This window comes from Tamandua tetradactyla, chromosome 20 (genome assembly GCF_023851605.1).
Source record: "Tamandua tetradactyla isolate mTamTet1 chromosome 20, mTamTet1.pri, whole genome shotgun sequence".
Taxonomy (NCBI): domain Eukaryota; kingdom Metazoa; phylum Chordata; class Mammalia; order Pilosa; family Myrmecophagidae; genus Tamandua; species Tamandua tetradactyla.
Window position 1 is genome coordinate 2,931,918 of NC_135346.1, and position 72,089 is coordinate 3,004,006.

The 72,089-nt window shown below is 43.9% G+C and overlaps 1 protein-coding gene across 2 annotated transcripts; it reads left to right on the top strand.

Annotated features, from left to right (window-relative positions):
- The first annotated feature begins 31,786 nt into the window (after positions 1-31,786).
- BTNL9 (butyrophilin like 9) lies at positions 31,787-58,365 on the top strand. Of its 2 annotated transcripts, XM_077138269.1 has the most exons (12): positions 31,787-31,919; positions 37,913-37,970; positions 38,905-39,039; positions 41,134-41,481; positions 42,734-43,015; positions 51,773-51,901; positions 52,048-52,080; positions 52,398-52,418; positions 53,528-53,548; positions 53,799-53,825; positions 55,940-55,966; positions 57,693-58,365. In XM_077138269.1, the coding sequence occupies exons 3-12, from the start codon at positions 38,931-38,933 to the stop codon at positions 58,316-58,318; spliced, it is 1,623 nt and encodes a 540-aa protein (XP_076994384.1). In that variant the 5' UTR covers positions 31,787-31,919; positions 37,913-37,970; positions 38,905-38,930; the 3' UTR covers positions 58,319-58,365. The 2 variants fall into 2 exon arrangements, with proteins under 2 accessions (XP_076994384.1, XP_076994385.1); XM_077138270.1 differs by lacking the exon at positions 52,048-52,080.
- Positions 58,366-72,089: the final 13,724 nt, after the last annotated feature.

Here is a 72,089-nt window from a genome sequence, read left to right on the forward strand (position 1 = left end):
CACTCTGGACCCTAAAAAAGACATGTTTTTCCCACATACAAAATACATTAATTTCATAACAATGCCAGAAATCCTTAAACCATTTCAGTAGCAACACAAATGAAATACAAAGCTAGAAACAGTACAAACTCCTATCAAAGTTAGTTACAGGCATGGTCTGTTCTAGGCAAAGTTCTCTGACTCTGGACCTTTGAAAACATATGCAAGTTATTTGCTGCCAACATACAAAGGAGGACCAGCCATGGGATACATATATGCATTTCTATAGGGAGGAAAGAACACAGGGGTCACAGGACCCATACAGTTTTGAAAACCCACAGGGCAAAGTCCACTAGATTTCAAAGTCTGAGAATCATTTATCCTCGGGGCTTCTGAAAGCGGCATTCCCACCCTTTCCAAGGGCCTAAACAGAGGCCTGCCTCTCTTTGAATGCAACCTTGGAGGACACTGGGGAGATGACCTTTTTCTCAGCTCCACCCTCTCCAAACATTGGGGCTGCACCCGGGCTTTCTGCCATCTCTGGGGTACACATTCAACCCCTCCATGTGGTGGCAGCCAGGCTTTCCCCAAACCCCAAGGAATGTGCTTCACCCTCTCCAAGGCCTGAGGTGGCATGACTATTCCACTGCAATGAAGTGGAGACCCATCCTTTGCCTTCGGGGCAAATTTACCATCTCCACGGGCTTGGGTGGGTCCACTCTCCTGGTCCAAGGCTTCTTGACTTCAGACCTCATCTCCATAGTTTTGCCTCTGAAGTTACTTTTCCTCTAATGTGTCCCTTCTCTGAACCCCCAGTCCAGCCTGGCAGCAGCTCTGTTTATACAGGTCCCACAGCACTCTCGTTGGCTTTCTATGCAGTAGCCTCAGATTATGCCCATCAGACATAAGGAGTTTCCACAGATCCTTCCTGGATAACTGCATGTCCAATCATGGCTTTCTTTGAGATGGCTGACTGGTTCCACATCTGGTCAAATCCTCACATGGAGCACTATTCTCTGGGGTCTCCATTTCTGGAGGCCCAGAATTTTCCAGGACATCAATTTCTGGTTTCTTTGTACTCAAGATTTCAGTTTTCAGCTTATCTCTCTCCTGTTGCTTTTCACTATAAGCTGTGAGGAGAAACCAGGCTGCACTTTCGACATTTAATTTGGAGATCTCTTCTGCTAAATATCCAACTTCATGGCTTTTAAAATCTGCCTTCCAGCCAAAGCCACTAGTCAATTTTGCCAGATTATCTGCCATTTTAAAACAAGGATCACCTTCCTTCCAGTCTGTAATGATACATGTCTTATTTCTGTCTAAGGGCTCATCAGAGGTATCTTTAGAATCCACACTTCTAACAACAGTCTCTTCAAAGCATTTTAGACCTTCTCTATCAAGCTCCTCACAACTCCTCCAAAACTTTCCCCTTATCCATTTAAAAAGCTGTTCCAACAATTGAAAACCACAGCAGCAGCACCCCACTCTCTGGTACCAAAATCTGTTCTAGTTTGCTAGCTGCCGGAATGCAATATACCAGAAACAGAATGGATTTTAAAAAGGGAATTTAATAAGTTGCTAGTTTACAGTTCTAAGGCCGAGAAAATGTCCCAATTAAAACAAGTCTATAGATATGTCCAATTTAAGGCATCTGGGAAAAGATACCTTGGTTCAAGAAGGCCAATGACATTCAACGTTTTTCTCTCAGCTGGAAGTGGCACATGGTGAACATGGCAGCATCTGCTGGCTTTCACGTGGCTCTACCAAAAAGTGACCCTCTCCAAAATGTTTCTTCTTTTAAAGGATTCCAGCAAGCAACCTCACCTGCAGTGGGTGGAGACACACCTCAACAGAAATCATCTAATCAAAAGTTACCACCCATAATTGGGTGGGTCACATCTTCATGGAAACAATTGAAATGCTCCCACCCAGCAATATGGAATGAGGATCAAAGGGCATGGCTTTTCTGGGGTCCAGCACAGATTCAGACCAGCACACCGGCTGACAAAGAAACCCTGAACATCACTGGCCCTTTCTTGACTCAAAGAATCTTTATCTGGATGCCTAATTTTGGACATTTTTATAGCCTTAGAACTGTAAATTTATAACAATAAATTCCATTCATAAAAGCCAACCTATTTCTGGCATATGGCATTCTGGTGGCTTTAGCAAACCAAAACAGAAGAGGACCTCAGATTACCCCTGATCTTCAGGCAGAGCCAGACCCATCAAGACTGATGATGAGTCCCAGGACCTCCATCTCCCATTGTGAGAAGTTTCAATTTGGCAATTCAGGGGGCCACAGTAAGGCACCCTCCCCTAATCCCACAAGATACACAAACAGGAGGCAAAAGGCTGTCCCCCAGGAATTAACGTTTTAAACTTCAGGCACAGTAAAGAAATCAGTTTTTCATACAAATCCAAGAAACTGTCTATATGAATGTGATTGAGTTTACAAACATCCCAAACTCCAAATATGCCAAGAGTTCTGCCTCTGAGAGACAGGGCTGGGATAGGACTCATTTTATGAACTGTGGCTGACACTGTTGATTGCCTCTCCAGTAGCCATTCCCACCCCACCCCCTTCTTCCTGGCCAGCAGAACCCCAATACTATAAGCTGCCACAATATTTCCCAGACCAATCAGGACTGATATAAGACAGTCAATGAGGAGACTTTCATTCTCCTTTTCCAGATCAATTCCCCAGCCTCTCTTGCAACCAAGGAGCCCTAGGTGACCAGTTTGGGGACATCTGCTGCAGGCTTAGGGAAAGATTCTGTTTTACACTTACCAGAAACGCCAAGACCAGAAGAGACCTGGCTGCTACTGCCTCTTTCCTCTTCTTGCTTCAAGGCCCTCGTGATGCCTGGAGTTCCTCCAGTCTTCTTGTAACCGTGAAGCAAAACACGGGAGACTCCAAAGGCAGTGAATGATGAGGGAGGGCAGGTAAATGGCATAAGCCGGTGTGTTACTCACGTCATTCCTCTCCCGCACCGGCCCTAGCCTGCCATCTCTATGCTCTTGGCATATGGCACCTTGAAATACTGTTACTGTTTAAGCTGCTTGATCAGTCTCTCCGTTACTTGCAGCCAGAAACATCCTATCTGACCCTGGTCCACGGGCATGAACTCTATCTCTTCTTAACTGTATTGTACAAAACAATCAGTCTGGAGAGATCCATCCTCCAGAAATTTTAAATAGCTCACAGTAGAGCCTATGACCACAACTTTTCACAAACTTCCAAGGAATTCCGTTAGCCTCTGAGAAACAGTGAACTGCGGAACAGAGCATGATACAGTAAAGTGGAAAAATAATAACATTGAAAGAAAGAGTAGAATAAAAAGCTGAATATACTGTAAATGAACTATTTTAAAAGACCCAGATAACATAATTCTGTACATTGAACAAAAAGGTTAGAAGGAAATTCATCAAAGTGTTGGCTATTTGCTTCTGGGTGATGGGGTTTTGAAAATTTTGTGTGTTTTTATTAAAAAAAAAAACTTTTATAAACAAAACCCACCTTACTCCTACATGTGGTTGCAGGGGAGGTTCTATGTGTACTTAAAAGAGCAAACACCTTTTAATTCTCATTCTCCCATCCCCTAGAGCAGACCACTAATTCAGCTTTCCAGTTGCCAAGGAAAGCAGACAAGAGGTGCCAGCTGTGTGAATGCTTCAATTACTGATGCATAAGATTTCCCACTGTAAATAATTAAGCTAACATTTGTGCTGAGAATCTGGATAACATGACAGGCAAGACAGATAAGACCGAGTTTCAGCCTTCTAGACCCTGGTGTGTGGCAGCCCCTTGGCAGTACCTAGGAACAGGAGTTACACACCAACATTCCACGGACTGCAACCAACCTCTGCTAAGTACCTACTGTGTGCCAAGTACCATCTCTTTTAATCCCTGCAACTTTCGAGGTGCAAGCTGTTAAAAGCCGGGAGTGCAGAGAGGGCAGCTCACTGGTCCCAGGCCACACAGCAATTGAACAGGAAATCCTGGTGTGACTATCACTCCTGGACAACCCCCCCACCCCATCTCAAAGTTGCAGACCTGCGTGAAAGATGAAATGTCCCTGGGAATGTTAAAACCACAGAAATAAAAAGTGTTAAGAGAAGGGATGGAGGCTCAGGGAAGAGAAGCCACCAGAGATGCTGTTACTGGGAGTCCCTTCACATTTGTTTGCGCTTGCAAGCATAACAAGGATTTACCGACCACTTTGGGTTGATATCTTTATTCTTTAGAGGATCAAAGGGCCAAACAAACAAGGTGAAGTTCAAGAAACTCCTCTACATTTTACCATCAACCCCCTGGTAAACAATTCATGTTTTTTTTTCAGGGAAAAGAAAAGCAAAGGTTCATCCCCTGGCACTGTGGGATGGACAATGTCTTCATGACCAAAAGGGAGGAAAGAAAGGAAACACAATAAGGCATCTGTGGCTAAGACAGTTCAAGCAGAGTCCAGAGGCTACCCGAGAGGCTACTCTGACGCAAGCTTCGTCTAGATATCGCTAATCACCACGGTTTACCAAACCCCAACCAACACCATCCCTGTCAACCCTAAAGAAGACCCAGGGCTCTGTCTGAGATCCTACAAAGGTCCCATGCACTCGGGGAACTTTCCAGAAACCTACACCCTCCAGATGGGTCCCTGGACCAGATAAGTCCTGAAACCCAGAGGGCCCAGCCTCTCCAGACATCAGCTGGTTCCATCCCCCTCCCCATATTGTCAACAGCCCCTTCCAACATGAAAACGGTAGAATGGACAGAACCCAATACCCCTAAAGAGTGGGAGAAAGATCAAAGGAGAAGGAGGCATTATACGGAGAAGGTCGGGTTTCACAGCAAGCGTGAACCCGAGTCACTGCAGGGGTATTTCTGAGTCGCTGCAGGGGTATTTCTGAGTCCCTGCAGGGGTATTTCTGAGTCCCTGCAGGGGTACTTCTGAGTCGCTGCAGGGGTATTTCTGAGTCCCTGCAGGGGTATTTCTGAGTCCCTGCAGGGGTATTTCTGAGTCGCTGCAGGGGTATTTCTGAGTCCCTGCAGGGGTATTTCTGAGTCCCTGCAGGGGTATTTGAGTCCCTGCAGGGGTATTTGAGTCCCTGCAGGGGTATTTCTGAGTCCCTGCAGGGGTATTTCTGAGTCACCCTGCAGGGGTATTTCTGAGTCCCTGCAGGGGTATTTGAGTCCCTGCAGGGGTATTTCTGAGTCCCTGCAGGGGTATTTCTGAGTCGCTGCAGGGGTATTTCTGAGTCCCTGCAGGGGTATTTCTGAGTCACCCTGCAGGGGTATTTCTGAGTCCCTGCAGGGGTATTTGAGTCCCTGCAGGGGTATTTCTGAGTCCCTGCAGGGGTATTTCTGAGTCCCTGCAGGGGTATTTCTGAGTCCCTGCAGGGGTATTTCTGAGTCGCTGCAGGGGTATTTCTGAGTCCCTGCAGGGGTATTTCTGAGTCGCTGCAGGGGTATTTCTGAGTCCCTGCAGGGGTATTTCTGAGTCGCTGCAGGGGTATTTCTGAGTCCCTGCAGGGGTATTTCTCGGAGTGAAATGGGGTCTGGTGTCCTGGAGCAGAGGAAGGAACAGCCTGGAATGGGGGAAGTGTGACCCACACCAAACTCTGACATCCGTTCTATAGCTACTTGTTACAATGTACTTCGAAAGTTACTGATTTTTTGTGTGTGTCATATTTCACAGTAAAAAAAGTTAAAAAAAATAAAAATAAAAACCAACGGTCCATCCACCACGTGGACGCCCCGCTCTTCTGGGAAGGACACGGCCCATTCCCGGGGGGCACGAGGAGGCAGAGGAAGCGCCGCCTCTGGGGGAGCCCCGCCACCTCCCTGCCCCGGGACTTCGGGCTAAGCCGGTTCTCGCCAGGCCGGGAGAACCCAGAACGCGGAGTCCGAACGCTGACCAACAACCATGACCTCTGGCCCCGGGCCCTACAGCCGCGGAACCAAGGCAGAGAGGCCAAAAACTGAGTAACGCCTCTTGAGGTCCCTCGGGGCACTTCCGGTTCTCTCTAGGAAGCTGGCGGACCACATCTCATTGGTCAGGCTGCCCACGGCCCCCGAGCCCAGGCCATCGGTCCTTCTCTCGCTTCAAATGCACGGAGCAGCGTGGAAAATCACGTGGGCTGCGAGGAGCGGGTGGGGATTCTTGTAGTCTGAGGACAAGGACCACCTGTGGCCCTGCAGCCTTGGCGCAGAAACATAAAAGGCTTACAGGTGTGAGCGACTCTATAAAAATTTTTACTTCTGTAGGATGAAAGTTATGCCAAAGTTAAAACACAAAACAAGTAGACGGAGGCAAATATCTGCAACTCGTTTACTGTAGTAGAACAACAATAACAAAAAAGCCTAGAACTCAATAAGTTAAAAGTTAGCAACCTAAATAGAAAACAGGTTAAAAAGCTTTACTATATAAAACAATTAAAGCTTGGTTATAACAAAAGTCACCATAATTAGAAAAATCAGGCTACAGAGTATTAGACATTTGCTATGCATATAATTGAATAAGGACTCAATTTCACAACATATAAAGAATAAGAAAAAAGAGGAAGGAAAGTGGAAAAGGAATATGCAAAGGCAACTGGCAGAAAAAGAAACAAAAGGTCTGTAAAAGATGCTCAACCTCACTAATAATGGGGAAAGGATGTACAAATGGTCAATAAACATATAAACATGTGTGTACACCCCAAATAATCAAAGACATGAAAGTTAATACAGGATGACTTTTTGCATGGCAGATTAGCAATAGGTAGAGCTCAACAGTGTAGTGGCAGTGAAGGTGGGAGGGTTAATGATTGGAGGGAGGGAAGGTCGGTGCTGACATTTGGAGGGCAATTTGGTAGTATTATCAAAAAATAAATATTACTCCTTGGTCCAGAAATTCCCTTTCTTGGACTCAATTCTACAGAAATAAAAATATACCCAAAGATATGTATGAGACTCTTCTCTCCAGTTTTGTACCCCTTTGGATATTTGGAAACAACCAAAAGGGGAATGGCTACATAATTTCAGGTATATCTGTTCAATGAAACCCTCTGTCGTCAATTTAAAAATTGGGGGATCTTCACTGGCATGGAAAGATGTCTACAAGAGAGTGAACAAGAAAAGTGAGTCACAGAACTGTGCTTATGATATGCTCATATTTTGTTTTTTTAAGCCTCAACCATATAAAAATACATACATTCATGTATTAGACACATTTGTACATGCATAGAAAAAGGACTGGAAGGCTGAACAGTGCTGACCTTCTACTACTGACCGTCGAGAGAGTGTGGCTGTGAAACTTTCCTCTCTCATCCGGAAGGGCACATAGTGAACACATCGTCACCTGCTAGCTTCTTCTCCTGGCTTCTTATTTCATGAAGCTCCCCGGGAGGCATTTTCCTTCTTCATCTCCAAAGGTCACTGGCTGGTGGACTCTGCTTCTCATGGCTGTGTCATTCTGCTCTCTCAGAAATCTCTTACACCAAAATGGGTGGAGACATGTCGTCACCTAATCCAGTTTAACAACGACTCTTGATTAAATCACATCTCCAGGGAGATGATCTGATTACAGTTTCAAACATACAGTATTGAATAGGGATTATTCTGCCTTTACGAAATGGGATTTTGACCAAAACATGGCTTTTCTAGGGTCCATAAATCCTTTCAAACCAGCACATGTATGTATCCTAGAAAAGCCATGTTTTGGTTCTAGTCCCATGTTGTAAAGGCAGCCGTTTCTTCTAATCCCTATTCGGTACTGTATGTTTGAAACTGAGATCATCTCCCTGGAGATGTGATTTAGGGAATCACATCTTGATGTGATCTTGATGGATTAGGTGGAGGCATGTCTCCATCCATTTAGGTGGGTCTTGATTAGTTTCTGGATTCCTATAAAAGAGGAAACATTTTGGAGAATAAGAAAGATTCGGAGAGAGCAGAGAATGCCTTAGCACCATGAAGCAGAGTCCACCAGCCAGCGATCTTTGGAGATAAAAGAGGAAAACACCTCCCGGGGAGCTTCATGAAACAGGAAGCCAGAAGAGAAAGCTAGCAGATGATGCCGTGTTTGCCATGTACCCTTCCAGCCGAGAGAGAAACCCTGCCTGTGTTTGCCATATGCGTTCTCACTGGAGAGAGAGAGACCCTGAACTTCATCGGCCTTCTTGAACCAAGGTATCTTTCCATGGATGCCTTTGATTGGACGTTTCTATAGACTTGCTTTAATTGGGACATTATCTTGGTCTTAGAACTGTAAACTAGCAACTTATTAAATTCTCCTTTTTAAAAGCCATTCCATTTCTGGTATATTGCATTCTGGCAGCTAGCAAACTAGAACAATCAGTTAGAACTTAATGTGTATCCAGGCACAGGGATCTAAGCCCTGAGAGACCCAAGGCAGAACACAAGCCGCTGAGGAGTGCTGCTTACAAAAGAGCTCTCAGGGAAAAGAGTGAGGAGGGGCAACTTAAAAAGACTGGAAAAACTGTTGTGCCCTCATTCAGTTCAGTTTCAGTTAGCTGGTTTCCTAAAGGCAAAATAGACATTTGTAAAGTGACCCACCTTTCTGGATTGACCACATCCAGCTCCCCTGGGTGGGATACCCTAATGGGGAAGAAACCAGAGGACGAAAAGCCACACACACTAAGAAGGGAAAACTAAAGTGCTGTAGGATAGGATGGATCCCAGAACTGAAAATTGTAAGGCCAAAAGGTCGCTGAGGGAGGGAGAGTATTTAAACAAATCATAGGAGCTGGAGAGAAAGTTCTGCACAGATAGGTACAGAATAGATCATGATTCATAGAGAAAGAACAAAGGAAAGGAAGCCCTCTCCTAAGGTGAAACAAAAACTGAAATCTTAAAAATTTGCACCACATATCCAGGGCAAGAATCAGATGAAGAAGAGCTGAGAAAATATCAACAATTAAACACAGGCTATTCTGAAGAGCTAGAAAAAGTTGCACCAAGCATCAAAAGAGAGTCTTAACACACAGCCAATCAACAATAAAACCCTACACAAGAGGGAGAAACGGATCTTCAGAGTTAACTAACCAAGATAATGAAGCCTAGACATCAGCAAAAAGTAACAAGTCATAGTAGGAAACATAAAGACATGGTTCAGCCAAGGGAAAAAAAACTAAAACTTCTAGGAGCTCAGAAGTTGGAACAACTACTCAAAGATATTCAAACAAACCTCCTAAATCAATTCGAGGAGATGAAGGAAAATATGCATAAAGAGATAAAGGATATTAGGAAGACAATATGTGAGTATAAAGAAGAAAGTATTTTAAAAGTATAACAAGAAACATAACACAAATTAGGGGGATGAAAGGCACAATAATAGAGATTAAAAATACACTAGAGGCATACAACAGCAGATTTGAACAGGCAGAAGAAAGAATCTGCAAACTAGAAGATTGGACAATTAAAATCATACAGTCAGAAAACCAGACAGAGGAAAAAACAGAAAAAATTAAACAGTAGCTCAGAGATTTGAGAGATGGCATGAAGTACTCAAACATATGCCTCATGGGTGTCCCAGAAGAAGAGAAAGGAAAATGGGCAGAAAGAATATTTGAGAAAATACTGAACCAAAACTTCCCTACCCTTAGGAGAGACATGGACCTGTATGTCCAAGAAGCTCAACCTACTGCAAACAGAATAAGTCCTAGCAAACCTTCTCTGAGACACGTACTCATCAGACAGTCAAATGCAAGAGATAAAGGCAGAATTCTAAAAGCAGCAAGAGCAAAGCAACTCATCACATAGGAGGGATCCTCAATGAGGATAAATGCTGAGTTTACATTAGAAGCATGGAGGTGAGAAGGCAGTGGTATGATATCTTTAAGGCACTTAAAGAGAAAAACTTCCAGCTAAGAATTATTTACTGGCAAACTGTTCTTCAAAAATGAGGGAGACTTACGGAGAAGATGGTGGCTTAGTAAGACGCGCGGGTCTTAGTTCCTCCTCCAGAACAGCAACTAAAGAAACAGAAACAATACGAAACAGCTCCCGGAGCCACGACAGAGACCAAAAAGACAGCATACCCCATTCTGGAACGGCTGAACGGGCAGGGAGAATCCGCTGCAGTGAGATACCCGAGGGGCGCGCGCTTTCCCGGGCCGGGGTGGCTGGCGACTGGGGTCCCCTCCACACACGTGGCTTCCCGGTCCGACTGGGAATGTTGGATAGCGGGGCCCTCCCACCACGCTTGGCGTCTCGGGCCAGCTGGGCAATTTGGACCGGTACTCCCCCAAGCCGTGGTGGCTGGCGACCCCCCCTCCATGCGTGGTTTCCCGGTCCGACTGCGAGGTTCGGATTGGCAAGTTAAAGGAGCCACAGCATCTTTTACTGGTGGGACCCACAGACAGACGAGCGCCACGAGCGCCACCTACTGGGCAGGAAAAGAAAAACAGAGCCCAGAGATTTCACAGAAAAACCTTTCAACCAGCCGGGTCCCACACCCAGGGAAATCTGATCAAATGCTCAGACACCAGCAGAAAATAATGGATCACGTTCGGAAAATTGAAGATATGGCTCAGTCAAAGGAACAAACCAACAGTTCAAATGAGATACAGGAGCTGAGACAACTAATGCTGAATATACGAACAGAAATGGAAAAACTCTTCAAAAACCAAATCAATAAATTGAGGGAGGACATGAAGAAGACATGGGCTGAACAAAAAGAAGAAATAGAAAATCTGAAAAAACAAATCACAGAACTTATGGGAGTGAAGGACAAAGTAGAAAAGATGGAAAAAACAATGGATACCTACAATGGTAGATTTAAAGAGACAGAAGCTACAATTAGTGAACTGGAGGATGGAACATCTGAATTCCAAAAAGAAACAGAAACTATAGGGAAAAGAATGGAAAAACTTGAGCAGGGGATCAGGGAACTGAATGACAATATGAAGCGCACAAATATACGTGTTGTGGGTGTCCCAGAAGGAGAAGAGAAGGGAAAAGGAGGAGAAAAACTAATGGAAGAAATTATCACTGAAAATTTCCCAACTCTTATGAAAGACCTAAATTTACAGATCCAAGAAGTGCAGCGTACCCCAAAGAGAATAGACCCAAATAGGTGCTCTCCAAGACACTTACTAGTTAGAATGTCAGAGGTCAAAGAGAAAGAGAGGATCTTGAAAGCAGCAAGAGAAAAACAATCTGTCACATACAAGGGAAACCCAATAAGACTATGTGTAGATTTCTCAGCAGAAACCATGGAAGCTAGAAGACAGTGGGATGATATATTTAAAATACTAAAAGAGAAAAACTACCAACCAAGACTCCTATATCCAGCAAAATTGTCCTTCAAAAATGAAGGAGAAATTAAAACATTTATAGACAAAAAGTCACTGAGAGAATTTGTGACCAAGAGACCAGCTCTGCAAGAAATACTAAAGGGAGCACTAGAGTCAGATACGAAAAGACAGAAGAGAGAGGTATGGAGTAAAGTGTAGAAAGAAGGAAAATCAGATATGATATATATAATACAAAAGCCAAAATGGTAGAGGAAAATATTATCCAAACAGTAATAACACTAAAAGTTAATGGACTGAATTTCCCAATCAAAAGACATAGACTGGCAGAATGGATTACGACCCAGCAATACCACTGCTAGGTATCTACTCAAAGGACTTAAGGGCAAAGACACAGACGGACATTTGCACACTAGTGTTTACAGCAGCATTGTTTACAGTTGCAAAGAGATGGAGACGGCCAAAGTGTCCGTCGACAGACGAGTGGCTAAGCGAACTGTGGTGTGAACCTACGATGGAATATTATGCAGCTTTAAGACAGACTAAACTTATGAAGCATGTAATAACATGGATGGACCTAGAGAACATTATGCTGAGTGAGTCTAGCCCCAAACTAAAGGACAAATACTGTATGGTCCCACTGATGTGAACCGACATTCGAGAATCAACTTGGAATATATCATTGGTAATAGAGACCAGCAGGAGTTAGAAACAGGGTAAGATAATGGGTAATTGAAGCTGAAGGGATACAGACTGGGCAACAGGACTAGATACAAAAACTCAAAAATGGACAGCACAATAATACCTAATTGTAATGTAACTATGTTAAAACACTGAATGAAGCTGCACCTGAACTATAGTTTTTTTTGTTTGTTTGTTTGTATCTTTTGTTTTTGTTTTTTCTTTTTCTTTATATATATATATTTATTATTATTATTATTATTATTATTTTAATTTTCTTCTTTATATTGACATTCTATATCTTTTTCTGCTGTTTTGCTAGTTCTTTTCCTAAATTGATGCAAATGTACTAGGAAATGATGATCATGCATCTATGTGATGATACTAAGAATTACTGAGTGCATATGTAGAATGGAATGATTTCTAAATATTGTGTTAATTTCTTTTCTTTTTTTAATTAATAAAAAAATACACACAAAAAATGAGGGAGAGTTTAAAATAGTCATAGATAAACAGACTGTGGTGGTATCCTTTTAAATTAGCGGGCTGTAGATGTAGGTTGTGTAACATAAACTCCAGGGCAAACACAAAGGACATCTTTTAACAGTGAAAATACTGAATATTAGTGGATTAAACTTTATGATAAAAGATACATATTGACAGAATGGATAACTATATATTATATACAAGAGGCTCACCTTAGACTGAAAGACACAAATACGTTGAAAGTGAAAGGATGGGAGAAGATATTGTATGTAAATATAACATAACAAGAGCTGGAGTAGCTGTATTAATATCAGACGAAATAGGTTTTAAGTCAAAGCTGTTATAGGAGACAAATAAGAACACTGTATATTAGTAAAAGGGGCAATTTAACAAGAAGAAACAGCAGTCATATATTTAGGCAGCCAACCAAAAGGTGCACCAAAAAGCATGAGACAAACATTGGCAAAAGTGAAGGGAGAAATAGATGCTTCTACAATAATAGTTGGAGATTTCAAATGACTGTCTTCAACAGATAGAACATCTAGATGGAAGATCAATAAGGAAACAGAGAACTTGAATAAAATGATAAATGAACTAGCTCTAACACAACATGTTACCCAAACAGCAGAATATACATTTTTTTCAAGTGCACATGGGTAGTTTTCCAGGACAGATCATATGTTGGGACACAAAACTGCCAATAAGTTTAGAAAGATAGAAATCATACACAACATCTTCTCTGGCCATAGTGGAATGATGCAGGAAATCAATAACTGGTGGAAAACTGGAAAATCCACAAATATATGGAAGATAAATAATACTTTCTTAAATAATCAGTGGGTCAATGAAGATAATCGTGAGGGAAATCAGTATCTTGAAATGAATGAAAACAAAAATGCAATATATCAAAACTTACAGGATGCAATGAAAGCAGTTCTAAGAGGTAGATTTATAGCTCTAAAGGCTTACATTAAAAAAGAAGAAAAAGCTAAAATGAAATACCTAACTGCACGCCTGGAGGAACTAGGAAAAGAACAGCAAACTAGCCCCAAAGGAAGCAGAAGGAAATAAATAACAAAAACTAGAGCAGATATAAGTGAAATTGAGAATGAAAACATAATAGAATTAACAAATCCAAAAGTTGGGGTCAGCAACCATGAAGTAAGTAGGAGCCCCAAATCCCAATCTGTCTGTGTCCTCGGGCAGTGTTGCCACTCTGCTGTCCCAGCATGGCCTTTCTTCACTATAGACACCTACCCTAATGGGCCTTCACTTTTCCTCACAGGGGTAGAGCAAAATGTGAGTCGGCACTCCTTTCCAAAAGGAACCCTAAGCAGATAAACTGGACTGTCCTCTACAGAAGAAAGTATGAAAAGGGACAGTTGGAAGCAGTTCAGAAGAAAAGAACTCACCATGCAGTTGGATTCCAAAGGGCTATCACTGGTGCGTGTCTTGCTGATATGGCCGAGAGGAATCAGAAACCCTAAGTGAGAAAAGTGCAACGAGAGCAAGCCATCAAAGCTGCTAAAGAAGCAAAAAAGGCTAAGCAAGCATCTAAAAAGACAGTGATGGCTGCTGCTAAGGCCCCCACAAAGGCAGAACCTAAATGAAAGACTGTAAAGCACAGAAGGTTTCTGCTCCCCAAGTCGGTGGAAAATTCTATTGGCAGATCAGATTTTAAATAAAGATCTAACTCACACATGTGCAGGCTTTTTAATACTCTCAAAGCCAGAGCTTCTGGGCATGCATAGTTGAATTATGTGGCTAGAAACTCTTTTTGAAGCTTGTTTCAAACCTTTTAAATAAATTATATCCCTGTTAAATATATTGGACTTTTCCATGAAGAGGAAATATTTGATAAATCCAATTACTAGGTGAGAAATAGTATTAAGTAATCATTACTTTGATGTAAATGTTTATTCTGTAAAAACAAAGTTTGTTCTTTGTGAAGATAATAAAATTGACAAACCCTAGCTAGACTGACAAAGAAAAAAGAAAGAAGATGCAAATAAAATTAGAAATGAGAGGCAGGACATTACCACGGGGCCCAACTGTATGCCAACAAATGAGACAACATAGATGGAATGAACAAATTCCTACAATCACATGAACAACCTACACTGACTCTAGATAAAATAGAAGACCTCAAGTGATGGCAATGAGATTGAATCAGCCATCAAAAATCTCTCAACAGAAGTTTGGAGTCATGTTTGTCATCTGAAGGAAAGCTGGGAGTTAAAATATGGGAACATATAACTCATTGAATCTTGTGGTGGACAATGACTGTGATTAACTGCACAAATATAAAAAAAGTTCTTTCATGAACTAAAACAAATGTTCAACACTATTACAAGGGGTTAATAATAGAGGAGTGGATGGGAAAATTTTACCCAGTGCAAACTGTGGACTATAGTGAAAAGTAATATCTTAAGATTCTTCCATCAACGGTAACAAATGTACCCACCAATACTATGGGTTAAGAATAGAGGGGAATAAGAGGTATGGGATGCTTTTGGTTTCCTTTTCAATTTTTATTTCTTTTTCTGAAGTAATGAAAGTGTTCCAAAATTGATCATGGTGATGAATTCACAACTATGTGATGATCCTATGAGCCATTGATTGTATACTTTGGAGGGTGTGTATAGTGTATGAACATATCTCAATAAAATTGCATTAAAAAAACTCCCAACGAAGAAAAGCTCAGGACCAGACAGCTTCAAAGGTGAATTCTACCAATCATTCCAGGAAGAATTAATACCAATTCTGTGCAAGCTTTTCCAGAAAATGGAAGAGGAGGCAACACTACTAATTCATTCTATGAGGCCAATATAGCTCTAACAGCAAAGCCAGATAAAGAAACTGAAAGTGAAGAAAATTACAGACCAATTGTTCTTACAAATATAGATGCAAAATTCATCAATAAAATATTTGCAAATTGAATCCAGCCTATATATACAATGGACTACTGAGCAGCTGCAAGGAGGAATGCAATTGTGAGGCATGCAACTAGGGGAGTAAATCTTGAGAACAGGATGTTGAACAAAATATCAGAAACAAAAAGACAAATATTTTCATGCTTCACTCATATAGAATAACTATAATATGCAAACTCAGAGAACTAAAGTCGAGAGCATGGGTTATCAGGTTGGCCCTGTTGTAAAGGATCCTAGATTGTAAACTCTTATAGCAGTCACATATATTCAGGAGTTGTAACTGTTATTTCTAAATTCTGAGATGCTGAGCTATTTGGGTATAACCTGGTCATTTCCTGGAAGTTTGGGTATTTGTATGACTACCTGAGACTCAAAGTTGGAGCTATGAAACTATGAAAGTCAGTATTACCCCATACAACAACTGTTAAAAAAGTTGAGAAGTGGTGGCTTCCAGGCCACGATGGTGGCTTAACAATGCGCGAATTTTAGTTCGTCCTCCAGAACAAGTACTAAATAACCAGAAACAGTACAGAACAGCTCCTGGGACCACGTCAGTCACCGGACACACAGCATACCCCAATCTGGACCAGCTAGACTGGCTGCGAGCCCCCCAGAACTGTGAGTTTCCCAAGCTGTGGCAGCTGGCACCCCTCCCCCAAAGGCTGCTTCCCAGAGGGGAAAGGAAAGAGACTTTACCAGCAGCAGGGGCAGAGTCCAACCAAACACCAATTGTGGCATTAATTAACAAATTCTGACCACTAAAAATAGGCCCCCAGCTCAGGTGAGGCTGGTCAAAGCAGAGGTCGCTCATTTTTGTCCCACGCCAAGGGGGCAGGGCTGACGGAAAAAGGGAAAAAAAAAAAAAAGAAGGAAACAGAGGTTTTTGTGGCTGTGTTTCTACAAAGGCTTGGCTGCCTTTGGTACAGTGGAAGGGCTCTTCAGGCTGCAACTGCCCCAGGCATAGGCAGAAACAAACTTGTTTGAGGGCTTGTCTGGAGCCTGTGCCTTCCCCAGGGGAGGGGTGAAGCCCAACTCAGATGGAATCCCTCTCTCAAGGAATTCAGACATCAGGGCTTGGTAATTTGAAGCCATTAAAACCAGCCTACAACCTCTCCTTGGTCTCCACCATGCCCCCAGTCAAAGTTAAAGGTGCCGCATCATCTTATGCTGGTGGGACCAGCAGGCAGACAAGCACCACATACTGGGCAGGATAAGAAAAACACAGTCCAGAGACTTCACAGGAAAGTCTTTCAACCTGCTGGGTCTCACCCTCGGGGAAAACCAGCGCAGGTGACTCTTTCCTTCTGATAGGAGGCAATTTGGTCTGGGAAAATAGGGTTGTGGTCTATAATACCTAAGTAGATCCTCCTAAGGGTGGGGGGAAAAGGCACCATACAAGCAGGGCAAGAAACAAGAAAACAAGAGCTGAAAAATTCTCCTCTGTTAAACAAAACCTAAGCTAGAGGTCCAGATAAAGTTGAATTGAATGTCAAAGAACAGATAGATAACAAATTCATCCAGCAAGAAAACCCTAGGTAAAAGAAGTGAAAGCAATCTCCAGAATAAACTAATTAAGGCAATTAAATGCCTAGACACCAGCAAAAAATAACAAATCACACCAGGAAAATCGAAGATATGGCCCAGTCAAAGGAACAAACCAACAATTCAAATAACATACAGGAGCTGAAACAATTAATTCAGAATATATGAACAGACATGGAAAACCTCATCAAAAACCAAATCAATGAATTGAGGGAGGATATAAAGAAGGCAAGGAATGAACAAAAAGAAGAAATGGAAAGTCTGAAAAAACAAATCACAGAACTTATGGGAATGAAAGGCACGGTAGAAGAGATGAAAAAAAAAACAATGGAAACCTACAATGATAGATTTTGAGAGACAGAAAATAGGATTTATGAACTGGAGGATGGAACATCTGAAATCTGGCAAGAAAAAGAAAATATAGGGGAAAAAATGGAAAAATATGAGCAGGGACTCAGGGAACTGAAAGAGAATATGAAGAACACAAATATACGTGTTGTGGGTGTCCCAGAAGGAGAAGAGAAGGGAAAAGGAGGAGAAAAACTAATGGAAGAAATTATCACTGAAAATTTCCCAACTCTTATGAAAGACTTAAAATTACAGATCCAAGATGTCCCAAAGAGAATAGATCCAAATAGACATACTCCAAGACACTTACTAATCAGGATGTCAGAGGTCAAAGAGAAAGAGAGAATCTTGAAAGCAGCAAGAGAAAAGCAATCCATCGCATACAAGGGGACCCTGATAAGACTACGTGTAGATTTCTCAGCAGAAACCATGGAGGCAAGAAGACAGTGGGATGATTTATTTAAATTATTAAAAGAGAAAAACTGCCAACCAAGAATTCTATATCCAGCAAAATTGTCCTTCAAAAATGAGGGAGAAATTAAAACATTTTCAGACAAAAAATAACTGAGAGAATTTGTGACCAAGAGACCAGCTCTGCAAGAAATACTAAAGGGAGCACTAGAGACAGATACAAAAAGACAGAAGAGAGAGGTGTGGAGAAGAGTATAGAAAGGAAGACTATGAGTAAAGGTAAAAAGAAGGAAAATTAGATATGACATATAAAATCCAAAAGGAAAAATGGTAGAAGAAAGTACTACTCGTGCAGTAATAACACTAAAAGTTAATGAATTAAACTCCCCAATCAAAAGACAGACTGGCAGAATGGATTAAAAAACAGGACCCATCTGTATGCTGTCTCTACTCAAAGGACATGAGAGCAAGGACACAAATGGACATTTGCACACCAATGTTTATAGCAGCATTATTTACAATTACCAAGAGATGGAAACGGCCAAAATGTCCATCAATGGATGGGTGGCTAAACAAACAATGGCATATACATACGATGGAATATTGTGCAGCTGTAGGACAGAATAAAGTTATGAAGTATGTAACAATATGGATGGACCTTAAGAACATTATGCTGAGTGTGATTAGCCAAACGCAAAAGGACAAATACTGTATGGTCTCGCTGATATGAACTGACATTGGTGAATAAACTTGGAATATTTCATTGGTAACAGAGACCATCAGGAGATAGAAGTAGGGTAAGATATTGGATTACTGGAGCTGAAGGGATACAGATTGTGCAACAGGACTGAATATAAAAGCTCAGAAATGGACAGCATAACACTACCAAACTGTAATACAATTATGTTAAAACACTGAATGAAGCTGAATGTGAGAATGATGGAGGAGGGCTGGGGGCATAAATGAAATCAGAAAGAAAGATAGATGTTAAAGATTGAGATGGTATAATCTAGGAAAGCCTAGAGTGTATAATGATAATGACTAAATGTACAAATTTTAAAATGTTTTTGCATGAGGAAGAATAAAGGAATGTCATTACTGCAGTGTGCTGAAAATAGATGGTAATTAATATTTTAAAATTTCAACTTATGTGTGAAACTCAAAAAATGTCTATTTGGTACAAAATTTATATTTTGACTAGTGCATCTCCTAATATAACTTATGTAGATAGTTGGTTGAACAACGTAAGTACATGGAACCTTGGGTAGGACATTAGATTTTATTGGTTTGTCCAGAGTGATGCCCTGATGAATCCCAGAGTGATTTGATCAGTGAGTGGAAAAGTATTTGCAAAATCCCCTTCAGGGAATGGTGAGAACGGGGGAAAATTCAACCTCCCCAAGTTGAATTATGGATATTCTCACAAGCAGTGCGGACAACCAAAGCTATAGGCTGAGCCCCCAGTCTTGGGGTTTGTTCAGTGAAACTTAACCCCACAAAGTATAGGTCAAGCCTACTTAAAATTAGGCCCAAGAGTCACCCCCAAGATAACCTCTTTTGTTGCTCAGATGTGGCCTTTGTTTCCAGCCAACACAACAAGCAAACTCACCACCCTCCCCCTGTGTACATGGGACATGACCCCCAGGGGTGTGGACCTTCTTGGCAACGTGGGACAGAAATCCTAGAATGAACTGAGACTCAGCATCAAGGGATTGAGAAAAACTCCTGAATGAGCTGAGACCCAGCATCAAGGGATTGAGAAAACCTTCTCGACCAAAAGGGTGAAGAGTGAAATGAGACAAAGTATCTCCAAACAGAGTCGAGAAGTTATCCTGGAGGTTATTCTTACGCATTAAGTAGCTATCACTTTGTTATCCAAGATGTAATGGAGAGGCTGGAGGGAACTGCCTGAAAATGTGAAGTTGTGTTTCAGTAGCCATATTTCTTGATGATGATTGTACAATGATATAGCTTTCACAGTGTGACTGTGTGATGTGAAAACCTTGTGTCTGATGCTCCTTTTATCTACCTTATCAACAGATGAGTAGAACATACGGAATAAAAATAAATAATAGGGGGAACAAATGTTAAAATAAATTTAGTTTGAAATACTAGTAATCAATGAAAGGGAGGGGTAAGGGGTATGGTATGTAAAATTCGTTTTTTCTTTTTCTGTTTTTGTTTTATTTTTCTGTTGTCTTTTTATTTCTTTTTCTGAATTGATTCAAATGTTCTAAGAAATGATTATGATGATGAATATGCAACTATGTGATGATATTGTTAATTACTGATTATATATGTAGAACGAATGAGCATATATTAAGGATGTTTGCATTTCTTTCTTATAATTTTTTTAATTAATAAAAAAATTTTTTTAAAAGTTGAGAAGTGATCAGACTTTGACTAGAGATATGAATGAAGCTGATCTGGATAGGACTAAAGTAAATCAGAATACAGGATAAAGGATGATATAGTCCCTATTTTAAAGCTTCAAACTTGTGTGTGAGACCAAAGGAAGGGATGATAAGCTGGTGCAAACTTTATATTTTGGGTGGCGTCTTATCTAATTTAATTTGTATGATCAGTTTATTTGAACACCATAATTACGTGGAATCTTGAATAGGGAGTGAGATCTTGTTGGCTTGTACAAGTTAGTGTGATGTCCCAATATATCCCAGAGTAATTTGGGTAGAAAATTAAAAAAAAATTTGCAAAATCCTCCTAGGGGCCTGGGGATAAAGGAAGAAATATTCAGTTTTCCAATCTGGGGAATTTCTGATATTCTCACAAGTAGTGGGGACAACCAATTCAATAGGTTGAGCCCTGAAGCATGGGGCTTCCCCTTATGAAACTTATTCCTGCAAAGGAGAAGCTAAGCCTACTGATAAATATGCCTAAGAGTCACCCCCAGAGAACCTCTTTTGTTGCTCAGGTATGGCCTCTCTCTCTAAGCCAATTCACAGGTGAACTCACTGCCCTCCCCCCTATGTGGGGCATGACTCCCAGGGGTGTAAATCTCCCTGACAGTGTGAGACAGGACTCCTGGGATGAGCCACCTGGCATCATGGGATTGAGAAAGCCTTCTCGACTGAAAGGGGGAAGAGAGAAATAAGACAAAGTTTCAGTGGCTAAGAGATTTTAAGAGTTGAGAGGTTATCCTGGAGGTTATTCTTATGCATTATATAGATATCCCTTTTTAGTTTATGGTGTATTGGAGTGGCTGGAGGGAAGTACCTGAAATTGTTGAGCTGTGTTTCAGTAGCCTTGATTCTTGAAGACTGTTGTATAACTATAGAGCTTTTACAATGTGACTGTGTGAGTGTGAAAAGCTTGTGTCTGATGTTGCTTTTATCCCGGGTGTGGACAGATGAGATAAAAATAAGGATAACAAATATATAAGTATACAGGGGATAAAGTGTAAAAAAAAATTGGGTAGATTGAATTACTAGTGGCCAATGAGAGGGAAGGGTACTGGGTATGGGATGCATGAGTTTTTTCTTTTTGTTTCTTTCCTTGTGTGATTCAAATGTTCTAAAAATGATCATGTGATGAACACAACTATTGATGATATTGTGAGCTAATGATTGTATACTATGGATGAACTGTATGTGTGTGAAGATATCTCAATAAAAAATAATTTTTTATAAAAAGAGAAAAACAATGGAAAACAACAAATGTTTGGATATGGAGAAATTGGAACACTCATTCATTGCTGTTGGTACTGTAATAAGGTGGGAATGTAAAATGATGTACCTGCTGTGGAAGAGAGTCTGGCAGTTCCTCTGAAAGTTAAGTATAGAATTACCATATGACCTGGCAATCCCACTTCTAAGTATATACCCCAAATAACTGAAAGCAGGGATTCAAACAGATAGTTGCATACGGATGTCCATAGTGGCATTATTCAAATTTTCCAGTAAATGGAAGCAACCAATGTGTTCACCAACAAAAATGGATAAACAAAATGTGTTATATGCATATGATGGAATATTATTCAGCTATAAATGGAATGAAGTCCTGATATGTGCCACTTACATGGATGAAACTTGAAGACATCATGTTGAGCGAAATAAATCAGACACAAAAAGACAAATATTGTATAATCTTCCTAATATGAAACTGACTAAAGATACAGTCTATATAGAAAGTGAAATAGGCTCATAACATAATGCATCAATGAACAAAGAATCAAAGTGGAAGTACTTTAAATTCTGGGAGAATTTAATAAAGGCACAAGTACTGGGTGAAATTAACATAATTCTATTTGAAACAGACAGATTGGGGAGAAAAAATAACAAATAGAGAATATGAATAACACAATGAAGACAGGTAATTTAGTGGATGTATAAAACTTTGTACCCAGAAAAGAACCTATTTTTTGAAGGACCTATTGAACACTTTAAATGCTGGATTTTAATCTAGACCACAAAGAAAATTGCAATGAATTTCAAGATGGAAAAATTATACAGGCCATATTTTCTAACAATAATAAATTAAATTAGAAATTAGCAGCCAAATGATAGCCCTTCCAACCCCAAATCTGACCTTTTGGAACAAAACAAAATGTACTATTCCAAATATATGTTACAGTAAAAAGGAAAACAAAACCAGTTGCAGCCTAGTTGAAAATAAACAATAATGAAAAAATTATATATGGCTGTATATGAGACACAGTCTAGGAGATAAAAGAGAAAAATAATTAACAATAAATGCACTTTTTAGTAAATAAGAGAGATACAAAATAAATGAAATCATAGATGTATAAATCAAAATGTCAAAGGATTCAGTTCCTGGTGCCTGCCCATGAAAAAAAAAAAGAAAAAGTCAAAAGGAGGATAATAAAATAAACCTAGAAAAGTAGAAGAAAGAAGTCAAATAGGTAAATGCAAAAATAAAAGAAATAGGTATATAGGTAGACTTATTAAATAAAACAGATTTTTCTTGCAAAAGACTAATAAAACCAACAATTTTAACAAGTCTTCAGAATAACAGAAGAAATCAGGAAGAGAGGGAAGGAGGGAGGAAATACACATAAAACATTAAAAGGAAAGTAACTGCAGATAGGTTTAAAATTATGCTATCACCATGTATAGTTTAAGAAATCTGAAAATATAGATGAAATGAATACATTTCTAGGAAAATATAAATAACCAAAATTGACTTGTGATCAGGTCCCGATAAAAACAAGGCAATGATTTTTTCCCCCATAAGCTAGCAATAAGGAATTAGAATATTAAAAAAATCCCATTCATAATAGCTACAGTATCTAGGAAATAAAATTTAAAGGAAAAAATCTTAAAAATTAATGTGTAGGGTGCACAGTGGCTCAGTGGTAGAATACTCGCCTTCCATGGGGGAGACCCAGGTTCGATTCCCAGACCATTCCCCTTAAAAAAAAAGAATTAATGTGTTTTTAAGTTTTAGAAAACTAAAAGATATATAAGAACAAGAAAGTGGATTTTACTCTTCATGGGAGACTAACATTTCATAAGAATATAAATTACTCCAATCCAAATCACTAGAGATTTATTTTGAAAAGAGGATTTGATTCTGAATTTCAAATGGAGGCGTTAATGTGTAAATATAGCTGAGCAGTTTTAGGAAAGGAAGCATAATCAGTACTAAGATGCCCTTCAGATACCAAAACGTTACTGAGTCAGTGTGTTCGTGATGTGGGAACAGATAAGCGGATCAATGGATGAGAACAGAGACTTTAGAAACAGACCTGGGAATGCATACAAATGTAATATTGCTAAAGATGCTACCTCAATCACGGGGAAAATTCAGATTTTTCTCTATTGGATAAGAGGACATTTGCTTCCCATTGGAGCGAAACAAACATCTCTGCTTTATATTCCCCCCCACATTCTTGAGAAATATAAATAAAACAAAAATTGAAGCAAAGCCTATTAAATTACTAGAGGAAGATACTAGAAATATTTTTCATGTGTTTGCCATTTGAAATTATATTCCAAACATGAAACAGACCCCAGAAGCTAGCAAATAAATTATTGGTATATTTAGCTATGTTAAAATTTTATACTTCTCTAAAATGAAAGATGCCATAAATAAGGCTAAAACACAAATAATGGGGAAGATATCTGCAGCAATTATTACAAACAGAGAGTCAATATCCAGAATATTTAAAGAAAATTTACAAACTGATAAGAAAAGGCAAACAAAACAACATAAATATAAGCCTGAGATAGAACAGGTAGCTCACAGCACAGGAAATACAAATAGACCATAAACATGAAAAGTTGTTCAACTTCACTAGTGATCAGGAAAAGTTTAACTAAAATAGCATTGTTAACCTAGGAATTTATCAAAATTCAAAAGTTATATAACATTCAATATTTATTGAGAATGTACAGATATGGGCATTCTTATGTCCTGCTCCTAGAAGTATTAGAAGAAACAACATTTGGAGAAGGTATTTATCAAAATCTTCAATGCATATTCCTGATTATCCAGGGATCTTTTCCTATTCCAGGAGATAAGTACACAAATGCAGAGAATAGCATCACTGCAGTACTTTTGGTAACTACAAATTTCTGCATATGAGAAGCCAAGATGAATACAGTGTGTTCCAGTTGCTAAAGCTGCCAGAATGCAATATACCAAAAATGGATTTGCTTTTACAAAGGGGATTTATTAAGTTACAATTCTAAAGGCCATGAAAATGTCAAATTAGAGTACCAAGAGGAAACCTTCACTCAAGAAAGGCCGATTCCCTTCCAGGGTTTCTGTGACACATGGGAAGGCACATGGTGACGTCTGCTGGCCCTTTGCTCCTGGGTTTCATTGCTTTCAGCTCATGGTTCCAGTGGCCTCCACTCTAAGCTTTTCTGTCTCCAAGCATCTCTAAACATCTCCATCTGAGCTTTCTTCAAAACGTTTCCCTTTTAAAGCACTATAGTAGACTAATTAAGACCCGTCTTGAATGGGCAGGACCACAGCTCCTTGGAAATAATAATCAAAAGGTCATACCCACAATTAGGTGTGTCACATCTCCATGGGAACAACCTAATCAAAAGATTGCATCCCAAAGAATTGGTCTAGCCATTAATTCTTCTAATTTTAGAATTAAAAGAACATGGCTGCTCCCCACAAGATTGGATTAGGGTTAAAAGCGCATGGCTTTTCTGGGGTACAGAACAGTTTCCCACTAGCACACAGTGCACAGGGAAATGGGAATGAGATGTGGACCGTCCTTTGCAGACTTCAGGTCCAGCTCTGAACATGGATGCTATGTCAGTGACGTGTCCTGCGGATGCCTCCTAGGTCTGATTCTCAGAACTGCAGAGGAGGTGAGGATATGGCCTCCCCAGGCAAGGTCGTGGGTCTGCTTGTAGCTCTGCCTGTGAGGTCGGCTGAAGCACCTGCGCCATGTGGCTTTGGGTTCTGGATTGGGCAGTGAGGGCTATGGGCAGGGTGGTCTCCAACTGCTCCTGCCCCCTGCACTCTGTAAAGATGCTCACCTCACTTTCTAGTCTCCTCCTCCCTCCCTCAGGTTTTCTCCTGGAGTCAGCTCCAGGAAGTGGGTTTGTTGCTGAGGCCATCTGGCCACGTGCATAGAAAAGGGCCTTGGCAGGACTCCTAAGTCCACTGTCTGCTTCCTGGCCCCCAGCCTGCCCCTCCCCAGCATTGGGCAAACATTTCAGTAGTTACCGGAGGAGCTCAACTCTGAACAGCATTCCCTTTCTGGGTTTTTCTCGGGCAGTTACTCAAGACAACTTGATTCTGAGTTTCAGACTTGGAAAGGGGGGACTGATTACTCTTGGTCCCTGTGAAGGGAAGAGACCTGCCTGATTTCAGCTGGGATTTTGGTCCTTACCTGGATCCAGCACTAATGATTTAATGGCAGAGTTGGGTGACCAGCTCAGGCCGTGGATATTATTTTAAAGAAGTTTTTACACCACCACCAATAATTACTAGACTTTTAAAAACTTAATCCTAAATGGAAAAAAAAGGGAAGATAGAATGGTCTCCTAGAGGACCTCTAGTTTTAGGAGAAGGAAAACGCTGTTTGAAGCGAGTTTTTCTGGCAGTGTTTTCCAGATGATCCCATTTTATCCTGGCCCCATCAAGAATGTATCGGGCCTCGAGGCTCATCACATCGTGATTAGCACATGATGCTTATGTAATCAAGAAGTTAGGAGTTAACAGATGAATGTGACTACTAAATCATTATATAGCTATTCCTTTTTACTTTCTAATTGTATTGAAATAGCCAGAAGGAAATACCTGAAATTGTCAAATTGTAATCTAGGTGCCTTGATCTTTAACAATTGTCTTAACCTTTATCTTGTGCCCTTGTGATAGTAAAGCCCTGTGACTGACCCTCATTTGTGACCCTTCATCCAGTGTTTCGACTTGAGAGTCTTGCAATCACTAAAGATAGCCACTAATGTTTAGTAGTGAAGGGTCTTGAGTCAGCCAAAAACAAATCCACCCCGGGTTCAAAGTTATCTTTACAATCAAAGCTGCATCTAACCAAAATGAACCCGCCTAATATGCAATAGCTTAGACTTTAACCTGTCAGTCACCAATACCTCGTTATAAGACTAAAAATCACATCTATTAGCATATGAAGGCTGCCGTTTTCTTACATAGGTTCTGTGACTAAGCGTGTAATCTATCTGCGTACGTTCAATAATATAGATCACCTCTAATTACAGCATCTGGGGCCACTGTGCCCCTTATCCTCACACCTGCCCATCTGTTAACGCTATAAGATCGTCAGAATCACTGCAGTTCAGGGAGAGAGTTTGGGCCGATAGGCCATCTGCTCTCCTCCTTCGCACCTAAAAATAAACTCTTTCTCCCCTTTCGACCCTGGGGTCGCAGGAACTGGTTGTTGGTGCGCTGGGCACAGAACTCACTGCCTTTGTCTGGTGGCACTGACAAGTTCGGGTTGATGGGTCCTGCCAGGTATTTCCCATTTAGGGCCAAGGTCAAGCCCCATTCCAGAAAAGTTGTCTCTAGGCTAACGACGTGCCAAAGTATAATTCTCCAAAAATGTAAAACAAGACTCTCATTCAAATATAAAGCAAGCATATGTCAATTATCTTATTACTACACATTAATGTATGACAGAGCAATGATATGTAAAGACTGTGTTACAGAGCATTTGAGGAGCCGGGTATTTAGAGGCAGATTAAAAAGGAATGTTGGGGTTAAATTGCCAGGTTAGATAAAAAACTGGTTAATATCCCACAGGGCAATGAACTAACTTTCAGGGCAATTTTTCCTCCTAGACAGAAATTATTTGTAGCTCTACGGGAAAATATCTACAAGCTATTGTGCAAGGTAACTAAATCTGGGATTTTTAAGTAATAAAAATGACTTGAAGTAGCCAAAATACAGTCCAATAAATAATTACGTAATCCCCTGGAGGGGGCCAATGCCCCCTTATGACATTTGAAAGTGTGTGTTGCCCACCTTTTTGCCTTATTTAGAAATTGTAAATAACTTTTTCTTAAAACACTTTCTTCCTAACATGGAAGAGAGGTGCACCTCTTCCCCAAGGGAGCCAGGAAAAGGTGTGGCTGGTACAGTGGAGCCCACCCCACGCTGGGGAATAAGCAGAGGTTTGAATGAGCATCGTCTTTAGAAACTATTAGGGTGCGCCTTGACTTTACTCCACGGTTCCTAAATCTGAGCATTGACACTCAGTGGAGCCCATCCACACCCCTCCCCCAGAAGGACAGGGCTCCTCTACATTCCGTTCTCGGTACATGGCAGAAGGGGTGTAGCCTGAGGTCCCATCCCCTGCGTGTCTGTATGTGGGAGAGAATGCTGGCTAATTCCTTAATGCAAAGAAATGCCTGAGGTGGGAACGCCCTGTGCTGATTATGATGACATGAACGAAATTATATTTGGGGCCCCATCATCCTGCCTGGCTTAGATGTAAGCTTCCCTTTAAGCAAGTACCCAGTTAGTCCTCCCCTACTATCTGGGTCACATAAAGCTGGAACTGGACCTGTATGTCATCTCCTCCCTCCTCCATAGACCCTCACTGGGACCTCACTCAGGAAAGCCCAGAGGGCTCAGTCTCCTCATTCTCTCCTGTACCCCTCAGGCCTTTGATCAACAAAGCTGCCCTTCCTTGCATTTTGGGCTGGCTGTGTGTGTTTGCCCCTCATCACCAAAGAACCTCCATTTGACCGACGCACTGCTTCTGTTGGGCAGCACGCTTCAGCTCACTCCGTGGAAATGGCCGTTGTGAGGTTTGGTGGGCAGTGGGAGCGTGTGTGCTACACTGGAGACCCCGGTGTCTCCCAGGACCGTACAGAGGGCGAGAGCCTGCAGCTCAGAATAGTCAGTGTGCTTCCTCCCTGCCATAGTGCATGTGCTTCACCATCTGTTTGATGAGAGCCCAATGGTGGGGCCAGGAATCTTCAGTCTGATTTCCCTGGAGAACAACAAAGGAATGTGTTTCAGTTTACTAAAGCTGCCAGAACACAAAATGCCAGAAGTGGGTTGGATTTTACAGTGGGGATTTATGAGTTTACAAATGGGTTGGATTTTACAGTGGGGATTTATGAGTTTAGAAATTCACAGTTCTGAGACCATGAAAATGTCCCATTGACGGCAGCAACAGAGGATACCTTCTCTGAAGGAAGGCTGCTGGCACCCGGGGTTCCTCTGTCAATGGAAGGCCCATGGCCAAATGTCTGCCAGCCCTTCTCTCCTGAGTTTCTTTGCTTCCAGGTTCTGCCTTCAGCAGCTTTTCCTCTCAGCTCCTGTGTGTCCGTCTTGCTCCTTTGGGCATTTCTTTCTCTCAAGCTTTCTCAGATTTTCTGCCTTTTGTTGTCTCGTGAAGGACTCCAGCAAAGGCTTAGGACCCGTCTTGAATGGAGTGGGTCCCATCTCAATTGAAACAATCTAACCAAAAGGTCCACCCACACTGGCTCTGTACTCACAGGAACGGGTTAAAAGAGCGTGGCCTTTTCTGGGGTGCATCACAGTCCATCCACTACAGAGAGCATGCAATGAGGCAGGATCGGGGCCATGCTTTGGTCTGGAAGGAGAAGGTTGATGAGAAATCATCAAGTCCATTTTTCTGCCTTCTGAAAAGTGCATCACAAAACCCACTTCCCTTGGTGACTGCGTCTTGCATGTCAGCCCCAGGGGACTGGCTAACATCCTACGTGAGAAGAAAACGTGGGGCCCTGTGAGTACCCAACACGGGCAAGAGGCTTGTCCCAATCTCCAGAAGTCAGAATCATAGTGGAAAAGGAAAATACAGCTACGTAAAACCACGTGCAGATATGCCCACGTGGGACATCTACACAGGCTCAAACCTCACAGAGCGGTTGAAGAGGAAGAGGAGAGAGAGAGTCTCCAGGAGAGATCAGGTGCTTCTGGAAAGACTTTTTGGAAGCAGGAGAGTTTTTTTTTTTTAACATTCTTTATTGTGAAATATAATATAGATACAAGAAAGCAATAAATTTCAAAGAATTTTAACAAGTAGTTATAGAACAGATTTCAAAGTTTTGTTTTTTAATAACCCAAATGTTTGTTGACATGAAGATTACTAAATACATAAATCAAAATGAATTTGCAGAATGAAAAACAACACATCACAGAAAACTAACAAACCAATGTTTTGTACAATAACATGTATGAAACTTAAAAATACAACTTTGAATGGAAAAAGCCCAAGTCCTAGGATATGATATTCAGTGATTTTTTTTTACGGCTTTAGGAGGTTAAGATGGGAGAGGAAAATGTAGATAGATGAAACAGTGTTAGTATTATTTTGGTTTTTAAGTGGAATGTTGAGTTCTTTGGGATTCATTTTATTAGGCTTAAATATATACATGTGGTGTATATATTCTTTGTTTTAATTTTATTTGTAATTTAAAGTTTTATTCCCACACCATATAATCCATCCTAAGTGTACAATCAACGGCTCCCGGTATAATCACATAGTTGTGCTGCATTCATCACTACAGTCAATATGAGTATATTCTCATTTCTTTTGAAAAACAAACAAAGGAAAATCCCATACCTTATATCCCCCTTTATTGACATTTAGCTCTGGTTCAGTGCCTTTGTTACAATTAATTAAAGAATGTTACAATATCACTGTTCACCATAGTCTTTAGTTTACATTAATTGTATTCTCCCCCATATATCACACTATTTTCAGGACCTTGTAATAGTAACATACATTTGTTCTAGCTCATGTAAAAAAGTTCCAATATTTGTCTATTTACTCACCATCATTGCCCACTCTGGATTTCGCGAAGTTATGTGGTCCAGTGCTGATCCTCTAGCTTTCCTTTTGGTGACATACATGAGCCTAACCATCCTCTTCCAACCTTATTCCCACTCAGCTTTGTACTTCCTCTTACAGGAGTTCTGAGCAGAAAGTTTTTGAGAGAGGATAGAGCTTGGCAGAGAGAAGAGGGATGGGATTCCACACACGCAAAGCATGGAAGGTACCCCAACGGCCATGTGTCCTTGGCTGCTAAAGAGATTAGGGGCTAAGACTCCTTTATCCTTTGGATACAGGTCTCGGAAAGGGCGGTGCCTGTTTATCGCAGGTGGGACTGGGCACAGGGGCCCGAGTTCCTGGTGGAAAATCCACCCCCGGGTGCAGGCAGTGGCAGGTGGGGACGATGTCCCAACAGGGGTTCTCTCTGTGTTCCTGCTGAAACAACCTCTCCTCTCGCGAGGCAGCGCTGAAGCTTCTGATGGAGCGCCCAGGGAAGTGCAGCGACAAAACGCTCAGGATTCGCGTCTCCAAACAGCCTCTCCCTACAGCTGCAATTTTCCCTGCAATCTACATGCGTTGAATTTCCATGTACAATTCCCCTCCAGAGGTCTTAGCAAGAGGGGAGAGGTATCTGGAGGCTTTGCATGGTCTGCAAGTTGCCAAGGTGCAGAAGAGAGAGAAAACACTTCAGTGCGCTGCGCAGGGGCCCCCTGGGCTGGGCGGGCCAGGACTCTCAACTTCCAAATGGCTCTTGACTGCCCGTAAAATAACATGTTCCTCTCTACATTTTGGTCTCCTGTTTTTTCTCAGCCTTCTCCTCCACTGGTTGAATTTTCCAAAAGCTCACTGCAAGCGCATACCCTTTTCCTATCATCATATGTGCTAATTATCATCCTCCACCCAGAATGCCTACCCCACCTTGCTCCTCTGCTTCCCCGGACCTGCTGGTGATTCCTTGTCCGTCTTACATTTAATCTGTGGGCGAGTCCTCGCCTGCCCCCCCCAGCCATGGGGACGTGCACCTGCCTGGGCCCCTTTGGCTGTCCTGCCTACATCTTTATGCTCACTTAACTCTGGACCCCCAGCCTCTCCAGGCTGCCTGAACACGAACAGGCACCGCGAAATTGGTGACCTGAAGCTCAGCAGTCTGTGCCTGCACCTGCTCACACACAGCCTCAGCACCAGGGCAGGCAGTTCACCTGGCATCTTCCGGCAACCCCATGCTGGGATTGTCCAGCATGTGCCTGAGCTGCTGGGTGCCGCTGCTCTGACACATGCCCTCGGCAGGTTGGCAGAACGGCTGCAGCCGGGCACTGGCACCTCAGCCCTCTGTGTTTCGTGTCCACCAATTCCAAAGTGGCACTGTGGCCTGTGGTAGGCTGGGTGAGGTGGTGCTTGAGGCTGCTTATTTTTTCTTCTCTTTCTCTTTTTTGAGCTCCAATCTGCTAGACAAATACGAAAGAAGTACAGTTGGATATACAACAGCTCTTATAGCAATGCTCTCAGGGTATCTTCCTCACTGGCTTTGCCCTTCAGAAAAGGACTTGGCAGGTTAGAAGGTGGACACTTGACTCTCCTAACCCTTCCTTAATGGAGAGTCCAGTCTGGTCTACCACCTGTGTCTTTTGCTGTGACCATGAGGAGAGAGGGCTCGCCAGTACAGTCATCCTGCTGTGTTCTAGAGTGTCAGCTCTTCCAGAGCGCCCAGGCTGGGGGATATTCTCTCTGCTCTTATCATCTGCAGTTTGCAGTCTCTGCAAAGCTACCATAGACCTTTCCCCTCCTAAGGCCCTGGAAGGGAAATTTTACATGGAAATTCAATTCATGGTTTTTCTCACAGAGACAGGATATGACGAGGGGACTTCCTTGCTTTGTTCTATCCATCTTGGCTCCTATAGCAAGGGGCAGTGCAAAGAGCATGTGTGTTTAAGTGGAAGGTGGGCCAGTAATTCTTCATAGAGGAGTGAAGACACCACACAGCAGTCATCTCCCTCCTCAGGGGAGTTGAGATCACTAGGACTCAACTGCCGTTTGGAGGCCACTGCCACTGCGAGGTAAGTAGCCACTTCTCAGAGCCTATCTAAGCCTCCACCTTGCGAAGGTGTAAAGAAGAGAGTAATGGTGGGAGGCTTTGAGGAGGGCATGCAATGAGTTGTAGACATCCAGGAGTTGAGCCTGGCTGCAGGACGGGGTGCTTTGAGTGGGGCCAAGGCAAGGTGCTCTGGAAGGTGGGTCCTGCTGGAGGAGGCTGAGGTCTGATGCGCCCCATTTCCCCTCAGATGCAGAGGGCTCCTTTCAAGGGCAGCTCCCCCCCTTAGAAACTAGGGTTGGCCCTTCTCTTGTGGTTCTGCTGGAGTCAAACCAAAGCAGGCTGGTTAGCACTAACCAGAGCTTGCAGGCGCAGGGAAGGGTGGGGAAGGGTGGAAGAGTGCGTGGTCCTACCCCTTGAGCTGTCAGCGTAGCACCCAACCTAGGAGGCTGGGGTGATGGCAAACAAGTCACCCTTATGGAGATTGTGCTCTTGTAGCAAAGCTGTTCCATTGATCTATATAGCTCCCTCTGACAATACTACACTGTCTTAGTCAAACTTCTGTTGTAATCTTAAAATTGGGTAGAGTTCAAAACTAGTGGTCAATAAGAGAGTGGGGAAAGGGTGTGGGATGTTGGGGTTTTCTTTTTTCTACTTATTTATTTTTATGGACAAATGCAAATGTTCAAAAAATGATCAGGGTGGTGAATGCACAGCTGTGTGATAATACTGTGAACCATTGATGGTATACTTTGTATGGACTGCATGGTGTATGAAGATATCTCTATAAAATTACATTTAAAAAGTAGCAAAAGTAAAAATAGTAATCTTTAAAGAGATTATTGAAAGAGTACTGGTAGTCAAGAGAGCTTTGGGTGTCATTTAGGAATTGGAAATTTGGGAGGAGAGAACGGGAATGGGGCTGGGTTAGGGACAGGGAGAAACAAGAAGGAAAAAAGAGAAGCAAGAGGAGAGAGGGAAAAGAGCTTCCCTTGGGTGGAGATTGCTGCCATTTCTTTTGTGTCAGTGTGCACAATCCCTTATTCCTCCTTGTGTTCTCAGGAAAGAACACTCGAGACGTTCCCTGGAGATGAAGGGAAATGTAGCCCTTCATGGTCAAACTTACCTCTAGCCCAAGCCTCTCTTTCTGTCTGTCCTTCCTCTTTCACTGGGCTGTCCATCTTCCACAGACATCCAATGTGCCCAGTCTCTCACTGCTTCCTGCAAAACCTTCTCGCCAGAAATAGAATCTGAAATCCATTCACATTGTGGTGCTGAAATCCCAGAGTTTCCCTTCACAGGTGTAATTACACTTCAACGAGGGTCAGAGCCCCGGAATTGGAAAAGTGACATTGTAAAGGGTGAACTTCTGCTAAGAAGTGGGAAGAAGGACACCCTTCTAGGGCACTAAGGGGCATCCAGCCTCTCTGAAATCACTCCTTTTCCCTCAGAATATTGCCAGCACACTTCCCTCAGGTTCGTGGCTTCCTTCTAAGTGATGTTCTTGAGCAAAGAGGACACAATGCGTGCACCTCCCATCTGGGAAGATTCTGTCCACCAAGCCTTAGGGAGACTTGAGTTGTTTCATCTAGTCATAGGATTTAAACACATTTATTCATTTGTTTGTTGGTGTGCTTGTCTGATGCCGTTGTGACCCTTTCCATGTCTTCAGTCCCTTTGTGAGTTGGCCGAACAGGGTGAGGGCTGTGGTATGCAGCCAGGGGAGCTCCCAGGGGTCTGCAGAAATGGTCACAGTTTTGGATAACAGAAAGAAGTGAAGGGTCAACTAGACATGACATGTGAAACAGCCAGTGACAAGTCTGTGTCCAGAGAACCAGTGACGCACAAGCTCTGGCACTAGGTAGAGTGGGCTGGGGCCCCGCCTCCACCACCTGACTGTGTATCATCATCATCACTATCATCATCATCATCATCATCACTGTCATCACCATCATCATTATCATTATCACCATCATCATCATCATTGTCATCATCATCACCATCGTCACCATCATTATCATCGTCATCATCATCACCATTGTCACCATTGTCATCATCATCACTGTCATCACCATCATCATCATCACCACCATCATCATCACCATTGTCATCATCATCATTGTCACCATCATCATTGTCATCATCATCATCATTGCCATCACCATCACCATCATCATCATCACCATTGTCACCATCATCATCATCATCGTCATCATCGTCATCACCATCACCATCATCATCAGCATCATCACTGCCATCAACATCACCATCATCATCATCGTCACCACCATCATCATCATCATTGTCATCATCATCATCGTCATCACCATCACCATCATCATTGTCATCATCACCATCACCATCATCATCGTCATCATCACCATCATCATCATCATCATTGTCATCATCATCATCGTCACCATCATCATTGCCATCATCATCACCATCATCATCATCAGTGCCATCACCACCATCACCATCATCATCATCATCACCATTGTCACCGCCATCATCGTCATCATCACCATCATCACCATCACCATCATCATCATCATTGCCATCACCAGCATCACCATCATCATCACCATTGTCACCATCATCATTGTCATCATCGTCATCATTGCCATCATCACCATCACCATCATCATCATCACTGCCATCAACATCACCATCATCATCATCACCATCATCATCATCATCACCATCACCATCATCGTCGTCATCATCACCATCATCATCACCATCACTATCATCATCGTCATCATCACCATCATCATCATCATTATCATTGTCATCATCATCATTAACATCATCATGGTCATCATCATCATCATCGTAATCACCATCATCACCATTATTCGTCGCCATCATCATCATCATGATCGTCATCATCGTCATCATCGTCATCATCACTGCCATCAACATCACCATCATCATCATCATCATCATCAGCATCATCATCACCATCATCATCGTCATCATTGTCATCGTCATAATCATCATCGTCATCGTCATAATAATCAACATCATCATCATCACCATCACCATCATCATCATCGTCATCATCCTCATTACCGTCAGGCATAGGGAAGTGCTTGGTAGACAGCGGGTGCTCAGTGCATGGTGCTTTCTGTTCCTGAGTGCACATGTGTGTGGGGCCCTGGGACACACCACATGGAAGACTCCCCCAGGCCCTGCTCCCCCAAAGTGGCAGCCCCCCCCTGGGAATTGAGGCAGGTACTCCTTCTGTGAGGGGACCCTCTTCCCCTGCTGAGGGCTTGTGCTAGCTCTTCCTTGAGCTCCTGCCAGCAGAAGCCTGGACTGGTGAGTCCCAGAATTGGCCAGACGCTTCACACAGCACTCTTTACCTCTAGCTATCTATCATCTATCTATCTATCTATTGTTTATCTATCATCTTTCTAATCTATGCATATATATAGAGAGAGATCTTCATGTACCACACAGTCCAACACACAGCTGTGTATTCATCACCATGATCATTTTTAGAACATTTGCATCACTCCAGAAAAAGAAATAACAAGGAAAAAGAAGACACCCATACATCCCACACCCCTTACCCCTCCTCCCAGTGACTACTAGTATTTCCCTCTACCCAACTTTTTACTCTTTGTCTCCTATCATTTATTTTTGGTTCTTATTTTTCACCCTGCTGTCCTTACCCTGGTAAAGGGAGCATCTGCCACAAGGTTTTCTGAGCCTCTCTTGTTTTGAGAGGCATTAACTGGCATATAGCTGTGGTTTAGAGTCAGATAATAGCTATAAAGGCATACGCCCTTCATGGCCTCACTGTTGTTGCCCTTGAATTGAAGTCTAGAGTCCAGAAGAAAAGATTGAGGCACCAAAGGAAAGAGATGGGGACAAGGAAGTGGGTGAGAAACCACAAAGTCAGTACTGGGCCTCTTGGCTCCAGCCCTACGTTCCCATGTTCACCCATGAAGGCCGAGCAGACTCATCCCAGCCCCAAGCCTCTCTCTGCCCATGCTGCTACTGTGCCCCGAATGCTGCAAAAGCCGTGGCCATCACAGTACTGGACCCTCCACAGGAATGTACGGCCTCTTCCGAGGGGAAGGTCCTCTTGGGAGGCACAGACAGAGCAGCTGCCATGTGCTGCTCTGGGGGACAAGGGGCCTCCAGTAATCTGCCCGTGTGACCCCAGGCACTGCCTGCCCCTCCCACTGCTCCCTCAGGCTGCATTCTTCTCAGCTCAGGGTCACTCACGGAAGCCCCTAGACTAACCCAGCCCGCACCTCCCACTCTCAACACCCTTCTGCTGCGTGACTCCGTAGCTGTCACTTATTCTGGGGCTGGAGGTGGTGGTGGCAGAGGCAGAGGGCTGTCTTTTCAGTTAACATTTTATTTTGAAATAATTTCAAACTCATAAGAAAATTGCACAAAAAACATTTACAGAAACCAAATGTATAGAACTCCAAAATACCCCTAACCCATATACCCAAATTTACCAATTTTTAGCATTTGGCCACATTTGTTTTCCCATTCTTTATCTATTTTATCTGTCTGCCTCAATATCTACTACCTATTTCTATATCTGTCTATCTTTTTTAAACATTTGAGAGCTTGCTTAATACTTGCATGTACGTTTCCTAAGAACAAGGATACTCACTTATGTAACAATCTTAATTATCAAGTTCAAGAAATTTAGCATCTGAATATACATATGTACATATAATTTTGAATATACAGATATGTATATGATAAATATGCAGGTATTTATCATAGGCATACATACTATAGGCATATATATGTATATTATAATAAATATACACATATTATATGTGTGATATAAAGCATATAGTCCATATTCCAATTTTTCAGTTGTCTCAAATACCTTTTTTAAACATTTTTTATTTTGAAATATAACATATATATAAAACAATAAATTTTAAAGTACATTGTAGCAAGTAGTTATAGAACAGATTACAGAGTTTGGTATAGTTTACAGTTCTACAGTTTCAGTTTTTTCCTTCTACCTGCTCTAAGACACTGGAGACTAAAAGAAATATCAATATAATGATTTAGCACTCATCCTCATTTGTTAAAACTGCCCTTCTCTGTATAACTCCACCATCACCTTTGATCCTTCTCCCACTCTTTTGGGGTATTTGGGCTCTGCCCATTCTAACTTTTTCATGTTGGAAGGGGCTATTGATAATGTGGGATAGGGGGATGGAACCAGCTGACGTTTGGAGAGGCTGGGCCCTCTGGGTTTCAAGACTTATCTGGTCCAGGGACCCATCTGGAGGTGCTAGGTTTCTGGAAAGTAAATTTAAGGCATACAACCTTTGTAGGATCTCAGACAGAGCCCTGGGTGTTCTTTAGGGTTGTCAGGAGTGGTGTTGGTTGGGGTCTGGCAAACTGTGGCAATTAGCATTATCTAGTGGAAGCCTGCATAAGAGTGGCCTCCAGAGTAGCCTCCGACTCTAGCAAATGCCTTTTGGGTCCTCCCTCCTCTATTATAACTTCAGTGCCAGATCATGTATTCCCAGCAGCCATTGAAGCCCCTCACCCACGCCCCACTGCCCTAGTGCGGACAGCGTGGCCCCGGCTCTGCAGCCACAGGACACGAGGTGCACGGGCCATGTCACTGGGCTGAACCCAGAGGCAGAAGATGGGAGATGGGAGATGGAGCGGGGACTGGGGAATAAGAGCTCACTGTTGACCTGACACCCCTGAGGATGCTGTGGTAGCGTGAAAGGCTGGCGATGCCTCAGGGAAGCAGACTGAGAGTGGACCTTTGGAAGGTGGAAGGGAGGGGGAGGAGATGCTGACGTTTAGTATTTTTTGTTTTATAAATAAGTTTCTTTATAATGATATTTATATAATAAAAACAAAACACATGAGACTCACAAGTTATACAAAGAAATAGATGTATAATAAAAACCACAGTACAGACTGACAGGCAGAAATTTAAAGGAGTTAATAAGGAGTTAAATACTCAGTAGACAACTTGAGTTCTAAATTTCACTTTGTTGCCCACAGTGAGTTGGAATTGAACATCTCTCTTCAGGAATTCTTGTCCTGGAAATTCTGGAAACTGGTAAGTTATATTTGATAAGTTTAAGTTAATGACCTATTTCCATGTGCTACCTAATGCTGCCTTAACGTGAAGGCTGACATTTATTCTAAAAGCGCCCAACCAACCCATGAGAGGTTTAGCTGTCTTCTGACATGGCATTGATTTCTTCCATTGTTCAAGCAAAGAGCAGTGGATCAACCAGTTACAAAATTGCCTAAAATCATGCAGTAGACAGAGGAGAAATGTGGAGAGGCTTGTGTATCTCCAGCCGGTTGCTGTGCTGCCCTCACTGCTGCCAGGCTGGGGTGTGGGTCTCCTGCACTACGGATGGGCAGTCACTTGACAGCATGATCCATCCCTGTGGCCTGGAAGATGCAGTGGGCACATCTGCAGCACCGCCCGAGGTCTCGGGACTGGAGGAAAGTGTTCTGGAATGCACCGGCCAGGCACATACCCCATTTACAAAAGATCAGAGCTCTGTGTTTTTTCCTCTGTTTTTTGTGGACCAGATGTTCCAGGCCAAAGGGAAGTAGGAGCAAGGTCAGGTAGGTGGTGGTGGGGACGGGAGAATGAAAATGCATGAGATTCCCTAGAGATCTCCCTTTGTTTGGGGAAAGTCGCTAAGCCTAAAGGAGGGTAGCTGCAGCCCCTGTGAAAGCACCATGGGTCTATTCCTGGATCTAAACAATGTGCAGCGCAGAAGCCGCTTCCTCTGGGAGCATGCAGCCCTGTCCCCTCGCAGCCCTGTGGGTCCAGGCAAGGTCAGTGAAGCCATTACGTGTAAAATTAGAAGCAGCTCTCACATCCGGCCACAACATAAAAGAAACCAGACACAAAGGATGGTAAGGAACTGGGAATTAGACAAAAGAGTCACGAGGCCATAACAGACCTCAAACTTGAGGGGCCAAAGTCCTGCTCCTCTGGGTCACTTCAGCATCCCTTTGTTCCTCTCCAGGTGGCCGCCACTGCTGTCAGGAGGTGATGGACCTCTCAGTCTCCCTGGACTGCTTGCAGGGAGCACCTCTGCCCTGCAGTCTCTTCTTCCTCACCCACCTCCTCTTCCTCGTCCAGCCTGAGCGGCTGAACTCAGGTAGCATATCTGTTCTGCAACTCAGGTGGCATACCTGGTCTGCACTCAGATAGTGTACTTGGTCTGCATTCAGGTGGTGTACCTGGTCTGCACTCAGGTGGTGTACCTGATCCGCACTGAGGTGGTGTACCCGGTCTGCATTCAGGTGGCATACCTGGTCTGCACTCAGGTGGTGTACCTGGTCTGCATTCAGGTGACATATCTGGTCTGCACTCAGGTGGTGTACCTAATCCGCACTCAGGTGGTGTACCTGATCTACACTCAGGTGGCGTACCTGGTCTGCACTCAGGTGGCATACCTGATCCACACTCAGGTGGCATACCTGGTCTGCACTCAGGTGGCATACCTGATCCGCACTCAGGTGGTGTACCTGGTCTGCATTCAGGTGGCATACCCGATCTGCACTCAGGTCTTGTACCTGTTCTGCACTCGGGTGGTGTACCTGATTTGCACTCAGGTGGTGTACCTGATTTGCACTCAGGTGGTGTACCTGGTCTGCACTCAGGTGGCGTACCTGGTCTGCACTCAGGTGGCATACCTGGTCTGCACTCAGGTGGTATACCTGATCCGTACTCAGGTGGCGTACCTGGTCTGCACTCAGGTGGTGTACCTGGTCTGCACCCCACGCAGTTCCAGCATGGACATGACCATCTCAGCTTCTGTCCAGCCCAGGGGGGAGATCTTGTAACTTGGTACCAGGCCATGCTGGTCGGTAAAACACACCAAGATTCCCCTCCTGGTTGTTAAATGGATACTGCCCCCGTGTACCTTCTAGCCTTGCGGTGCCCACTACTTCCCCATGACCCCACACCTAACAAACATGGCAGGAGGCATAACAAGGCAACTCTTCTGGTCTGTGCCCTGCCTAGCCAGTTGGTAAACATTTTTCTCATGTAATTGTATTGAGACAAATTCACATAACAAAGAAATCATCAGAAGTATACAATCACTGGCGCAGTGTCAACACATGGTTGTGCATTCAGCCCCATGGTCACATTTAGAACAGTTTCATTACTTCAGAAGAGAAATTAAAATAAAAAAGAAAACCTGAATCCTCCCCCCCACCATATTGACTCATGGTGTTGGTATGGTACATTTGATACTGTTGATGAAAGAATATTAAAATATTACTGTTAACTATAGTCCATAGTTTGCAACAGGTACATTTTCCATCTACCCCTCTATTATCAACTCCTTATAATAGTATATATCTGCACCAGTACATGAAGGAACTTTTTTATATTGATACAGTTAATCATAGGCATTGTCCACCACGAGATGGCATGGGCATGGGATGGCAGGAAAAAGCTGCCAAGCAGCAGCAGGAACCAGGAATTCTCATGGAAGTTTGTAGAAAACACATTAGCATGGGGAGGGCCCCGAGGCCATGTGGAGGCACCAGAGACGAGGAAGACAATCAAATGAGATGAAATCAAGTTTATTGTGATAAATCTCCAAGGCAGATTTGGCTTTACATAGGAAAATCCATGAAGCAGGGTGCCCCCACAGATTGTTCTTAGAATATCCTTTGCTATCACAGATTCTATACATATGCACGGTTAAAAATTAGAAAATCAAAGAAGCAAAAAATAAGAAACCATCTATTCCCATCACACAGAAATGACCAATAATCTGACGTATCTCCTTTCAGATCTTCTTCTCTGCACATTTAGGAAATGAATGATTTTTATTACATTGATCATAGTGTACAAACTGTTCTGAAACTTGCTCTTTTTTTTTTTTTTGGTCAAAGATTGCAGTAACATTGCATTTCATTTAATACCTTGAACGTATTCAAATTTACAGAATTGTCCCCAAAATTATGACAATTGCAGCTGGTTGGTTCAAACCAATCAGCTGTCCAGGACCACACACCGTGACTGGTTGTAATGTGTCTTGTGTGTCTCTTCATCTAGCACTTGCCTCTTCTCATGACAATTACTCGTTCAAGAAAACAGGCTAGTTGTCCAGTAGGATGCCTCACTTTCCTCATTTGAATGGTTTACTGTAGATTTCTGACCTGCAAAGGTGTGAGATCAAACATCATACGTGATGAGGGTTGATTTGAGCAGTGGTTCTGCTTCTCTGCCCTAGAGGACATCAAGGTGGTCGGCCCTGGGGAGCCCATCCTGGCCCTCGTTGGGGAAGAGGTGGAGTTCCCCTGCCACCTGTCGCCGTACGTGGACGCCGAGCACATGGAGATCCGCTGGTTCCGGAGCCAGGCCTCCGACGTGGTCCACCTGTACCAGGAAGGGCGGGAGCTGCTTCACCTGCAGATGGCAGAGTTCCAGAACAGGACCAGGCTCATCAGGGATGAGATTGGAGATGGCAGCGTGATCTTGCAGCTCCACAGCATTGTCCCCTCCGACGAGGGCCTCTATGGATGCAGCTTCCTCTCCAGCAACTTCTCTGGAGAAGCTGTCTGGCAGCTGGAGGTGGCAGGTGGGTTACCAGGCCAAGCCTCGGCAGAGAAGAAGGAGGCTAGGGTTAGTTTGGCTAGAGCTGCATTGCTCAAGAGTAGGATAGAAGCCCAGAGAAAGGGAGGACATCCTTAATTTAAGGAAAAACAACGGTTAGAAACTGAGGGAAAGGTTTATTTATATAATGGCTCTTAAAGTTATGAAAAGATGATTACTTTTATTCCTCGTGAAAGAAAGGCAAATTAAAGCTACACAGAGTACAATATTTCAGTTATCGGATTGGCAAAACTCAAATGTTCAACCACACACTCTATCAGTGGAGCTATAGGGAAACAGGCCCTCTCATGCCTTGTTGGTGGAATTCAAAATCATGACGCTCCAGTGGAGAGGAATTTGTAATAGGAGGACTACCTAAGCATCTACATTTTGGCATCAGTCCCACCTCTGGGAATTTATACACCTACTGTAGAATGGAAAATGCATTATGCATAAATTTAAACTTTATATCCTTAATTTTAATTGCAAAATATCAGAAATGATCTAAATGCCCCAGCTTAGGAACCAGCGTGGAGCACTATCCAGCTGAAAAAAAATGAAGAGCTCTCTGAACTGATGCAGAGTGATCTCTAGGACATATTGTTAAGAGAAAAAAACAAGATGCAAAAGAGGTTCTATAGTATGTAAACCTTTGTGGAAAAAAGGAGAAACATTGCAAAAAGAAACATGGGAAGGATAAACTAGAAACCAATGAAGGTGACTATCAAATGGGATATAATGGGTTGTAATGGAGGGAGGAGGGCATGGGACTTTCCTGGGTATACATTTCATGCTGTATGTACATTTGAATCATATAAATGTTTTACACATTCAAAAAATAAAGCTAGCTGCACACGGTCGGGAAAATGAAACAGCACACATAGCAAAGGCACTGAGCTCTGCTGGGACGCAAGAGAGAAGTTCATCTACTAGACTGTGGGGTGGGAAATTCTTCATTCTAGGGGTCTGTGTCTTGCATAACAGGATAAAATGTTAGTGGCTCTTCCTGCCGGATGGCTTCCCCCCACTTCTAACTGTCTTGCAGGGGTAGTACCCCTCCCGTATGCCACCCCTGATCTGAGCTGTCATTCACAGCTGTGGGCAGACGGGGCTTCGAGCCCCACACATGGTGACAGCAGCCACCATCCGTGACACCACTGAGTGGCGACAAGTAGTGAGTGGTGGCATGGACCTCACCCACATCTTCCTGACAGTCCTCACGTCTCCTGCCTCTCCAGGGCTGGGTTCAGACCCTCACATCTCTCTTGAAGACTTCAAAGAGGGAGGCATCCAGCTGCGGTGCAGCTCAGGAGGCTGGTACCCCAGGCCCAGGACGCAGTGGCGAGACCAGCAGGGACGATGCCTGCCCCCTGAGTTTGAGGCCATCGTCCAGGACCGGCAGGGCCTGTTCAGTCTGCAGACCTCTGTGGTCGTCCACAGCGGGGCCCACAGCAACGTGTCCTGCTCCATCCAAAACCCCTTCCTGGCCCAGAAGAAAGAGTTCGTGCTCCAGATAGCAGGTCAGTGGACGAGTCCCAGACCCCACCCATAAGGACACAATGGTACTGCACGTGGGGTGGGCTGGGCTTGACACTCCAAAAGAGTCAGCAACTCGGCTTTCAGGAACCTGCTGACAACCTGAACAGGAAGTAGGGGATGCCCCAGGAAGCCAAAATTTATGTGACAAAAGCTATGCCCAGCAGCCCATAAACCACTCATTAGAGGTCATCCCGAGAGCGTCCTTGTTCCTAATCTCATCCCTCAAACACTATTTGTGGCACGCCCACAAAGTCCCCCCAAACTGCCACCCCGTTTCACAGTCTAGTGAGGAAATGGACAAAATGCATAAATTACATCCTACCTTAATGGAGGAAAACGAAACAGGGGCAGTGCTCGGAGTGGCAGGGCATGGATGTGGATTTAAAAGAGGTGGGTCAAAAAAACACAAATAAAACCAACACACAAAAGAGGTGCATCAGGGAATGATGCTTAGCAATGAGTTGAAGCTGATATCACTATCTAGCATCAAAGATCATTAGGAGGCATCCACTGAAGGGTTTACATACGTGGTTCTGATTGCTTTAAGTCCAAAGGGATGGGGAAAGAATTTACAATGACAAGTTTTCTAAAAGAAGCGCTCTAAGAAAAGGTGGAGCAGAAGGTGACTGTCCCTTTGGCACCAGGAACATTTCAGTTTTTCCTTTTTAGATTTGCATTCGTTCTTACGGAGAGTGTGAGCCCCATGGAAATCTGCAGGGAGGGCATCCAGGTAGAGGGAACAGCAAGTGCAAAGTTCTGAGGTGGGAAGGGGCGTGGTGAGTGGCTAGAGCTCAGGAGAGGGTTAGTAGAGAGTGAATTCAGAGGGCAGCAGACCCTGAGCTCATCACAGCACTGACCCCTAGGCTGGTGTTTCCAAACCATTCGGAGGGAAGGACCAATCCACCATGATTCAATACTTTTGTAGAATATAGTAAAAATGCATTACTAGAAAAATAAAGTTAAAAATCAAAGACGTCTGAGATAAAAGCTCCAGTTCTGCATAATTAAATTCAACAGATGAAGATTACTCTATCGAATTGCCATCCAGTTTTTCAAAGGGTGAGTTTCTGACTGCTGAGTGCGCTGGCCTGGCCACAGCCTCCCAATACAGCACAGGGACAGGTGAGGCCACTGCCCCTCAGCACTTACACGTTTCTTTTAAGTAATTGTATTTTAAAAATAACAATTACCTTTTTTAATTGCTGAAAGACTATTGAAATTGCAGTATTAATTATTGTCCGTAGTTTACATTAGGTGTATTTTTTTGCATATACTACCCTATTATTAACACCTTAAACTAGTGTCTTATATTTATTATTATTCATGAAATAACATTCTTATTCTTGTACTATTAACCAAATCCACTGTCCATAGTAAGGTTCACTGTGTTACATGGTCTTATGTTTCACCTTTTGATTTTTCTTTGAGTAACATGTATGCCTGATAGTTTCCCCTTTTAACTACATTCACCTATCGTATTCACTGCTGTTAGCTGCACTCACAGTACTGTGCTACCATCACCAACCTTACCCATCGACCTAAATAGGTATTCTCTACAAATTAAGCATCAGTTTCGCCTTCTCCATCCCCAATCACTCCCCTGGAAACCTATATTCTAGATTCTAACTCGATGGGTTGGCTTATTATAATCAGTCCACATCAATGAGATCATATCGTACTGGTCTTGTACTGGCTCAGTTCACTCAGTACAAGGTCGTCGAGGTTGTCCCATGCTTCAGGACCCCATCCCTTTTCACTGCTGAGTAATATTCCATTGCAGGTCTACACCACATTTTCTGGACCCATTCATCAGGTGACAGACACCTGTGCTCCTTCCATCTTCCGGCAGTTGTGAATAATGCTGCTAAGAATATCGGTGTCCAAATATCTATTTGAATCTCTGCTTTCAAATCTTCAGGATTACACCTGAATCTGCCAATCACTTGGGGTAGAGTTGTTTCTAGACACTAGTAATAAGCAAGCTGAGGAGGAAATTTAAAAATTCCATTTACAATAGAAACACAAAGAATCAAATGTGTAGGAATAAACTTAACCAAGAATGTACAGGACTTGTACACAGAAAACTATAAAACATTCCTAAAAGAAATGAAAGAAGACCTAAAAAAAAAAAGGAAATGCATTCCATGTTCATAGATTCGAACACTGTTATCATTAAGATGTCAATACTACCCAAGTGATTTGCAGGTTCAATTAAATCCCAATCAAAATTCTAACAGCCTACTTTGCATAAATGGAAAAGTCAATTATGAAATCATTTGGAAGGGTAAGGGGCTCCAAATATCAAAAAAAAAAAAATCTTGAAAAGCAAACAAAGTCAGAGAACTCACACATCCTCACTTTAAAGTTTTACTTCTTCCTTTCCGATTTGGATGCCCTTTCCTTCTTTTACTTTCCTAACAGCTCTGGCTAGAACATCCAGTACAATATTGAATAACAGACGTGTTAATGGGCATCCCTGTCTTGTTCCAGATCCTAGAGGTGACACATTCAGTCTTTTACAACAGAGGGCAATGTTAGCTGTGAGCTTTCACATGTGCTTTTTATTATATTAAGAAAGCGTCTTTTTATTCCTATTTTTCTGAGTGGTTTTATCAGAAAAGTATGTTGGATTTGGTCAGATGCCTTTTCTACTTCAATTGAGATGATCCTGTGGTTTTATTATTTTGTTTTCTTAATGTGGTATATTACGTTAAACCACCCTTGCATGCCTGGGATAAAACCCACTTGACCATAGTGTATAATTCTCTTAACATGCTGTTGGGTTTGATTTGCAAGTATTTTGTTGAGAATTATTGCATCTATATTCGTAAGAGTAATTGGTCTGCAACTTTCTTTTCTTGGAGTCTCTTTATCTGGTTTTGGTATTGGAGTGACGATGGCCTCATAGAATGAGTTAGGTAGTGTTCCCTTCAATTTTCTTGAAGAGTTTGTGCAGGATTGGCATTAATTCTTCTTAGAATGCTTGGGAGAATTCATCTTTGAAGCCATCTGATCCTGGGATTTTTTTTCATGGGAGGTTTTTGATGATGATTCCATTTCTTTGCTTGTAATTGGTCTACCAAAGTCTTCAATTTCTTCTAAAATCAGGGTAGCTATTCATGTGTTTCTAGGAATTTTTTTCATTGTGTCTAAGTTGTCAAGTTTGTCGGCATACCGTTGTATGTAGTATCCTTTCATGGCCCTTCTTTTTGTCTATGAGTCAGTAGTAATGTCTCATTTCTGATTTTATTTATTTGCATCTTCGCCTTTTCTTTTTCAGTCTAGCTAAGGATTTGTCAATTTTGTTGATCTTCTCAAAGAACCAACTTTTGTTATGTAGAAAGAAACTCTTTTTTTATTCTCAATATCATTGATTTTGCTCTAATTTTTGTTATTTCTTTCCTTCTGCTTGCTTTTGGATTAGTTTGCTGTTCTTTTTCTAATTTCCCCATGTGTGTAGTTAGGTCTTTGATTTTTAGCTGTTTCTTCTTTTTTAATGTAAGCCTCTAGGGTTATAAGTTTACCTCTCGGCACTGCCTTCCCTGCATCCAATAAATTTTGATATGTTGTGTCCTCATTTCAGTCATCTCAGGATATTTACTGATTTCCTTTGCAATTTCTTCTTTGACCCACTGCTCATTTAAAAATCTATTATTTATCTTCCATATATTTGTGGATTGTCCAGTTCTTGATTTGTTACTGATATCCAGCTTTATTACATTATGGTCAAGGAAGATGCTTTGTATAATATCAGTCTTTTTAAGTTTATTAAGACTTGTTTTGTGACCCAACATGTGGTCTATATCAGAGAATGGTCCATGAACACTTGAGAAAAATGTATATCCTGCTGTTTGGGGGAGCTACATTCTATGTCTTTTAGGTCTAGTTCCTTTATCCTATTATTCAAGTTCTTTGTTTCCTTATTGATTCTGTGTCTAGATGTTCTATCTATTGATGAGAGTGGACTGTTGAAATCTTCAACTACTTTTGTAAAGATGTCTGTGTCTCCTTTCACTTAAAAATTTTTTTTGTAACCAATGTTACACTTTACGGGTACTTTAAAAGTAAAATATAATCTTTGTGAAGCCTGTATTTAGACAATAAATTTCTTAAATCAATTTAAAATTAAGGTGAACAAGGAAAAAGTCTACAAATACAGGTATCAGCATTTCTTGAATTCTAAATATTAAACACTAACTTAAATACCATTTGATTAGCTATTGAAACTGTGAATGTTCTCAAAATATCTACTAGAAAGTTATTAGAAGTTTTGCTATAGTAATGACCTATGTTACTGAACATTTTCAACTTTTTGGTTTCAAGAAAATATAAAGATACAAAGTTTTTAGAATTAATCTATGAAAATCTTATCTTTTATGATGTCATAACATTTTAAAATCTATTTATCTAATATTACTATAGCTACTTGTGCTTTCTTTTGGTTACAGCTCGCATACAGCATCTTTTTCCATCCTTTAACTTTCAATCTGTTTCTATCCTAGGGTGCAAGATAAATCATTTGTGCAACATATAGGTGGATCATAGTATTTAATCCACTCTGTCAACTTGTGTCTTTTAATTGTGAGTTCAGTCCATGAACACTAGAAATTATTGCTTTAAAGGTAGATCTTGGGTCTTGCAGCTTATCCTAAGTCTATAAATACAGATATCAGAGTTTCTTAAATTCTAAATATTAAACGCTAAATTAAATACCACTTTATTAGCTTTCAAAACCGAATATTCTCAAAATATCAAGTAGAAGTTATTACAAATATCAGCCTTGCTATAGTAATGACCTATGTTACTGAACATTTTCAAGTCTTGGATTTTAGGAAAATTTAAAGATACAAATGTTTTTGAGATTAACATATGAAAATCTTAACCACCAGAAATGGATATCTTGGTTAGCTTATCCATAGGCATATTAAATGAAATTAATCATTGTAAAACCTGGGTTTGTACAATAAGTTTCATAAACCAATTTAAAATTAAGGTAAACCAGGAAAAAATCTAGAGATACAGATATCAGAATTCCTTGAATTCCAAATATTAAACCCTAACTTAAGTACCATTTGATTAGCTTTCTCCTTTCACTTTTGCCAGTGATTGTCTATTTTATCCAATATAATAGCTATCCCAGCTCTTTTTGATTGCTGCCTGCATGAAAATTTTTTTTCCAGCCTTTCACTTCCAATTTCTTTATATTTTGGGTTCTAAAATGAGTCTCCTGTAATGGCATATAATGATGGATCATATATATATATATATATATATATATATATATATATATATAGCTTGTTTGTTTTCACATGGGCAGGCATAGGGAAACGGACCTGGGTCTCCAGCATGGCATGTGAGAACTCTGCCACTGAGCCACCATTGCCCATACTAGATGGGTCATATTTTTTAGCCATTTTGCCAATCTTTGACATTTGATTGGGGAGTTTAGTTCATTAACATTCAGTATTGTTACTATAAAGGCACTGCTTATGTCAGCCATGTTGATCTCTGACTTTTGTCATATTTTTTTCTTGTTTCTCTTTTCCTTTATTGCAACCTCCTTTTAAGTATAGTTGATCTTTTGTGATGTACCTGACTGATCCCTTTCTCATTTCTGTTTTAGTATATTTTAAAAAATAGTTTCTTTGAGGTTGTATTTATATTATATTGTACAAGCTGCATATATCGATAACCTAGTAATTTGAAAAGATACTAAATGACACTCAGTAGCATACTTATTCTCTGAATATTTATTTCTTCACACTCCTCCAAGTCTATCGCTCCTGTGTTTTCTTTTCCACCAGCAGAATTCCTTTTGGTAATATTTGTAAGGCAAGACTTTGTTTTTTTTACTAACTCAGTTTCTGTTTATCTGTGAATATTTTAAACACTCTTTCATTTTGGAAAGACAGTTTTGCCAGATAATGATTTTTTTTTTCTGGCTGGCAGTTTTTCTCTTTTAGCACCTTAAATATATTATACCTTGCCCTTCTCCCCTCCATGGTTTCTGATGACTAATCAGCACTTAATCTTATAGTGGAACCCTTGTTTGTGATGATTCGCTTTTCTCTTGCTGCTTTCAGAATTCTCTCTTTATTTTTGGCATTTGACATTCTGATTAGTATGTGTCTTGGAATACCTCTCTTAGGATTTATTCTGTTTGGAGTACATTGCACTTCTTGGACATGTATATTAATGTCTTTCATAAGAGTTGGCATATTTTCAGCAATCATTTATTCAAATATTCTTTCTGTCCCTTTTTCCTTTTCTTCTCCTTCTGGGACGCCCCTGAGGCATTTGTGTGTTTTGTGCTGTCACTCTAATCCCTGAGACACTGCTCATTTTTTTTTCAATTATGTTATTTATCTGTTCTTCTGACTGTATGATTTTGATTGCTCTTTCAGTTTGCTGATTATTTCTTCTGCCTGTTCCACTCCGCTGTGGTATTCTCTATAATGTATTTTTAATCTCTACTATTGTGTCTTTCATTCCCATAATTTCTGTGATATTTCTTTTTAAACTTTCAAATGCTTATGTTCACACATGGTCGTCTTAATAGCCTTTCTCTTTATGCAGATTTTCCTTCATTTCTTTGAATTGACTTAGATTTGTTTAAACTTCTTTGATTAGTTGTTTCAAATTCTGTGTTTCCTCTGAAGTTTTAATTTGTTTCCTTGTCTGAGCCATTCTTCCTGCTTTTTAGTATGGCTTATAATTCTTTGCTGTTGCCTAGATATCTGATTACCTTGATGAGTTAACTCTGAAGTTCGTTTCTCCCACTTGTCTAAGTTTTACTGTTGATTGTCTTTGCGTTAAAGCTCTTTTTGACATTTGGTCTAACTTATTATGGACACTTATAATAGCGTGAGTTTAACTGATTAGATTTTCTCATGTCTTCATCCGATTCTTGCCCTGGATATGTAGTACAATTTTAAATACTGCACTTTTTCTGTAATCGCTTCCCCTACAGGAGAAAGCTTTCTTTCCCCTGTTCCTTCTCCAGGAATCTTGATCTATTCTGTTTGTTTTTGTATAGAGTTTTCTCCCCAGCTCCTGCGACTTGTTTAAATTCTCTCCCTCACTCGGTGCCCCATTTTCCTTATACTTTCCGTTTGGTACCTCCAGCCTTACAGCAGTTCAGTTTATCACCTTGTTTTCCCTCTGGGAGGCTGCCTCCGTTCTCTTCCCAGATAGGTTGTCCTCCCCAAGAAGCCCACATGGGGTCAATCCAGCTTGGCGGACCACTCCTCCAGCAAAGCCCATTTTGTTCGTAGGGAGTCCCGCCCACAAAGTGGAAGGCAGTGGCTGTTGTCGAGGCCTCTCTCTCTCTGTCTCTTTCTGTCGCTCTCACGCCACCCTGGGTACCCTGTGCTTTGCAGTGTTCCTCAGCAGCTTGAGTTCGGCCTGGGTCTCTGTGGATGTGGTCCCTGAGCGAGGCTCTGCTGTGAGTCCCTCTGCAGTCTGTGTCCCCTGCGGGGGTCCCTGGGCTGCGGCCCCTGGAGAGCTCCCAGCTTTGCCCAGGATGGACGGAGGGGAGTAGAAGAGGAAGAGGCCTGGCCCATTCAGGGTGGAAGTTTCTGACCTGACATTTTTCTCTTTCATTTGTGGAGTCCTTCTCCATTCTCTACCGTCATCCACGGTTCGGAGCAAGTAGAATTTGTCTTGAATACTTGCTGATTCTCTGGAGGAGGTTATTTAAGGGAATGTCTTTTGTGGTCATATTGATGGTGACACTTTCCTCACGTGGTTTCATTATCAGTTTTTTTAAAGGTGTGGCAGGAACACAGGTAGAAGCCAAGTGTTGGCAACAATACAGAATGACTTATGGATTCTACAGTGTGAGTAGAGAGCAAGAATTTTCTGGGTTTCAGATATTTAAAAAACACCTTGTCCCAACCAAACCATTCCTGTCAATCCTAAAGAACACCTAGGGCTCTAACTGAGATTCTACAAAAGCTTCACATATTAAGATTACTTTCCAGAAACCAACAACCTCTGGATGGTTCCTAGGCCAGTTAAGTCCTGAAACCCAGAGGGCCCAGCCTCTCCAGAACATCAGCTAGCTCCATCGCCCTACCCCATGTTATTGACAGCCCCTTCCAACATGAAAAAGTTAAAATGGGCAGAGCCCAAATACCCCTAAAGAGTGGGAGAAGGATCAAAGGAGAAGGAGGAGTCATAATGGAGAGGATAGGATTTACTAATGAGTCTGACTGCTGAATCACTATTATATAGATATTTCTTTTAGTCTCCAGTGTCTTGGAGCAGTTAGAAGGAAAAATCTGAAACAGTGGAAATGTAACCCACACCAAACTCTGACATCTGTTCTATAACTACTTGTTACAATGTTTGTTGAAGTGTATCGCTTTTTTGTATATATGTTATATTTCATATAAACAAGCAAACAAAAACCCCTTGATTCTGAGCCCTCTGTGTGTAGGACCAGACTGGGAATTCTGGCCGCCAGGGCTGGGGTCCCATGAGTTCTAGACTGGGGAGGGCGGGGGAAGCGCCCGGCTGCTGGGTCCCAGCTTGGGATCCCTGCCTCTGCCTTCTGTGAGCGGGTCGGGGTAGCGCCTCCACGGCAGGTCACAGATGGTGTGGAGGACCCTGGAGGTTTGGCCGGCCACCCAGGGCCACCAGGAATGTCTCCCACCACGCGAGGGACGGATAGTCTTGCCACTTTAGAGTTTAAGTGGCGCCCAAATGGCGTCAATCCCCTGGGGGGTGTTTTCCAGACGTGTTTTTACCCGGGAACTCTCCCTGGAAGGGCGCTTTCCTCGGAACTCTGGGGGTGCTGCCCGTCCTCCTGGGGCTCCTCGCGGCAGTGGCGTGGCACTTCTTCAGGAGGCAGCGGAGAGCTCAGGGTACGCGGGGCCGCGGGGCGGGGGCGCGGGGCCGGGGGCCCCTCTTGGCGCTGGCTTTGGGTCGGTGGAGGGGCCCAGCTGTCGGCCGTGGGAACCGGCCCGGGAGGCGCATCCCCCCACCTCTCCCGCTTCCTCCCTCCCTGTAGAGAAGCTGAGGAAGCAGGCAGAGAAGGAAAAAGGTAAGCGGAGGAAGGGGCGCGGTAAGGCCCACACTCGGACCCCACAGGGGGTGTTGGGGTGCGGGGGCGCCAAGGCGGGCCCCAGCGCCGGAAGGCCTGGCAGCCGGGCGGGAAGGAGTGGGCCCAAGCCGCTGCTCCCTTCCCTCCCCCTGCCGGGACCCTCCCCGCGCCCCGCGCAGCCCCGGCCCCCCCGTGTTCACCGGCGCCGGCCCCATAGTCTGTGCACTGTGGACAGTGACGCCTCAGTGCTTTTCTGTTTTATCCCCTTCGCTCCCGCCCCTGAGAGATTTCCCCCCTTGTCTTCGTTTCTCCTCCAGGGAAACTCACCGCGGAGCTGGGTAAGTTGTGGGTGGCGACGCCCTTGTGCGGGCTGAGGGCCCGGTGTACGCCTGTGTGTGTGTGTGTGTGTGTGTGTGTGTGTGTGTGCGCGCGCGCACACGCGTGCGGAGGGGATTCAGGCGCCAGGTGGCGTTTGGGCTCTCTTGCGGAGGGAGAGATGCTTGCCAATGATCTAATTCCAAATCCACCTTTCCACTCCTGGACTTGGGAAGGACCGGCAGGCACTGAGACGCGCGGCACAGACCTTGCGAGCCCTCCCCACACAGCTGCAGGATTAGGTTAAAACCCACCGTGAGACGTTGGCTCCTAAGAAAGTCCCCTTTGTAACGTAAATGCCGCCAGTGTGAACGGTGGCACATTGAACTTGCACCAAAGTGGAGGAACTTAATCAGATTCACTTTTTTCCCCAAGGGTCACAGCAACTTGAAACCAAGGGGTTTCACGAACCACCTCCCAAGCCCCGGCAAAACTCCAGAGGAAGCTGTGAGGCTGGGGAAGCCTGCCCATTTCGGTCCACCTGGTTCTGCGGGGTTTGGGGGGGGGGGTCCCTCAGCAAAACCATAACAACATAGTCTGAATGAGTGCAGGATGTTGCCTTTCCCAGAAGCATTCGCTTTGAAGAGAGGAGATAAGGTGCAGAGATCAAAGGCATGAATTTCTAGTGGCAAGATGTCAAAGTCCTTGGCATCTGGGCAGGGAAATGAACTGGGCGTGATGTCCTTCCAGCCCTTTAAACAATGTCCCCAGCAAGTGACTCTGAGACTCCCCTAGGTTGCGCTCAGCAGCTCTGTACCCCCCACGGGAAAAGCTCCTGCTGTCAGGACTCATGAGCAGGAATCTTCTCAAACCAGATCAGACCTCTGCATAGAGGCCGGCAGTCCATGGACTGATTTCCCTTCCTGGCCCTATGCAGATTTCTGCCTTTGAGCAAATAGGATGCAGCAACGGAAACTTGCAGATGGTCCTTTATTTAGGGCAATACAGAAGCAAGGGTGGAGTTGGGGGGAGCAGTAGTTTATGAATAAGGAGCGTCGTCCCAGCGGCCTGTCTGGGGAAGGGGTTGTCAGGTGTCCCCAAGGCTGACGTTTTCTGTGTGTCTTGCCTACAGGGAAGCTGCAGACAGAGCTCGGTAAGTGACCCTTCTTTGCAGTATTTTTCTTCTCCCCCTCCCTTCCCTCACCCCCCTTGCATCTGGTCATCCATTTACCTTCTTCTCATCTCCCAACCGGGCATGATGCCCAGGATGGAACCCCCGTGACTGTGTGGGTGGCAGAGGAGAAGGGGGAGGGGCAGGGCAGTGGGTGAGAAATGAAATGAGTGGGCAGGGAAGCTGGGGGTTCCTGATGTTCTAATGCCACGTTTTTCCTTGGTTGCTTCAGACTGGAGAAGGGCTGAAGGCCAGGCTGGTGAGTGGAACACCTTTTCCCTCCCACTGCTGCATGTTTACATCTCAACAGCCCTTTGATTAACCACACTTCAATCTGATTTCCTTCCACAGCCTTCCACGTTGCATGTATTAACTGATCTGTCACTTGGCAAAGTTTGAGTACAAGTTTTGCTATTATGTTGTCCCGAGGCCTAAGCAGACTGTAAGACTTGGTTGTGCAGGAGAATCACCCACCCTCAGGGATTCTGACTTTGTGGGGTTGGCTGGACACATTGCTGTATTCGTAAATACATCTCTCGTACCTCCTTCCAATCCCGCTCCCCTATAAAGCAAACAATCTAATGTGTATCTTTATTTTTGTACGTATTCTTTCAAAATGTAGATTTCTGTTTTGTGCACAAGCATTTTAGTTTACATTAGGAACATTTACAATCTTGTTATGTTGCTTACTTTTTTCACTCCTTACTGGCATCTAATATCTGTCCCGTCTCCCTGCCTGCACTTGGTGTGTTTCTCCTTCTTGCTGCAGGGTGCCCCATTGTAGCCAGCCGTCCTCCTGGAGTGGGCATCCAAGCTACCTCCATCTCCACACCACACAAACAACCTGAATGAACAGCCTCAAACGCGTTGCCTTATTGCCCTGATTTTTCTGGCATATACACCCAGGACTGGAATTGCTGGCCCTTGGGGGATACATCCAGAAAATGGGATAAGGCTCCCCAAAAGGCAGAGCCACCCCTCCTCCCATCTAGCACTGCCCACACCCCATATAAATCAGCTTTCTAAGGTTGCCAGTTCTGTGGGGAAAAGTGATTGCTCGCTGTTGTTTCAGCGTGAACTCCTGTGGACACTAAGAAGTCTGAACATTTATGTATATGCAACTTGCCTTTGGGGGCTCTCTCTTCTGAAAGTTGCAGTTCATATCCTTTGCCCATTTTTCTATTTGGGAGGCTTTTTCTTATCGAGTCACAGGAGTTCTATATATAGAGAGAGAGACCTGCCTATGGTGCCCTTTACGGAAAGGAAACATTTAATTTTGGTAAAATCAGATCCATCAAAATTTTACATTATGGTTGTGTTTTTGATGAGTTTAAGGAGACCTTTCCCACACTTAGTTCTCAAGGATATTGCCCTACACTTTCTTCTATTAACTTTATACATCTTATGTGTAGGCCATTAACTGTCTAGAATTGGCCATTTTATGTGGATTTAGGTGGGAATTGGGGATCTTTCTCCATATGGTGAGCCAGTTTCCGGAGCACCCTCTACTACGACACATCCCCGATTTCTGCCTCGCTGTAGGGTGTTGAATTTAGGGCACCAGTTCCCACGTTTGGATGAGTCTGTCCATTGGCCCACTTATTAGCTCATTGCTTTTACTGTCATGGTGTATACAGAATAAGTTTTTATGGTGGAACTGCAAGTTCTCCTTCCCAATTTCTTCTTTCTTTCTAAAGTTATTGGATCTTTATGTTCATATAGTTTTTCGGATAAATTTATGGAGGTAAAAAAATCAAAAGACGTTTTGCATGGGATTGCTTTGAATGTATAGGTAAATTTGTGGAGAACCGACAGCTTTATAGAATTGAGTCATCCTATACAAGACCCATGTGGATTTTAAAGATTTACTGGTTATTTGGATAGAAAACTAGCATTCAAAAACTCTGCTCTAAATTTATGAAGCTCTGAAAATGGCTCCTATTGCTTTTGCTATTTTGGGACTTGGCCATCTCTCAGTTGCAAAACAAGATAAAACAAAATACAAATTACTCAGAATAGTTTACCTTAAAAGGGAGGCAGGTGAGAAAAGAGGGAATGTGGACAACATCCTAGGGCAGGCGCCAGGGTCGGCTGAGCCTCTGGGGTACTCGGCAAGTTCTGCTGTCCTGCTTTTCCCAGCACAGTTCCAGCCTGCACGCAGCTCGGGCACAATCCCCTGCTAATGCCAACCCCCAACCCAACCCTGTTCCCAGGAGGATGGTGTGGTTGCTCTGAAACCCTGCCAGCTGTCCTGGCAGGAATGGCGTTATTCCATTTGTAGGGCCCTCATGCATCTTGAGTCTTCCTATCCTCTGGTTCCAGAGTTATTGATTCAGATCTCTGAGACTCTTTTTCCTCTTTGTTTGGTTTCAGAGTGGAGAGCAGCACAACAATATGCAGGTAACTGAGCCAAGAAACTGGGATCAAAGTACTTGGTGACTGGGGTTGTCTGTGTCTTAGAGAGAAGAGAGGTGGAAAAGAAGGATGCCGGAACAGAGGGAGGATCTGCCCAGGAGTCGAGCATGTGGTCCTGCACATCCAGACACACAAACACACTTGCACACAAGCGCACACATGTGCAACATGACACATGCTTGTGTGTGCACACATGCTCACCCACACATGTGCCCAGATATTTGCATGCACATATATGTGTGCATTCACACATGACACACCTGCTCCCTCCCTTGCCCCCAACAGCTCTCTGGATTTTACCAGGGTTGTTTCCTTCGGCAGGAAGACTGCAACAGGGAATACAGTCTATAAAGAATCGCAGGTCCATTCTCTTTATCTGACAAAGGCATCCTCAGGTCCCCCACCCTAAAATGGGGCTGTCTGGGGGAGAAGAAGAGGGGTGCTGGAGTGCAGGGAACTGGAGTAGATGATCTCAGAAGACCCTTTCAGTTTTCTTTTCCCAATTTTATTGAGATATTCACACGCCACCCCAACCAATCACTGGCTTACAGTATCGTCCCATAGTTGTGTATACATCCCCAAGATGAATTTTAGAACATTTTCATTAGTTCACAACAGAAATAAGGATAAAAAATAAATAAAACCCAATTCCTTCCCTCCCCCTTAGTTCTGCGATTGTTGACCCCTAGTATTGGTGTAGTACATTTGTTACTGTTGATGAAAGAGTATTAAAATATTACTGTGAACTATAGTCCATAGTTTGCTATAGCCATGTCTTCCCCATACACCCCTCTATTATTTTTTTTTACATTTGTAGTGGTTTGTGGAAGAACTTATTTGCATACATGACTAAACAACCACTGTCAATCAAATTCACCTACAATATGTTACTATTTATTATAATCCCAAGAACGAGCTACCAACACCTCTATTCATTTCCCAGACATTTAATTTCAACATGGTTAACAGTTCCGTACATATAAGGTACCCGCTCCCCCTTCCCTAGCTTTGTCTCTCTAGGTACCCGATATTCTACATACTCTCCTCATGTCTGTTTTTATTATATTACTCATCTAGCCGTAGACTGGATAAAGAGGGGCATCAGTCACAAGATTTGTTTCCACCATCACGCAGTCACAAGATAAAAGCTATATAGTTATACGATCATTATCAAAGATCCTTTCAGTTTTTAAATTTTAAGATTGCTGGGCGGGCAACTGTGACCCAGTGGCAGAGTTCTCACCTGCCATGCCGGCGACTCAGGTTTGATTCCCAGAGCCTGCCCTGCAAAAAAAAAAAATTAAGATTGTTGTAAAACTGCGGTCCAGAGCGCAGGTGATGATTTCAAGGCCACACGGTGATGGGACCCAGCTGGGAAGCAAACCCGACAGCGCTCCTTCCCCTCCGCGCGACTTGGCTCCTGGGGGGAGCAGACCCGCCTCCACCTCAATAAACCTAGCTCCTTGGCCATCTCCGCTCTCCATGGCACGCGGGGTGGAATTCAGTAGCCTTCCAGCTCAGGAAAGAAACGAGATCCCTCTCCTGACTTTCAAATGCTCGGGAGTAACTAGCCCACCGCTGGACTTCAGGGATGCCGAGGGCCACAGGCATGGGGGTGGGATGACGGTGAGGGCGCAGGATCAAGTCCACCCGCCCAGGACAGGGGCCGGCGGGGACCTGGGCGGGCGCTGACCCCAGTGCCTCCGCGCAGCCGACGTGACCCTGGATGTGGACTCGGCGCACCCGAGCCTGGAGATCTCCGCCGACCGCAGGAGCGTGTGGTCCGGCGACGCAGCGCGGGGCGCGGCCGCCGACGACCCGGGGCGCTTCTCGGAGCAGACGTGCGTGCTGGGCCGCGAGCGCTTCTCCACCGGCCGCCACTACTGGGAGGTGCACGTGGGGCGCCGCAGCCGCTGGTTCCTGGGCGCGTGTCTGGCGACGGTGGCGCGCGCGGGGCCGGCGCGCCTGAGCCCGGCCAGCGGCTACTGGGTCATGGGGCTGTGGAACGACCGCGAGTACTTCGTCCTGGACCCGCACCGCGTGGCGCTCACGCTGCGCGTGCCCCCGCGGTGCGTCGGCGTCTTTCTGGACCTCGAGGCCGGAAGGCTGTCGTTCTTCAACGTGTCCGACGGCTCCCACATCTTCACCTTTGCCGACGCCTTCTCGGGGGCGCTGTGCGCCTACTTCAGGCCCAGGGCCCACGACGGCCGCGGGCCCCCGGCTCCGCTCACCATCTGCCCGCTGCCTGTTAGAGGCACGGGCGCCCCCGAAGAGGACGACAGGGACGCCTGGCTGCAGCCCTACGAGCCCTCGGAGCCCGCGCCGGGCCCGTGGTGAGGCGCCTTCGGGGTGGGCGGCAGACCCCCACCCCCACCCCGGGTCCCCCACCCCCTACCCCGGGCCGTTGCTTTGCTCCCCCGCTTCCTCCAGCGCGAGCACGTGCACCCACGGGGCTCCCTCGCCGCAGCGCGAGCCGCGGCCACAGCCCCCCCGCAGCAGGCAAGGGCAGAAGAGAAGGGAGCTTTGCATATGCCGATGTGTACCTGTGTGTGTGTGTGTGTGAGTGTGTGTGTGTGTGCGCGCACGCACGTGGTGGTCCTTACGGGAAAGAGCAGGCGATTCCAAAGCCGCTGTGTGTGTAGTATAGCTCTGAGCAAACGAGGAAACGTACTAACTTTGCTGGGCAGGGTGCTTACTGCAGGGGCCAGGAAAGGAACATGGCACGGAAGAGGGAGGGGAGAAATTTCGTCAGATTGCAATTAGGTATGCCAATATATATTTATAGTTTTTATAGAAAAGTATATTTTTCCTAGCCCCGAAAAGGCATGTATGGCTCAGATAATAGTTTTAAAACCACTCCCCACTGAAGGGAACTTGCAGAAATGGCTGGTTCCTGAGCTGGAGGGGACGTGCAAAGTGAGCCCACCTGTCTTGTCCCATAAAGTAAAACCGTGCTCAAGAAGCGATGCCAATTGTGAATGTGACCAGCACCACTGGATTATATATCTGAATGTGACTAAAGGGGAAATTTGAGGTTGTATACAGGTTACTAAAATAAGAATTAAAAAAAAAAAAAAAACTTGGGGCGTAGACATGGAAGCCAGGTTGAAGGCGTTTCACCGGCCAATTATGGAGCATTTCTAACGTTAAAATGAATAACAACAAGAATGGATTGTTGCACATTGGGTAAAATAAGAACCCATGAGTTCACACTGGCACTTAAATTTCTTTTGAAAGGAGAAACAGGAGGTTTTTCTTTAGAGATGAAATCTAATTAATTGTAAAAGGAAGGATAGAAATAGAAAATTTACCATTTTTATAACATCATGACAATAATTAGTACGAAGAGTCATCAGCTAACCTATTGGGTGAAAGCCTTTGAGAGAACAGGTTGTTTTTCACAGTCGCAAAGTAATAACATCACACCCTACTTATAAATTTGAAAAGGAAAAGTTACCTTTACAACGGAGAAATCTGCTGGATTAACCAAGTGATGAAATTTAACATCACCAATGATGTGACAAAGGACAGTTGAGAAAATAAAATACGGACTATATGTTAAAAGAAATATAGTATCAATGTTAAATTTTCTGTGCGTAACATTTGTACTGTGGTTATGTGGGAGAATGTTCTTATTTTGAGGAAATATCTGATGAATTATTTAGGGCAAAAGTGCCACAACGTCTGTAACTAGCTCTCAAATGATTAAATGGAAAAAATAAATACATATAGAAATATATAGAAAAAAGAGATGAAGCAAATGTGGCAAAATGTTAATTCTTGGTGAATCTGGGTAGTCTTCAGATATTCATTGTACTATTCAACTTTTCCCTGGATTTGAAATTTTTCGAATTAAAAGAGTTGGGAAAGCAAAACGAGAAAAAGGACACGCTAAAACGTTAAGTGATTGTGGATGGGAAAATGGTGATTGTTTACTTTTTAACATCTCTGCATTTAAAAAAATATTCAATAATATACATGTATCAGATGTATAATAAAAAAGTCTGTTTAAAGAAAAAGTTGCTGTCTCCAAAATAACTCATTTCAGGAGCAACAGTGAAATCCCTTTACAATCTTCTGTGATACAGTTTTAGAACAAAAACAATTGCTTCCTCGTCCCCTTAGTCCAGGCTAAGAATTCCTTGCCCAGCTTGGTGGTGAGGGACAGCAGGGGAAGGAGAGTAGTCTGGTGCAGAGCTTTCTAAGTGGTCTTTCTCCTTCATCCTTTTTTCCTCTCTCCTTTTCTTTCCCCTTCCCAGGACTGAGATTGCCTTCTTTGTATAGATTGACAGGGGCTGAGCCATGGTTCCAGAAGTTTGGTTTTACACAGGAGGGATTGAGCAAATAAGAAAATTAATTAATCATAGTGAAAATCAGGGTGGACAGAGAAGGGAAATGCAGAAAATACAGAAAAGAGAAAGGAAATGATAGAATAATCCTGTGTTAGATTGGATTTAGAGATATAATGTGAATTTACTATTTACAGATAGAAAAATGAAATATATGTGCATGCAAACACATATATAATAGATGACGATGATGGTGATAGGTAGATAGATAGAAAACAGATACGTGTGTGTGTTTGCACACATATATTTTCTAGCTCTGTCTTCTTTGAAAACCTGTAAGTAGTAACACCCCAGTGCCGATGAGCACACAAAGCACCCCAAACTTGGTTTTTAATACTGTTTTCTACTAAAAAGAACCAAGGTTCCTTGGAGAAATGTTTGACTTCAGAGCTGGGGCAGGGAAAATACATAAGTTTAAAACATCTTGTACCAGAAATAAGTGCTCAAAGAATGGCAAGGAGAGGCAAATGGCCAGAAAAGTCAGCTTGTAAAGGGACTTCCACTGGCCATATGTCTCTGTCAGCTGTCAAGCAGCTGTCTTTTCTCTAAAATATCTCTCCTTTTGAAGGGCTCCTCTGAACTAATCAAGACCCACCTTGAATGGATGGAGTCACATCTCCATCTAATCAAAAGGCCACACCCACAACTGGTGTGTTGCATCTCCATGGAAACAATCCCATCAAAATTTCTACCTCACAATATTGAATCAGGATAAAGAGAAACGTGGCTGCCCCCACAAGATCGGACCAAGAAAAAGGACATGGCTTTTCTGGGTTACATGACAGCTTCATACCAGCACAGATGGGCTACTCCGCAAGAGTTGTAGGGTTTAGGGGACACAGCAGCCATTTTCTTGCACACACATTATTCCTGATCTGCTGACTCACCTCCATGGTGTGAAGCAGTAGGTAGGTGTGCAAGTGCTTTTCGTCCCCTTGAATTTTTCTTTCGTTTTTCTGACTCTTGAGCCAGGAGTGTATGTGTTCATGTCTGAGAGGAAAGGTCCTGGCTTCTGCAGGCGCCATCATCACTAAGGTTGGAGGCAACACAAATAGAGACAGGTTTCTGTCCATTCTGGGGGATTCTGTTCTAGTTCATGATCTCTTCTTGCCAGTCCCATGTACTTCAAACACCAGCTTGAGTTCACGGAGTCCAGACTGCTTAAAAGTCCACTTGTTGGCCTATAAAAGGTTAAGTCCTCTTTGGGTGAACGACTGTTCTTGTGGCCATCAGAAGCTTGCCCATCTCTCATTCGTCTCTCCTCAATGAGATTTTCCCCTCATTTCCCTCTAAAGCTAAGTGGGTGTCAAATAATCATGAGCTCCACAGGCAAAGTTCTCCCTTGACCATGTACTCCTTCACATTTTTGGTGGGGTTATAAATTGGTACAGCCACTTTGAGGATAATTTTAGTTCTGTCTACCAATTTCTAAATAGGAACATCTGTTGATTCAACAATTCTACTTCCAGGAATCTGTTCACAGAAATATTCATACAAGTGCCTAAAGAGATTGAGATATTCCTGCAGCACTATAAAAGCAGAAGTTGTTGGAAGCTATCTATTTGGATATGTCCAGGAGAACTATATGTAAAATATAGTTTTCATATTATAACCCATAATTCATATTGTGGGGTACCATGCAGCCATACATGCTTATGGTGCACCTAAATTTTTATGGGAGGCATGTATTTCTTTGGTAATTAAAAAAAAAAAAGCTGACACTTCCTTTCTTTCCACCTCATGTCAAGGGGAAATGATAGCAAGACAATCTTTTTAAGGTTTCCAATTGAAACCATTTGATTGAGCAGTCTTAATGCTATGGGGTAGTAAAAGAAATGTTTTATGTCTTTTATGATTTTCAAATCACTGCTTTGATTGCCTCTGTAAAATCCTTTTTTCTTGAACCTCAACAGCCTCTTGGAAAGACTCCATAATGTTCTGGACACAACAGAATTCTGATCTCAAATGTAATTCCATTCCCAGAGCAGTCTGGGGGCTTGCAGTGGGAAAGGGGGTGTTTTGCCCTGGGATATCTCCTGTATCTCCTCTTCTACCCTCTGACAAGCTCTTATAGTTCTCCCAGTGCTGGGGAAGAGGGAAAGATGAGGGAAAGAATGCATGCACACCTGGACCATCTCCATGCCTCAGTTACCCCAACCTTGGCTGAACCCCTAACCTGTTAGTGCCAGGACACCCCTTACACTTCTTTGCTTCTGGGTCTCGTTCCCTGGCAGACAGCATGCTCAGGAAGGAAGTCGCAAAGTGGCCCCACATGGCTAGTTTCCCCAATATTCTTCTGAACCACAGGAAGTTCACACGTGACGCCATGAGTGGGGCAGGTTGCCCATGGTTGCTTCTCTCGCCAAGCGCTGCATCTCCCAGCCATTCTTTCCTCTGGACTGATCAACAGAGGGTCTACAAGAAGCCAAGCTCCTTTTTTTGCAGGCTTGTAAGTATCCTCAAAAGCTACAAGTAATTATTTTAGGGTCAGCCTGTGGAAGAGGGAATTACGCCCACCCTCCTCTCTGTGGAGGGCAGGGAATTGCCCCTTAGGTGGGTCTCCACTCACAACGTCATGTCATGTCATTCCTCTCCCATCCACCCCACAAAAGAAATGAGCTCCTCTTACAGCCACTGACTTATTTAACACATTTATTTTATTTACAGTTTATTGTCAATATAAATCAATTCCATAAAATGAGAAGTTATGAGGAATCAAAGCATCATTATGTAAATTCAAAATAGGTAGTCAGCAACAAAAAAGCAAGCATAAAAGTGGGTTCGTTCACACACACAATTGCAGGAGATCCAATGATCTTGTTTCAAGGGATGGCAAATACAAGCTTGCTTTCTTGAACACTGTGGCCACATCTAATATTAGTTTATCAGTGTGTGTTTATGGAACCAAAATTTGTTCCTGAAAATATTTTTTCACATTGAAATCATTTAAAAAGTTACACTTCCCAGAATTAGGCCTACTCTTAGGCTTAGTGCCAGTTTCTAACCATCTAAAAACTGATTGATACAGAAAGTGATCTAAATGTAGCTGTTTTGATTCTTGAAGGTTAAAAAAAGGTATTTTCAAAATCAGTTTAAAGGCATTATTGCAAACTTAATAATACTAGTGTGCCTTCACTCTTAACATTCCAAACACTTGATCTTAAATCTTGGAGTTCATTACTAGTTTGCCTTTTGGTTTCAATATTTTTAAATATACCTCCCCAGTAGGTCACCTTTTTATATTTTAGAATTATTTAACATAAACAGATATAGACGGTGGTGTTGGGACACTGCAAGGTTATATTTACGTCCATTCGACGGAATCAGGCCTCTAAGTGGGTTCCGAGCCCTCTTACTGGACAGGCATGTCCATGTCCAAGCTGTTTGCTTCACCGTGTAGGCATGAATTGGAGAAGATTCCACTCTCTCATGGCGCTTGCACATGTCACTGACCGCCTGGAAATATGTGCAACACTAAATTCAATGCTCCAGAGGAAAGAGTTCTGTTTCACAAAACACAGTGAGGGACTAACAATAAAAAAACTTCAGCTAGCATCTACCAGGACAGAGGTGAGGTCTGACTCTCTGAACCTCGGACATGGAATGGAGAGTAAGCTAGCCTGGAGACCAGGGCATCTCCACTCCCTGTGTGGTGGTAATGAGTCAATTTAGGTTGCTGAGTGAGAAGCGGTCCTTGTGAAAGACTTACCGAGTGCTAGTGATATGCCTGCCTGAGTTAGAAGAGCAAGCGGCACTTGCACTGTCCCAGCTTGGCCATCATTGCCCTGGGCAGTCCATATTTCTTTCAAATCCTGAAGTTCTGGGGCATGGTTGGGGTAGCAAAGTCAATTGGGCACCTGTTTACAAACCCTGAGGAAGGCCTCTAGCCTCTCATGATGGCAGTTCAGGGTATTCTGGGCCTCTTTGGGCTTTTGGCACCAATTTTGGGACAACTGGAGAGTTCCATTCAACATTGCATTATGCCCTACTGTCATACACATTACAAACACTTTGTCACTTTCCTATTAATTTAGTTTGCCATTTCTCCTTAGCCCAGAAACAAGATTTTTAAAATGGATCATATCCTCCCATTTGTGGTCCTTTCCACCTCTTTCATGTTCAGGAAGCCTCCCCCATACCCACTTCCAGAGATGCTCACCAGGCTCTGGCCACCTGCGCGTTGGCCTCCAGCCTCTGCCTCCAGGGTGAGTCTCTGGTTCAGAATCGGCAGCCTTGGGCCAGGTTTTTGCCATCACTTTGATTCCTCTGCTCCCTTCCTCATTCATCGGCAGCTCCACCACGACTCCAGGTGGTGGTGTGTCTGCTGATGACGCCTGCTTCCAAAGCCAGGGCCCAAAACTCAGTCCACAAGGGCCAGGGCTCAGGGGGGCCCCCACACTGATGAGACTTGGGGGGCTCCTCTTCCAGCCAACGGACTCCTGTGTACTGGCTGCCACAGTGGGTGTCAGGCTGAGGAACTCTGACCTTATTCCTCTCTCCCAGCAATAATGTGGAGATTTTGTGGACAAAAGCCCCAAACCATGTCATTTTGGGGCTTGTTGCATCTGCTGTGGCTGGCTCCCTGGGGCGTTCTCCAGCCCTCACCTGGAGGGTGACCTTGGAGGAGACTTGGTCAGAGAGGGACCTACAACTAGGAAACAGAGAAGCAGCAGGTGAGCCGGGCAGTGCAGAAGCACAGGCTGGAAACTTTGTTGCTCTTGAGCCTGATTTCAAAAGGATGAATCCTGCATAAGGCGGGACCCAGAGATCATCTCATTTCTACCTACCTGGGAGCTTACAGCTCCACCCACTGTAGGACCAGGGGCTGAGTAACGCTGACCACAGCTTTAACCATCACTTTCTCACTGGACAAGCTGCTTTCAGTAGGTCCAAGAAGCTACAGGCCCATAGCATGAAACCAAACAAGATTGAGGCAGAGAAAATGGGTTGCTGGAGTAGACTTAGGGCTCCCTATTGGCAGTCATTGGAGGGTACAGAAGACACTGTAAAAAGGTAGCCTAGATTTGGGGAAAGCAGGTTTCCAAAAGCACAGAGAAAGACAAGCCAGGATCCATGACTCCACATTCATAAAGTCAATAGTTCTACAACCACAGGCTGATGGAGATGCAAAGGAACTGAGAGAAATGTGGCAGTGACCCTAGTTGAAAAGACAAATGTTAGGCCTGGAGGGCAGGTCCCTTCCCCTGTGATGTGACCTACCCCTGGAAAATAGTTCAGAAAGCCCCTCCCACCCCAAACCATGCCAGACCACATCTCCTTCACCCTCCAGCAGTTGCCCTCATGTGATAACCTCCCATTATTCAACCTCCACCCTCCAGCAGATACATTCTTGCAATTAATTCCCCTTACTCAACATCTGCCCTCCCACAGTTACAACCCTGCATAACTAAGGCAGTGTTTGAATCATAAAGGTCACCAATGGAAGGCTGCCATCTCCCAAAAGCCCATCAAGGAAAACCTGCCTAACCCCTACCCCCGACTCCCTACCCCCAAGCCATAAAAACCCTATCCCTGCCACTTTGGGCAGCCGTTTCTTCCTCTCTTGAAATGCTGCCCAAGCAGCTGTTTCTTCCTGAAACAAAACTTTGCCTGAACTTCTTCACTTTGTCTTTGGTGAGTTTGCCTCTCAAAAAGGGATGAAGAACAGTAGACCCACATGGCAGCACAAGGACCTCAGCAAAATCAAGCAGGATGGGCTGCGTGGTGCCCGCCCTGACCAAGAGCCCCTGTCAGAGCAAAGGTTCAGGGCTTCGGCCCCTGCAATCCTAGTTTAGAGAACAGGAAGCTTCCCAGGGCAGGAGAAACTTGGTAAAGCGGAACCTGACCTTGGGGTGGACGAGTCAAATGTTCCCAAAGCTTAGAAGGTGTCAACCCTGTGCGGGATGCAAAGGCCCCAGCATGACCGAGGTGGTGTGACGGTCTAGCATTGATGGATTAGGTACCCCAGGAACTTGAGGGCTGGGGAGTGAAGTATGTGGGTGAGGGCATCCCTACAGGAGCAGGAAATGGGGTGGGGACAGAGAGGGTCTCTGGAAGGAAGTGAGGCCTGAAAGATGATTAGGAATGAGCGCTCGATGTTACTGGCTGCCTTGGAGGAAAAGCACCAGGGAGAGGAAAAGACACAGAGGCAGGAAAAGAATGAGAAACTAAAAATTACTGCAAGGTTAGGGTAAAACGGGCAATGGAAAGGCGGCTTGGGATGGCCAGACTGAGCCCCAAGAAGGGAGCAAATGTTCTAGAAGGTTCTGAGATCCTGGAAGATGAGTCATGCTGCCAATTCAGGTCAGATTTCCACTTCTAAGTATTCTTTCAGGCTGCAGAAGTTAGAAAATGAATTGGCTGGATGTAAAAACGTGAGGGTAAGGAGACAGGAGGGGAAGTCCTGCTTCTCATCTAGGTAAGGGGTGGTGGTGCTCAGAGTGGTGGGTGATGGGGACCTGAGTGGCTACGAGGCACCCACACAGCCTGAACCCGGGCGAGCCCCTGCCGTCCCCCAGGCCCGCCACTCCCCGGCCAGCCTCCCCCAACCCTGCCCCGGAGCGCAGGCCATCGATACTCACTTCATTCTTCCCAGGCCTCAAGACAAAGTCTTGGTGTCATCCTTCACTCCTTCTTGTCAAAACCCAGCGTAGATTGTCAGCAAATTCTGTCAGCCTTATCTTCCAGGTAAATCCAGAAATGGATCACTCCTTATCACCTGAGCTAAGACACCTGGATTTCGGCACTGGCTTCCACCTGGTCTCCCAGCCCACTCCGGGCCAAATCCATTTAGCATGCTATCCCTTAGGGCAACTCGAACTTGCTGCCCACCCTCTCCCATTCAGCCTCTGAAGAAAACAGAAACTTCTGAAACCATCGGGAACGTGGTCTGGTTAACGAAGCCCAGACTGACACTGAGACGTGGGCCTTTTATTTGGGGAGCAGCAAAGGACAAGCAGAGCTTGCATTCGAGTCCTGCTCTACCACTGCGTGCCATGTCCCTGCAGCCCGGAGATGTTCCGGTGGTTTTATGGGCAGGAGGAACTTTGGACTGAATCCTACTACCTTCCTCCGCCCTTGAACCACCATCACAGGAATTCCATCACTGTTCTCGGCAGGAGCCCCTCCCCATCCAGCGGCCGTCACTCACGTGATTTCTTGGGGGCCTCGGCATCTCCTCCAGACTGTAGCACCGGATGGGGGCTCGGGGCGGGGCCACTGGAGACCGCTCTGTGGCTGAATCGATGGCTACAAGGAGAGTGGCCTGTGGTCATCACCCCGCTGGCACCCCCTCCACCAGCTGCCATGACCGGCGTCATCAGGCGTTTTACTTAGGGTGGGAGTAGAAAAGGCAAGCGTGGATCCCGAGACCTACTAAAGGCCAGGCACGGGGACCGCAATGGAAGTTTGCTGTCAGGGAGTCCCAGCCTGCAGAGAGACATCTGGAAGCCTCTGCAGCCCAGTAGGTGAGGCCCCAGGACAGGTGAGTGGCGGGAGTTTGGAAGCCAGCTCAGCTGAGACCTCACACTTTTAGGGCAGGTGCATGACAGCCTTGTGATAAATGCAGACCCACGGGGTCCACCCCCAGACCCAATCTCCGGTTCAGGTGAGATCGGGTGCTGGAAAGGGCTGGCGGGACTGTACCTCGGGCTAATTTATTTTAGAAGCTTGGAGGGGAGTGATGGACTGAGGGGTGGGGTTGGAGCCCCAGAATACTCCCAAGCAGCTCGGGGTGGGGGTGGAGCAGGAGACAAGGTGTGAGAGGGATGGATGGGGAAGAACAAGGAGCAAAGGGCACCCGTGGTCAACAGTCGTGCTGAGATGTAACAAGACTAACGGTCCCAGAAGTTCCCGGGGAGAAGAGCGCCCGGTGGAGGCTCGTGAATGACACCTGACTTCCTGGTCTGTTCTCTGGAACGGGCGATGCCTCCTTCTCCCCTTACTTTGGGCCTAACAGTCTGGGTGCCCCGTTTTTCCTCCGCACTCCACTTGGGTCCTTTTTGCGGCTGGAACACACACGCGAGTTTCCCTTAACTCCGAATGGGTCCCGCATGTCTAGGGCAGCCTCGCCTCTCAGACCAGCCACTTCAGGGGTGCAACAAACCGCCAACCCTGGAGCTACAGGAAGACTCCATGCAGGGGAAGGTTCTGTGGGAATGAGAGCACAGACCTGCTTTTTTTTTTTTTTTAAACCTACATGGAGAAGAGGAGCCCCCAGGGCGAGACAGTGGTCATGAGGTCACAGAATTGCTGTGAATCAAACCCCTGGAGGGTGGGGATCCGTAGAATAATGAAAATCCTGCCTGTTCTTTGGCCCCAGCTCCTGGGGAAGCAGCCTCGGGGTCTCTGGAATTCCCTGCGATGAGAGTGCCTGGAGTTCATGATGGGCTCCGGGCCACACCTGAGAGTGGTAGGGTGGGGCCAGCCTCACTTGCTGTTTAGGGTGGGGACTAACCAGCTGGAAAGACCAACCATGTGGCTTGGGGCCACATATCACACCCACCTCGAGGGAGGGGAGGGGGGGTGGTCGTTGAGTTATTTATCATGCCCATGTCACGGGACACCTACAAGCCGGGGGCACTGGAGGCCCAGATGAGCTCCCAGATTGAGGAAACATGTGGCTGCTGCGCCAGGAGGGCAATGGGCTCCGTCCATGTGGACGCCGTTAGACACTTCCAGACCTCACCCTCTGTGTCTCGAGGCTTGGCTTCTCCCTCTTTGTATCGTTTTACCATAATAAAGCAAACATAGAATCTTTTCAGGAGCTCTGTGGGTTCTGGTGAATTATCAAAACTGAGAAGGTATTGGGAACCCCCAAATTTGTAGTTAGTTGGGCAGTGTGGGTGGCCTGTGACCCCCACTATGAACCTGGTGCCTTCACAGCAGTCTTGTAGAGGATTGTCAGCATGGCTGTGGGGGGCTTCGGGGGGCTTCTCGGTGAGGGAGTGTGAGACGCTAAGCAAGTGGGAGGCATCTGGGCAGGCTTTGGAGGGATGAGGAGGCATGAGCACAACTTCCCCTCGGTGGAGATGGGACTAAGGCACTGCTTTCCCAAGTGGGGACAGGTCACCTGTGTGGCTTTGCAGCGTTTTGGGAAAGTGGCTTCTTGAACCCACTACTCCACTCATGAAATCAAAACTTCTGGTCAAGTTGAAGAGCAGCCTGAGTCTTTCTAGAATTTGTTGATCGCGTGCTGGGGAAAGAGGTTGCTGCAGCATGCTGTTGCTTTCCCAGTTCAGTTAGGGGTTCATCTCCATTCAGTCTTCCTGCCCCAGGATCTGAAGGATTGCAGGGGTGGTGGGAAGAGGCAATTGCAAACAATTGTTGCAAACTGTGGTTGCAAATTAGAGTCTGGTGGGTGGCTTTTCATTTTCACCTAGGCACTACCCCAGACCAATTAAATTGCAAGCCTTAAACTGTGACCCAAGTTAAAGGGTTTAGGGTGACTTTACTGTGTAGCCAGCAGGAAAGACACCCCACCAGATCTTAACCCTTTTTGTGTCATGGGCCCCCTTGGCAGCCTGGAGCCAATGGGCCCCTTTGGGAATGTTTGCAGTAGAGACACAAAATAAAATACATAGTATTTCAAAGAAAAGCCATTCTATTAATAGATGGTTACCAAAAATGCAAGCAAATGTGGCATATCAGGTAGGCCATACAAGTCACCATTTTACTATGTCAAAATGGTCTAATAATTTCATGCAGTTCACCCAAGAGGTAACGCACGTTTATCACCACATGAAATAACAAGATGTCACGGGGGTCTAATAAATTATGTGATTTCAGAGAAGTGATGAACATAATATTTCAAAGTACCTGCAGCAGCCACCATTTCATATGAAAAGAGTTGCGCTTTCTGTTGGTGACAGCCACCGGCCCTGCTGAGACCTCTGGGGTTAGTTGCTTCCAGCCCCAGTTTCCAGAGAGCAGCAGCATCTGCCGTGGTTTATGAATGCAACCCCCAGATGGGCTGGGTCCCTTTGTTATCCCGTCAGAATAGCACTCAGCTCCCACCCCCTCTCCATCTTCATGCAAAATTAGTTTTTCAGTCTGTAGGAATTTAGTTATTGAAAAGGTGTATCCTGTTAAAAAATAATGGTCCGCCCGAGGAACCACTGCCCTGGGCAGAGCGGCAGCCTCCGTCACGAAGGTCTCGCCTCCAGACCCCACGCAGCCGCTCCCAAATGAGTGGGGTCAGCGTGTCATCCCCAAAGGGCATGGGCGGATTGCTCTGAGTTTAAATCTGAAAGTCAGAGTTGATTACTGATAGGACTTGTGCACTCTAATATGGACAGCTTTTTCATGTCATACACTTACTGACTCGCCCCCCAGCTGATTGAGGTGTCGAGACCTCTGCAAGACAGCTGCCCAGATCCACAGCTACCCTTTTAGGGTATTGTCATCTTTTCTTTTTTGTAATCTTTAGCTATTTTACTTAAACATAATAGCCACAGCAGGACACATAAAAGCTTATAAATACAGGGCTTTGCCATCCTGAAGTCTGAGGTCTTTTAAATGTAAAGTCATCAGAAGGGCATCTATTTGTAGACTTGGGTTCTTTATGTGCATCCCACTGTTTATTTATGTTGCTACTGTTCTCACCATCTTCACTGCCTGCAGACGGGCCGCGATGTTGCTCCAATAGACAGAAATAAGATTGTCTCTAATTTGAGCTGTGCCCCGATTGCAAGAGACCGAGTTTCACAGCTGTTCAGGTCTGGAATTGAGGGTCTTGCTCATATATTCTTCTCTTTTTTTTCTGAGTGCTTATCCTTGAATATAGTGGTTTTCCCTGTGGTATCGTTGTATAAGCTACTGTAAGGCACTTATAAGAAAGAATAGAAAATTGAATGAATACTAATTGAATTAAATAGGAGAAAGTGCACCTGTCATTTTTAAACATTATAAAGGATTCTATTTGTACGTAGCGATGTTGGAAACCCCACAAGTTCTTTTATTTATTTCCTGTTGTTCATGAGGTACCATCACTGACTTTTAAAAAGTGGTAACTTTTAGGAAACTAAAAGATCTCAGAACATATCTAATTTGCTTTAATTATTCCTTAGAAAAGTATATTCTAGGTATGCACCTTTTGGAGATGTATAAAAGAGATTTTTACATTTTACATTTTTTTTACAAAAAAAAATTTCTGTGGTGTAAATATCAAATTATGGTGCAAAAATTAATCACTAGATGGAATTACATGAAGGTTTTTTTTCTTTTTGACATGTAAAAATGTCAAAAGAAAGGCCAAAGATTTATACTTTTTCACTTAACTTACGAAGCGTTTCTTTTTTTTTTAAACTTGGGCAGGCGCTGGGGAATGAACCCCCAGCAAAGCATTCCTTTTACCTGAGCTTCTTTCTGTCTAATTGGATTTAATGAGATACTGGTATTTTTAAGGAGCTATCTGTGTAGAATGGTTTTGGTGAGAGCAACGTAAACTATTATTGAGTAGAACGCTGAAGAGGACTATGTATTTTTGCTATTTAAAGAGATCACAAATGACCATCATTCCATGAGCAAAAATGTTTAGTAAATGCAGTGCTATTTACTCTTTTCAGAACAATTTTCAGTTCCTTAAGCACGTGGTTCATTTCTGCAGAGCCCATGTCTATTCTGGCATGCTAACGGTGGTGCTTGCACATGGTGAATTACTGTGGACACTTTCCACAGTTACCCCGTTTTCAGTGGACCAGCACTGTGGCCTGGCAGCAAATGCCAGTACTGGGGGGAACAGCAGCAAATCTACAAGAGAA

Coding starts and splice junctions, on each gene's coding strand:
- BTNL9 (XM_077138269.1), top strand. CDS start 38,931: ATGGACCTCTCAGTCTCCCTGGACTGCTTGCAGGGAGCACCTCTGCCC. Junction 39,040..41,133: donor GCCTGAGCGGCTGAACTCAG/GTAGCATATCTG, acceptor TCTCTGCCCTAG/AGGACATCAAGGTGGTCGGC. Junction 53,826..55,939: donor AAGGGCTGAAGGCCAGGCTG/GTGAGTGGAACA, acceptor GTTTGGTTTCAG/AGTGGAGAGCAGCACAACAA.